General features: G+C 36.8%; 1 protein-coding gene across 1 annotated transcript; it reads left to right on the top strand.

Annotated features, from left to right (window-relative positions):
* Positions 1-48,818: 48,818 nt before the first annotated feature.
* GMNC (geminin coiled-coil domain containing) lies at positions 48,819-57,413 on the top strand. Its single transcript, XM_027538370.1, has 5 exons — positions 48,819-48,929; positions 50,502-50,676; positions 52,325-52,413; positions 53,270-53,386; positions 55,041-57,413. The coding sequence occupies exons 1-5, from the start codon at positions 48,927-48,929 to the stop codon at positions 55,656-55,658; spliced, it is 1,002 nt and encodes a 333-aa protein (XP_027394171.1). The 5' UTR covers positions 48,819-48,926; the 3' UTR covers positions 55,659-57,413.
* The last annotated feature ends 14,676 nt before the right edge of the window (positions 57,414-72,089 follow it).

Raw genomic sequence — 72,089 nt, forward strand, 5'->3', positions numbered from 1 at the left:
GGTTCCTCTGCGTTTTCTAAACCCAGCCTGGACATCTGGAGGTTCTTGGTTCGCAAAATGCTGAAGCCTAGCATGCAAGATTTTAAGTATGACTTTACTAACATGGGAGATGAATGCAATTGTCTGATGGTTTGAACACTCTTTAGTACTGTCCTTCATGGGAACTGGGACAAGGATTGACATTTTCCAGCCCTGTGGTCACTGCTGGGTCTTCCAGATTTGCTGACATATTGAATGCAACACTTTGATAGCATCATCTTTCAGGGTTTTGAATAGCTCTACTGGAATTCCATCATGTCCACTAGCTTATTGACAGCAGTGCTTCCTAAGGTCCCTCTGACTTCACACTCCAGAATGTCTGGCTCTGGGTGACTGACCATACCATTGTGGTTATCTGGTTCATTAAGATATTTTTTGCACAGTTCTTCTGTGTATTGTTTGCATCTCTTCTTGATCTCTTCAGCTTCTACTAGGTCTCTACTTTTTCTGTCCTTTATTGTGCTGATCTTTGGGCAAAATGTTCCATTGATATTTTCAAATGAGTCATTAAGAAAATGAAAATTAAAGCTACAGTGAGCTACATTGTACATCTATTAAAATATCTACCATACTGCTTGATGGCAAAGGTTTATCATAACTAAACTCTAATACATTCGGTGGGAAGATAAACGCCTATGTTCACTTGGTAAAACAGTGTGGCGATTTCTCGAAATATTAAAGATACATCTAACATACTACCTATGCGTTCCACTTCTACCATATACCAATACAAAATCTAGTGCACAAGACATCTTAAATGTCTATTAACAGATACATTTATCCATTCTAAGCTGCTTTAGTCATGTCCAACTCTTTGCAACCCCATGGACTGTAGCCCACCAGACTCCTCTGTCCATGGAATTCTCCAGGCAAGAATACTGGAGTGGGTTGCCATGTCCTTCTCCAGGGGAATCTTTCCAACCCAGGAATCAAACCCTCATCTCTTACGTCTCCTGCATTGACAGGAGGGTTCTTTAACACTAGTGCCACCTGGGAAGCCATACGTATATAAACAGATTGTTATATAGATATGGAATATTACTTAGTGGAAATTTGTGTAATAATAAAAATGGCATACAACGACATGGAAGAAAGCAAATTTAAAAAAGAATATATGCTCTTCCATGAATACAAAATTTTAGAAAATGCAAACTAATCTGTAGAGACAGATAAGTAGTTGCTCAGGGAATGCATGGGCAGGAGTGAGAGATTCTAATGGGGAAATTATGAAGAAGAAATTTCTAAGGGTGATGCATATGTTTGAAGTCAATAAAGTTAATTATATGATAATTTTTTGCTTATTTGCAGACAAAAATAAGTCAATCAATGGAGAGAGAAATATCAGGGGCTGAAAAGGATGTAGAAAAGTTTCCTATTAATTGAAAGAAAGCTTCCTGATAGATAGATGATTAGCTTATTTCTACAGAACAAATCATCCCCAAATAAAATTATTTTATTATACTTATGGCTTTTGTGGATAAGAGATCAAGGCTCAGAAAGCCTGGCTTGTCTTTGTGTTCCATAGTGTTTGGTGCCTGAGCTGGGAAGGTCTGAGCAGCTGAGGTGTTCATTTGCAGGCTTCTTCCCTTACATGTATGGTACACAGACTGAAATGACTCAGGTGACTTCTTCCCTTCAATAGTTTCAGAGTCTCTTCATGTGGCCTATTACATAACTTGTCCAGAAGGGTGGCCTCAGAGTAGTTGGAATTTTGATATTACAGCTCTGGTTCAAGAGGGAGTGTTTCAGTGGACAGGATGGAAGCTTCATGACCTTTGAAACTTCGGCCTCTATATAGCACCATGCGTGTGTACGTGCTCAGTCTCTTCAGTTGTGTTGGACTCTCGGCAATACAATGGATTGTAGCCCGCCAATCTCCTCTGCCCATGGAATTCTCCAGGTGAGAATACTGGAGTGGGTTGCCATGCCCTCCTCTAGGGGATCTTCCCCACCCAGGGATCTAACCCTCATCTCTTATATCTCCTTTATTGGCAGGTGAGTTTTTTACCATTAGTCCCACCTGGGAAGCCCCATATGTAGCACCACATCCATCTATTTGTCAAAGAAGTTACAAGCCATCTAAATTTAAGCAGAGGCAATACAGATCCCTATCTATCTATTGGCGTCTAGTCAGAGCATTTAAGGCTGTGTTTTATCCTGTTACTTGTGAGTGTGCACTCAGTTGTGTCTGACTGTTTGCAAACCCACCAGGCATGGACTGAAGCCCACCAGGCTCCTCTGTCCGTGGGATTTCCCAGGGAAGAATACTTGAGTGGGTTGCCATTTTCTTCTCCAGAGGACCTTCCCAACCCAGAGATTGAAACTGCATCTCTTGCATCTAATTTTAGAGAGAAGAAAATCTCAGGTTTATGGAAGTGATGGATAATTAAATCTCCCTAATTTTCTCAGCAAAACACATGACACATCTAACTGTTGAAACATGTATGGTACGGCTAGATTGAAGATGAGAGAAAATCTTGTGATTTGTTATGAAGGGGAAAGTTCTAGAAAAGCCAGCTAGGCTGAGAAATCAATCAATTTTGAGGTTCTTCTGGGAATGAGAAAAATAATGAAATGAGAAAAAAGTTTAAAATAAAATTTATTAATCAAACATGATAAAGATACAGTGAGTAAAGTGAAAATGTAAACAACAAATTGAGGAAAAAAATAAATGATAGACTATCATTTTTAGGATTAAAATATTCACAAATCAGTAAGACCATGGCTCAAGATAGAAGAACATAGTGTTCTAAAAATGAATTAATATTACATATAAGCCTGCAGCATTATGTGAAAACTTGGCATATCCTTTTATGTGAATATTGGTATTAATTCGAAAATAAGGAATAACAAAGGCTTTTTTCATTTTTAAGGTTTCTTGTTAGCTTTTTAATATCTGATGACTATGAAACACACAGCACACATTTGACATCTTTCTGTAATATTTGCTCTTGGCATCAGGAACATATTTGAATTTCAATATAAGCATCGATCAGCATGTACTTTGTTAAAGATTTTGTGTGGGAAAGGAGAAGAATATTTCCATGTTGAACAGAATAAAAGAAATAGTTCATAAATTTCATACAAAAATGTATTTGGAATAATTTCAGTTTATTTTATCACAATAAACATGAATATACAAACTTGTCATTGGGGCACTTATAAGTTCATAAACTCATGTTTCCCTTTGAATAGCAAAATAGAAAGAAACCATCCATTCCCAAATGGTGCTCTCTCTTTATCCCAACAGGTGGGCTTCAAGATTTTCTATACATGCAGTTATTACTGGACAAATCTTTCTCCCTTTCTCTAAGCCATTCACCCCTCCCTCGAGCTCCAGTTCTTTATGATGAGATGACTCATTAAACTTCCTTCCTAGCAGGGAGCTGACACCCAATTAATGAGCTGACACTGTTCTGTGTCCGCTCTCACTAGTGCAATAAGGCTTTGTTTACAAACACAGGCTGTTGTGCCTGTTAGAGACTGCAGGTTAAAATCTCCCTGCTGGGCCAGTTTGTTCAGAATCATAAGGCTTCTTTAAACAATGTCTTTGTGCGTTGAACATCAGACATTCTGCTTTCAGCAGGATGCAAGTCACCCTAATGGCAACATCCTCTTTGGCGGGAAAGGGACTAATGGGACAAGGTTTTGGATTGTAAATAATATAAACGGTATTATTTTATTATAAAGTTATTCTCAATCTATCTACAGGTAGATAATTATTTACTTTTAAGATAAAATTTCAGATATGCCGACTTTGGTTCTTCAACTAAATGCATTGTTAAATCTAGACTTCATCTGAGTTTTTCTCCTTCTGTCAGAATTCAATCTGCCCTTCTCCATTGGGAAACGCCTTTCTAAATTCCGGCCCCATAAATTAATAAGATAGCATCTCTTCTGTGAAATCTTTCTCAAATTTTTCTAGAAGGAGTAACTGTCTATGCAAATTTTGTGGGAATTTTTTAATTCTACTATAGTAGTATTTATCACATTGGTTCCCTTTTAATTCTTCTCCTTCACTAAAGAAATGACCAAGATATTGCATAGTACATGACACATAGGATATACTTGCTTAGTCTTCAAATTCTATGAATATGGGTTTCCTACAATTGTGCTTGAAACCTATTGGTACCACTATAACAAGGACCTCACTGGTTGCCAAAAGCACATATTCATCTATTCTGTTTGTAGGTAGTTGTAGTTGAATGTGCAGTCGTGTCTGACTCTTTGTGACCCCATGGACTGTAGCTCACCGAGCTTCTCTGTGCAGGGAATTTCAGGCAAGAATACTGTGAGTTGTCATTTCCCACTCCAGCGCATCTTAATGATCCAGGGACTGAGCCCATTTCTCTTGTGTCTCCTACTCTGTTTGTACTCTGTTTTTTCCTGCCTAGTTAATTACCTGTCCAGATCAGCCCTAGTAATACCTGTGTAAAACTAGCAGACAGGTATAGTGCCAGCCATGTGGCTCTCCTTCCAACTAAGTTTGATATAAATAATATAACATGTTGTATGTGGAACAAGATTGGGATGAGAGATGGGTCAAGATTTTAGCTTTCATATTTTTCTGATAATGGACTCATTGACCGAGTGTGAACACACTGGTACTATGTGGATACTTAAGTTTACTTTTTTACATGTGTTTGAAGTGTCTTGAATATACCTAATTGAAGATGCAAGGAAACAGTAGATTTTTGTGTCTACAACTAAAAATTTCAGTACAGGTATGTATGTATAGTCATCTGTACATAGTTAGTAGTTGTGAAGCCATGGACATTGATGAGAAAACTTAGAAAAAGAGTATAAAGTAAAGATAAGAACATCTAGGATTGAGTTTTGAGAAACCTCAACCTATAGGGGTCAGATATAGGAAAAAAAGAGAGTTGGTAAGGAGAGAAGGAGGCTCAATGTTAAAGACCCACCTGCAATACAGGAGATTGACGCAATGCAGAAGACGCAGGTTTGATCCCTGGGTTGGGACGATCCCCTAGAGAAAGAAATGGCAACCCACTCCAGTATTTTTGCCTGGAAATTCCAACGACAGAGGAGCCTGCCAAACTATAGTCCATAGGGTTGCAAAAGAGTGGGACATGACTTAGCAGCTAAACCACCACCAAGGAGTGGCTGAGATGGAGAATAACTCCAGCAGTATAGAGTCAAGAAAATCAAGGGATGGAGAAATTTTGGTAGATGAAAAGAGCTAACAAATGCTGCTGACAGATCAATTAAGACAAAAACTGAAGATAGTACATTGAATTTATTGACATGGAGCTTGTCCATTACATTAACCAGATCTGTTTCAGTAGAGTAATAGAAGCAAAAGTCAGATTGGAATGGGCTTAAGAGTTAGTGCATGATGAAGATATAGAAACTTTGAATATAAGCAACTTAAAAAACTGTAGTGAATCTACATAACATAAAACCTATCATTCTAATCATTTTAAGTGCACATTTTAGTGTCATTAAGTACATTTACATTTTTATACAATGATTGTCATTATCCATCTCCAAAACTTTTCCATCTTCCCAAACTGAAATGCCATATACCTTGAACACTAGCTCCCCATTCCTCTCTCTTCACAACTATTTAAAGCAGTGGGAGGAAATAGAGAAGAGTTAGAGAAGATTGTGGATTTGAGAGCCCTTGCCAATGTTTTCTTTTTTTTTTTTTAATGAAAGAGACCGGCATTTTTAAAAGTTCCTAAGAAAAGTCCATTTGAGACAATTAATAACAAAAGCTTCCTAAGAAGAAATAATGCAATTGTGATTGAACAATAAGAATTAAGAGTCTTAAATAGGAAAAGGGATGGTTTCTTTACGGAAGCAAGAAAAAGGAAATACAAAAGCTATAAATATAAGTAAATTAATGTTTGGTATTAAGAAAACTGGGAACTTCCTCTGTGATTATTTATATTCTTTTTATGAATTTCAAGGCAGAATTCATTAGCCCTCTGGGTAGGGGTGGGGGTTGTTGGAGGTATGAAGAAATTAAAGTAGGTTTGATAAAGTTGCTATAGACAATAGCAAAATGATTTGACTAGTTGAAAATAGGTATTCCAGAACAGAGGCTCTCTTGCATTTTAGATATGCATTCAAACACATATATAGTCAAGTTCTTTTATACAGCATGTATTAAACAAGCCACATAACACCAGATACTGCACTAATCATAAGTGATCACAAGGTAAGCAAGAAAGAGCCCATTACCTCAATGATCCCATAATCTCATAGAAGAATAACTAATTTTTTTCCAACTCTATACTGTCCCTGAATATTAGGACCTGTATCCTTTCAATACTTGTTTTGGAATGGAGATAAATAGGCCAGGAAGAGAAACAGCTACTCATGGTGTTTCTATTGGCTAAAAAGTAAAAACCTAAAGAGGATTTAGGTGTTAAAATGATATTACTAAACCAAAGTAATGACAAAGAAATACTTTCCTTTAAAAAACAACTGACATTGATCCAAGTCCGAAGGCTCCCATGTATTCATTAGTTTCCCGGTAAATATTGACTCAGTGTCCAAATTCCCACTTAGAGGCTTATTCTGATTTGACAAAGTCTGAATATGAAGAATGCATATGAATAGAGAAAGAGCTCAAAGCTATAAAATTAGAAACTGCACTTATTTGTTAATCACTGGTTTAAGAAAAATAGATACAAAGCTCCCAAAGCACAAGACAGCATATTCACTATTTAGGAAATGTATGTAGAAATACTGGAAATAAACATTTTGTAAAAGAAATATATATGTATAGCATTTTAAAAAGGCATTTTAGTCCACTGTCTTCTCTAGAAACTCAGAAAAATAAGAATTTAAATGGAAATAAAAAGCGTATTCAATAAAATAAACATGAGTTCAAACAAATCATAATATGTACTGTTTATAGTATAAATTAGGAATTAATCTAAACACCTTATGTAAAAGAATTCATTAATTCTCAGAACAAATATATGATTTAAATGCTATTTTTGTTTCCCTTTCACAAATGGGAGAACTGATACAAGGAGAAGCTAAGAAATATATCCAGGGATTTGTAGATAGTAAGTGGTAAGACAGACTTCACTTTTCACTTTCATCATTGGAGAAGGAAATGGCAACCCACTCCAGTGTTCTTGCCTGGAGAATCCCAGGGACAGGGGAGCCTGGTGGGCTGCCGTCTATGGGGTCGCACAGAGTCGGACACGACTGAAGCGACTTAGCAGCAGCAGCAGCAGCAACCACGTTGTTAAAAAATGATTCAAATAATGTAAGTTCACTTTTGAGGGTTCTTCTGGATACTGGTATCTGCCAATTATTGGAGATAGTTATAGGCTTCCCAGGTCATGCAATGGTAAAGAATCTGCCTGCCAATGCAGGAGATATGCGGGATCAGGGTCCGATCCTTGAGTTGGAAAGATCCCCTGGAGAAGGAAATGGCTACCACTCCACTATTCATGCCTGGAGAATCCCATGGACAGAAGAGCCTGGTGGGTTACAGTCCATGGGGTCACAAAGAGTCAGGCACAACTGAAACGACTTAGTACACATGCATACATAGCCATATGGGGGCTTTCCAGTGCTAAAGAACCCCCCTGCCAACACAGGAGATGTAAGAGATGTAGATTCAATCCCTGGGTCAGGAAGATCCCCTGGAGGGGGCATGGCAATCCACTCCAGTATTCTTGCTTGAGAATCCCATGGACAGAGGACCCTGGTGGGTACAGTCCATAGGGTCACAAATAATCGGACACAACTGAAGTGGCTTAGCACACAAGCGTGCATGCATATAGCTATATGTGTCATAAGTAGCAGAGTCTTAAGTCTTCATTTGCTATGAAGCATGGCTATCATACTGTTGCCACACTTCATCTTCAGTCTCACCTGAACATCTTACTAACTTGAAAAGCACACTCTGTACAAGACAATCAGAAATCTGGGTTTTGACAATACTTTGATGTAGTAAGCTGAGTCTCTTGAATATCTAACTTTCCTTCCATCACTGAATTTCCATAATTTATTAATTATATTCTTTAGTTTCCAGAATGGCAGACAAGTTATTACTAGGCTTGTGCTTTTCAATTTTATTCTGCAAGAATCCATTATGGTCTTACTGTGTAGCTTATTTTGCATAGTGGAAACAGGAATGCATAGTATTTATTTTTTTCATATAATATTTCTGCAAACATTTATTAGGTATGTCCCAGGACTTGGATACTATGTTAATGATTGAAATACAAAAATATATCAGTCATTATTGTTATCATGCTATAAAATTAAGCATGCCTATAAATGATAGCATTCTGAATATCATTCTTGCAAGGAACTTGTAAAGTTTTAATATCTTTATTTTATGCAGAAGGAGACTAAGACTTTGAAAATGAAAACCACTTGACCAAGGTCCTATACCTAATCAGTGACAGAGACAGAATTGAATCCAGTTATAGCTAAGTTTAAGGCTTGTGCTATGCTGTGCTCAGTTATTTTAGTTATCTCCGACCCTTTGCAACACTATGGACTGTAGTCTGCCAGGCTCCTTTGTCCATGGAATTCTCCAGACAAGAGTACTGTAGTGGGTTGCCATGCCCTTCTCCAGGGGATCTTCCCAACACAGGGATCAAACCTGTGTCTCCTGTATTGCAGGTGTATTCTTTACCACTGAGCCATCAGGGAAGCCCCAAGTTTAAGGCTTATGTTCTTAATAACTACAGATTTTTTTCTACCTCTACCTGAGTAATAGAAGACACAGAATGAGGCACTTGCAGCTAAAACAAAGAATTTCTTTAAATACACTGATAGAAATCAGAAAGAAGGAAATGATTGCTCTCTTGCCAAGAAGAGAAAACTGGATCTAAGTTTTAAGGAATGAGTACAAGATTTCCAGGAAGAGAAGCAAAAAATAAAAACAAACAGAAACACTTGTATTTGCAAAGGTAAAGAAGAGGAGAATATGGTTAGGCTTAGGGGAGTGGAAAGTGAAAAGAAAGTGAAGTCGCTCAGTCATGTCTGACTCTTTGCAACCCCATGGACTGTAGCCTACCAGGCTCCTCTATCCATGGGATTTTCCAGGCAAGGGTACTGGAGTGGGTTGCCATTTCCTTCCCCAGGGGAGCTTCTCGACCCAGGGATTGAACCTGGGCCTCCTGTATTTCAGGCAGATGCTTTACCATCTGAGCCACTAGGGAAACCACTAGAGGAGTGTGGATAAAGATTATTGGGAAGTGTGGCTAGAGATTATTAAGGCCTGTGAATGGTGGAAATGAAAGCTGAGGTTTGAAAAGGAAATTAGAGCTAGATCATAAAGAGTTATGAACACATTACAAAGAAATTAGAGTTTCACTTGTTCCTGAGCATAACTCTCAAAGTTGTCAGTGAAAACTTTAGTAAATATCAGATACAGTTTATTTGCTTCTTTTTGCTTATAATTTTTCCACCACCATCACAGGATACCAACCAACTCACTTAAATTTGCCAGGTAATGGTATTCCCTCAAGACACAATTTCTGCTTTTTTAATTAGTCCGTAATGTAGTTAAAAGTGACAGACAAAATATATATATATAGTACATACATAATAGGGCTTCCTAGGTGGTGCTAGTGATAAAGAACCCACCTGCCAATTCAGGTGACATAAAAACCTCGGTTTTGATCCCTGGGTAGGGAAGATGCCCAGGAGCAAGAAATGGCAACCCACTCCAGTATTCCTGCCTGGAAAATTCCATGGACAGAGGAATCTGACAGGCTACAGTCCATGGGGTTGTAAAGAATCAAACACCACTGAAGCAACTCCGCATGCATGTACATATACATAATACTTAAAAACATGTATATGCCTATGTGTGTATATTAATATACAGGAAACAAGCCTTCCTAATTCTGTTTATTCTTGCTTCCTTACACTTTTTTGACCTCTGGGGCATTTTTGCCATGCAGTACTTACTAATAAGCAATAGAACTATGGTACCTAGAGTCCCACTTTGGTTAAAACCAAAGGACAGGGCTGCAGTCATCTTAAGACTTGACAGCGGCTGGCTGACCTGCTTCCACATGACCACTGACACAGACCGAAGGTCCTTTGTCACAGGAGCATCTCCCCAGGGTTGCTTGAGTGCCCTCACAACATGGCAGCTGGCTTCCTCTGTGGCCAATCCCAGAGAGATAGCAAGGAAGAAGATACACTGTTTTTCATAACATAGTCTTACGTTGACCACTTTGAACACAGTCTGTTTGTTCCAAGAGAGTCACTAAGTCCAGAGGACTCAAGGGAAGAGGCATTGAGCTGCCGCTATTGAAGGGAGCAGTGTCAGAGAAGCTGTGGGCATGGTTTTGAATCACCAGCCACACAGTCCTTTTGAGCGTGAATGGAGAAGCTCAGAACCCTCCTACCTCAGTCAGCTCCTTATTTTCACTACGTCTTTAAGATTTCATTATGGAAACCCAGGCTCCCTCAAAAAGGAGTTTAAAATCATTGCTAGCCTAGACAACTTTTAATGTGGAAAATGTTAACGTTTCAAGTAAATATAGTGTTCATCATCTGCTTTAAAGTAGATCATAATTTTTTTGTAGTTCTGATAAAATTTTACCTAGAAGCATTTTATTCATTTAAATATCATATGAAACATAATTTGAGGGTCCTAGTTCTGTCTAGTCTTCAATATAATAAAAGTTGTACTAACCACGAGTTCTTGCAATTCTGAAATAATTAATAAAAATAGGAAGTTTAATTTAAGACTGACTGCTTCTGCTAACCATTAAAACAATATTCCCTAAGCAAAGTTAGGTTCTTATATTTGTAGTAGTAACAACAGCTTTCATTTTTATTTTCATAAGCATATTGCATACTTATATGTGAGTTTATTTCTGTTTTTAAATAAATTCATTTGTATCATTTTTTGAGATTCCACATGTAAGTTATATCATATGATATTTGTATTTAGTGGGGGGAGGGGAGAGAGAAATTAGGAGTTTGGGATTAGCATATACACACTACCTACTGAATATAAAATAGAGAAACAACAAGGTCCTACTATATAGCCCAGGTAATGATACTATCTTATAATAACCTATAATGGAAAAGAATCTGTAACTGAATCACTTTGCTGTATACTTGAAACTAACACTACACTGTAAATTAAAATACTTTAAGAAAAATTTTTGAAAGGAGTATTGTATATGTCTATGCAATTTTTCTAAAAATATAAGCATACAAATAGAACTTTTTGTATAAGAATCATATGACAGACATACATTTTGGGTTTTATTCTCAATTATATTAACTTGGGCAAGTCACACCACTCTTATCAGCTTGACTGTCTTCTGTAATCATGAAATAATTAAAATATGTGGCTGAATTAGATGGTCTAAATGTCCTCTGGAACAGTATTTGATTCTAAAATTCCCACTTCTAGTTTAAAGTAAATCCTGGTAAAATCTTATTGCTACAGTCTGTGCTTATCTCTAGGGTGCCAAATAAATGGTAGATGTTTAAGTGAATAAAAATACATGAGAAAATACCCAGGAAAGGGTATTTGTAACTTATCTATTACATGCAAAACATGCAAAAGGTGTTACATATGATTTCATTGGAAATCACACAGGTATTCTTAATATTGATAGAAAGTTTTATTTTTATACAAGGTTCCAATAGACATTTCCCCTTTAAAATAAACTGTCTTCATTGAATTGGCTTAATCTAAAAGATCAAACAATGAAGTAAAGTACCAGGGTATAGCTAAGTGATGGATGTTTATGTGAAGAAGAGAAAGTGAATCAAATTATGAATCCAGAGCTTAAAACAATACATTTCAGGCATTCTTAACTCATAATTAATAATAAAATAAACAAAAATATGTGGATTAAGAAATTAGGACTCTTTCAGGTCTGATCTTATTATTGATCTGCTCAGTAAATTTCCATCATCTGAAAGGAAGAATTATTTTCATGACCAAATATGGAGCATCTGTTGTACCGGTCACCACAAGGGAGTGGCACCAGTTAGCTAATCAGACCTGAACACAGGTAGCCTCTGATAGAAAGCCATCCCATTTTGGCCACATTGCATAAGCTTTTCAAAAACCTAGAAGTTCTAAAGAGAAAGAACTCTGATGTATGAGCTGCAGAGGTCATCTCTCAGTGTGGGGCAGGAAGCTTTTATCATTGAAGCAACCATCCCTTCACTGAACAGATGTCTTGGAACTCTTTTGCTTTGTATGGTTTCTTTACCTAATGACTTAAGCAAGCTCTATTTTTACCCTTGATAGAGCCTTACCGTCTTGGTTTGGATTCATCATTTCTATGAAATTATGCTGAAGTATCAGGTCACCTAAAGACAATTAGAACTATATAAGAGTGTTATAGGTCTCTATCTCATTTTTAACAAACACATATCTAGCATTTAAATTCTGCCATGCCTGATGCTAAAAACCTTACACAAGGTTTTACTCAATTTATCCTTACACTAACCCCCTGTGGTAGATCTGGCAGGTCAGGTTCTATTTATGGATAAAGAAACTGTAAATTAAAGGAGTTAGCAATTTTCCCAAAGTCACACTTCAGCTAAGTGTCAGAGCATTGCTCCAAACTAACTACAGATTCCATGCTCAACACTGTCCCACTTTTTTGTTATTCCAAGATTCCTCTAGGTGTATTTGTAGCAATTTGTAGTTTGTGGTGTTTAAGAACATGCTGTAGCTAGCTAATTTAAAAAAGGAAAACTGTATAAACCATTATCAGAATAATATAAAACAACTAACCACATTCACATATAAATGTGAATGCAACACTGTTCATGTGTATTCTTTGTAATGGCAGAATGTGCAGGTGAGTCTACTTGGTCATATCTATAATATTTCTTCCATTTGAGTTCACTGATAAACACTGGAAGAAATGCGAAGCTGTTGGTGACCATCTAGTAAGAGAGACTACATAGTCACTTTTATATAATTACTATTTCTAATTTAAATGATAATATAAAATATCTATACCATCCTGAGAAATTGGTAAGAAAATCAGTACATAAAAGGTAGGGTTTTAAACTGTTTAGCAAACCTTTAAAGAGGAAATGTTTCCTGGTTGGTAGACTCATTCTCCATAGACATCCTGGAGGTTTTATTTTTCTTTTTGGTATCCAGAAAGTTTAGAGTTCTAGAAGAAGTTGATAAAACTTAGAGAGTCAATAGGTCTTAGAGTCAATAAACAAATCTCTATTGATTATGTCTGATTTTGAGTACACAGATTGCATAACCCTAAATATTTGGGTACTTGTGATGGGTACCAAATATGAGCCCTGCATACCAATTTATGAATGATGAAAAGTATGTATTTGGTACCACTGTTCAGCTAAATACCAGGAGTATATGAGATTTTTCAATTTATCTGACAGAAATAAAATTCAAAAAAAATATTTTAAGCTATCTTCTATTACTTTCCCAAGAAACCTTCCTGTCTATAAAATAGAATATCTCTTTATTTCTTCAGACCCAGTGATGGCCCCGTCTAGTATTTCTCCTCCTTTTCATACATCTGCCTTTTTCTCCAGGTAATTCAAGTATAAATAATGCACTTACATGGCTCTCACTAAAGACTTTTCTGCAGTTCTTTTCTCAAGGCTTCTCTTATTCCTCTGGTGGCAATCACACCAATAAAAGATGACATCTGTGCCCCAGATCATTGTGAACCACTCAGGTAGGCCATGTGTTGTACCTTGACCTAACATCTCATTTCTGTTCCCACCACTGTGGCCAATTAAGTGAGGGTCTCGTACGGAGCCAGTTGACTGGTCGTGTGCCGGCTATCACCACAAGAGCTTAAGGGCCACAAATCTCTGTTATTACCAAGCTGTTGCTGCCAGAAGCATGCTGATTCTTGACAAAAAGAATAGATTAGGATCAATCAAATCTCCTGGAGGCTTGTCAGTGGGACTTTTAACCACACCTTCTACCTCAAACTTTCCCCTTCACCTCCTTCCAAACACCTACGCAGCAGCAAGCTAACAAGGTGTCTGCCAAACCATATGTTCATAATTAGTTAACTTCTTGCCTGTCGCTAGAGGCACCACGGATTCAGCAACAGCCCTCAAGGGTGTTGAGCATCCAATAAGACACCACCAACCAGCACCTACCCCTCCCCTCTGCGATAGGAGAAGAGGCATACTTAATTCCAGCTGTGGCTTTGTTGAGTGAATTAACTTTATCCTCAATTTAAAAAGCCAGCATGAAATCAAAGGAGACCACAGAAAAGAAAAATAGAGAAAATGGAAAAAAAAATGCTTGTAGGTTAACTCAACAAATCTGATGAATGAACCTCAACTGGTTGGCCTCATTTAGCCAATCACTGCAAAGCAGGTTTCTGGCACTGTTGTTACTTCTGGCGTAATTCTTCCTTTTATTTCCCAGTTCTGTGGTTAAGGTCTCTTGTTACACACAGAGAGGCTCAATGATATAATTGTTTATGAGCCAGTGGAACACATTTTTAGGTAGTAGTGAGGTTACCAAGCAATGAGATATTAATGTTAGAAACAGCAGTGTACGATGCTGGCTAAGAAATCTCATCTCAAGGTAAGAGTGCTGCATATAAAATTAACTTTGCAATCTCTTCTTTGAGCCTATAAATTCTTGAGTGCGTGGTTTTCTTTATGGGAAAAAAGTTGGCAAATATCTTTCAAAAAGTTCTAGGGCACAGAGAATTCTGAAATCATCTTGTTCTCCTTGACTAAAGAAGAAATTTCTAATATTCTGAAAAAATACATTTTCACTAAATTTATTTACATGAGGATCACTAATAGATTGTGCTGTTTTCAATTAAATGATCTACATAGTGTGTGAATACATTTATCAATATTATTTTTCTTAAAGGATTAAAAATTAATAAAGGCATATATTATCCTGAATTTTAGTAGACAAAATTGATCAGTGTCATTTCTTAGTTTCAAGACTATGATGAATAACTGTTTAAACTTGCAAAACCCTAAGGATGCTTTTCCTATAGCATAAATATTATGGACTTAATTTAAAATTTATATAAATTAATGAATTATTTAAATTAGAATAGAAAAAACTAGTTAAGAAAAAATATGTATTCTTAATATATATTCTTAAAATTAAAATTGCTGCAAAAATTGAGTGCCTAAATGCAGTTGTGTAAAAAAGCAGTATTTATATTTTTATAAATGATACTCATGAGACCAAAATGTGGATTATAAATGTGTAAAAAGATAAAGCATTTACATTTAAAATAATGACATTAAATAATTTGTGTTAAAAGTGATTAAGTAGAAATCAGTTTATTGTTTAAACAATGTTGGTCTCAGAATATTGTGATTTTACTATTGTAGTTGATGTTACCATGAAATCCTCCTATGATGCATTCTAAGAACTTTGGACAATGTATAGAACAAGACTGGAGCACGCTCAAGCTCTAGATATCTACTGAGGATAGGTCATTGTTTTAAGTATCAGCTTGAGCTTTAATTTCATTGCCAATCACATAATCTCTGCTATTATATTAAAAAGCCACTGAGGTTGGCAGGGACTCAAGGGTTTTGAGTAACAGACATTGTCATGATGCTATGTGACTTGAATTAAGAAACAACTGATGTGGTTTGTGACCAGGGAATTAGAAAACATTAGCCAAAGGGAAAATGCAGAGACCACAGATTGGTACAAGTTACAGGCAATTTTTTAAATAACCCCTTTATAATAATGTCAGACAAGACACATCTAGTATCTTCCCTACCCTCTATGGAACAAACCATTTACAATCAGAGCCAAATGTTTGCTTTCAAAGAAAAGTTGCCATCCTAAAATATTCCTTAAAAACATTTTTACAACTTGTCATTATGCAAATAGCACATTTCTTTGATTAAAACAAGAACAATAAAATAACTTGCTAAAAAATGCCCATAAGCTAATGAGCACTCTTTTCAGTTTATTCTCTTCAAATTTTCAACTTTGATATGTTTTAAACAAGATAGAATATGAATCGACTAAAATATAATATTGTTTCCATAGCCAAGGATATTTATAATTCCACAATAGGGGGGTCTTTATTTTAACTTTCAGTGTGATTAACTTATAATGAGATTTACCTTAATAAGTATTATACTGGGCTTCCCTGGTGGTTCAAACGGTAAAGAATCTGCCAACAATGCAGGACACCTGGGTTTGATCCCTGGGTGGGGAACATCCCCTGGAGGAGGAAATGGCAATCCACTCCAATAATTTTGTCTGGAGAATCCCATGGACAGAGAAGCCTGGCAGGCTAAAGTACATGGGGTCACAAAGAGTCAGACATGACTGAGTGACTAAGCATAGAGTATTATGCTATGGAGCATGAAGATATACACACTAGAAATAAGAAACAATGATGATTGAGTTTTAAGAATTGATTTTGAGGAATCTTAAAAATCTTATAGACTGTTGCAATAAGAAATAGTGGACCTTTGTAGAACAGTAAGTAGTGAGCTAACACGATGATAGGATGCTTTAACAAAATATGGGCAGTAGTGACCAGTGCAGAGTGGAGGCAACAAGAGGCTTATTGAAGATGCTGTGTTCCATATCAGTGATGCGCACTTGGCCAAGGACAGTGAAAATGGGGCTGGATAGAAAGAGATAAATATGAGACATATTAAAGACTGAATCAGATTACTATAACTAACCAACACAGGAGAGATTCAAGATGATAAGATCAAATCGGCAAACTTCAGTAGAAAAAAAATATGACAGTGGCGAAAGTGATGTGAAGAGAGACAATGAGGTTGGAAGTCAACGTTTTGGCAGAGAACATACTGAATTTGGTTTTAGTCAAATTACATTTGAGGCATGATATGCATTATAGGAATAGGCACCTGACGGATCTAGGGTTCTGATGAGCAGATTGGGAACATTTCAGTTTGGGAGTTACATGGTGCAGATTACTAGACACATGTAAAGAGAGTGTTCTTCAAGGGAGGGGAGATAAATCAAGAAAAACAGGTCAGGCCTTACATGTAGCTCCGTGAGTAAACAATCTGCCTGCAATGCAGGATCCAACCTGCAATGCAGGAGACCTGGGTTCGATTCCTGGGTTAGAAAGATGCCCTGGAGAAGGAAATGGCAACCCACTCTAGTATTCTTGCCTGAGAAATCCCATGGATAGAGGATCTGGCGGGCTACAGTCCATGTGGTCGCAAAAACGGACATGACTGAGCGACTAAGCCACCACCTACATGTTGACTCCCAGAGTAAAGGGGCAGAAGGGAAGGAGTTAGGAATGAGAACAGAGGAAGAATTTTAAGAAAAGAGTAACAGAACCTAATAAATTTAATGGTATTCTCAAAAGCAAGGAAAAGTAAAAATGTCTTGTGGAGCACAGAGGTCAAGTCTAAAGAAAATGGCTAAAAATCCAGTGCAGCCCAGCTAAATATCAATGGCATTTTTGAAAAACCGTTTGCAAAATATGGGAGCCAAAGTGTCCAAACACTGTGGAAACAGTGGTAAGGAAACACAAGCAACATTTTGTGATGTGTTATTTAGTATTTTACAACTATGTTTATAAGGGGAGCTGTCAATCATTCTCCTCTCATGCTATTTTTCTTAAGATTTTGATATTAAAGTTATATTAACTTCATAAAAGGAATTGGAGTATGTTATCTCTTTTTCTCTTCTCTGCAACTATTTGTAATATAAATTGAGATTACCATTTCTTTGAAAGTTTGACTAAAATCACACTTATAAAATCATCTGAACCCAGTGTATATTTTGGTGGGAGGTTTTTGACTATGTATTTCAGTTCAGTTCAGTTCAGTCAGTCGTGTCCGACTCTTTGAGACCCCATGAATCGCAGCACGCCAGGCCACCCTGTCCATCAGCAACTCCCGGAGTTCACTCAGACTCACGTCCATCGAGTCAGTGATGCCATCCAGCCATCTCGTTCTCTGTCATCCCCTTCTCCTCCTGTCCCCAATCCCTCCCAGCATCAGAGTCTTTTCCAATAAGTCAACTCTTCCCACGAGGTGGCCAAAGTACTGGAGTTTCAGCTTTAGCATCATTCCTTCCAAAGAAATCCCAGGGCTGATCTCCTTCAGAAGGGACTGGTTGGATCTCCTTGCAGTCCAAGGGACTCTCAAGAGTCTTCTCCAACACCACAGTTCAAAAGCATCAATTCTTTGGCACTCAGCTTTCTTCACAGTCCAACTCTCACATCCATACATGACTACTGGAAAAACCATAGCCTTGACTAGACAGACTTTTGTTGGCAAAGTAATGTCTCTGCTTTTGAATATGCTATCTAGGTTGGTCATAACTTTTCTTCAAAGGAGTAAGCACCTTTTAATTTCATGGCTGCAGTCACCATCTGCAGTGATTTTGGAGCCCCCCCAAATAAAGTCTGACACTGTTTCCACCGTTTCCCCATCTATTTCCCATGAAGTAATGGGACCAGATGCCATGATCTTTGTTTTCTGAATGTTGAGCTTTAAGCCAACATTTTCACTCTCCTCTTTCACTTTCATCAAGAGGCATTTTAGTTCCTCTTCACTTTCTGCAATAAGGGTGGTGTCATCTGTATATCTGAGGTTATTGATATTTCTCCCAGCAATCTTGATTCCAGCTTGTGCTTCTTCCAGCCCGGCGTTTCTCATGATGTACTCTGCATATAAGTTAAATAAGCAGGGTGACAATATACAGCCTTGACGTACTCCTTTTCCTATTTGGAACCAATCTGTTGTTCCATGTTCAGTTCTAACTGTTGCTTCCTGACCTGCATTAGGTTTCTCAAGAGGCAGGTGCTCTGGTATTCCCATCTCTGTCAGAATTTTCCACAGTTTATTGTGATCCACACAGTCAAAGGTTTTGGCATAGTCAATAAAGCAGAAATAGATGTTTTTCTGGAATTCTCTTGCTTTTTTGATGATCCAGCGGATGTTGGCAATTTGATCTCTGGTTCTTCTGCTTTTTCTAAAACCAGGTTGAACATCTGGAAGTTCACGGTTCACGTATTGTTGAAGCCTGGCTTGGAGAAGTTCCTTCAAAAGTCATCATAATACTTTGAGCTACTATTCCCTTGAGTCATTATGTTTTATATTTCTATGAGTGGTCATTTCTTCTAAGTTTCCATACATATTGGATTAACAAATTTCTTATGTTATAATTAAAAACTCAAGCAGCATGGAGACAAAGACCTAGAGAACAGACTTGCTGGATACAGTGGGGAAGGAGAGAGTAAAACTAATTGAGAAAGTAGCATTGAAACATATGCATTACCATATATAAAATAGATAACTGGTGGAAATTTGCTGTATGATGCAGGGAGCTGTGCGACAACCTAGAGGGGTGGGATGGGGTGGGAAGTAAGAGGGAGGGAACATATGTACACCTATGGCTGATTCATGCTGATGTATGGCAGAAACTACTACAATATTGTAAAGCAATTATCCTCCAATTAAAGATAAATAAATTAAAAAACAACCTCAACCAAAGTTAAAGTTATAATTTCCTTATCATTTCTAATATTTACTTCTTTTTATAATCAGGGATCTATATATGTCTATTGGACTAATTTCTTTCAAAATATTACTATTGAGTTTGTAGGATGAATTCAACATTTTTTCAGTTCTTTGTTTCAGTTCCTCCCATTTAAAAAAAATCATTTACTCTCTTCTAATTTTTAAAATTCTTTTTACCTTTATTTAGATTAATCTTAGATTAAAAAGTTAGTTAACTTGATTTTTATCATTTCCCAGTATTTTGAGTTGTGAAACAACTTCCAAATCTTTGTTTCTAACAAAGTTGTATACAAAACTATTTTATGTAGTTCCAAAAATTTTATGATATGCATTGTGTTTTTTTGCTTTAGTTCATTTATTATTTAAACATGTAAACATGGGGTTTTAATTTTTTTCAGTTACATTGGTTTTAGTTTATATTATTAATTTATAATTTTAAGAGTCAGTAATTTACTAGAAAGTATTCCCTAATCTCTGAGTTCAGCAAAGCTAAAGAGTGACTTTACTATCATTATGGTGCAAGACAAAAATGCCAGAAGCTTGAACCATGATAGTGGGCTGTATCAGAAAAGGCACTCAGGATTGAGATTCCATGACTGATGGCTATAGAAGGTGATAGTGAGAGAAGAGTCACATATGACCTCCATGATCATAGCTTGAGCAACAGGATGGATGGAGTTACCACTTACTGAGATGGAGGAGGTTCAGAATGATAGCAAAGATTACATTCAGTTTTGGACAAGTTATGCCTGTGTTGCCTGTGAGATAGCAAACGGGATAACAAGAATGTAATAAATATACAAACCATGAAATCACAAGAAATTTCAGGCTATATATATAACTTTTGAAGCCATCAAGGGGTGGAAACTCATTGAAAACATGGCAATGGAATAGTTTGTTCAGGAAAAAGTCATAGAATAATTTTTGAAAGGTGGCAAGACTGAAAGCTTGAGAAATTCCAATGTCTGATGTAGAAGGTGGAGTTTGCAATGGCAACTCTGAAGTCACAGAGTGTGAAGAAAAAGAGGTATCATAGTGGACAAGAGAATGGAGTATTTTGAGAAGAAGGGAATGATGAGCAAAAAGATGTCATTAACAACAAAATTAAGAACAATTGAAAACTATTTTTATTTTATTTTATTTTTTTGCCTCTCTGCATGGCTGCTACTGCTGCTGCTAAGTCGCTTCAGTCGTGTCCGACTCTGTGTGACCCCCTGGACGGCAGCCCACCAGGCTCCCACATCCCTGGGATTCTCCAGGCAAGAACACTGGAGTGGGTTGCCATTTCCTTCTCCAAAACATGAAAGTGAAAAGTGAAAGTGAAGTTGCTGAGTCGTGTCCAACTCTTAGTGACCCCATGGACTGCGGCCTACCAAGCTCCTCTGTCCATGGAATTTTCCAGGCAAGAGTACTGGAGTGGGGTGCCATTGGATCTTATTCCTGAACTAGGGATAGAACTTGTGCCCTCTGCAGTGGAAGCATGGAGTGATAATCACTGGGCCACTAAGGAAGTCCCCAAAACTATGTTGATAAATAATATATATTACAGAAACTGGATTATAAATTGGTGATTTCCAAACTGAGGTCTTCATCAGTATTATGATTAATAGGGATTTGAATAATTCAGGAAGTCTGATGAATTGTGCATATTTTATTGGAGCTGTCAGATAACTAAGTCTTGTAAATATTCTCCTTACAAACTACCTCATAGTGAGAGCCCTCCATGTTCTAACAAGAGTGATAAGCACTTATTCAAAGCAACATAAAAAATGGACAGTTTCCATCTGGAACACAAAATGATTTCAGTAAATAAATATCCCCTTTCATAAAGATATTAAACCTTTCAATTTTGTTTTGTGACTTATAGTTTGCCAAGCACCTTTCATATTGTTTCATTTAATTGTCAACTGAAGGAAAAGAGAAATCTCTACTCTTCATATATCTGCTTTAATAATAGAAACAGACATGGTCTACAGGTCTAACTTCTTTCTTACTCCCTTTTTGGCTTCTGCCCATAGGAAGAGGATTGGTCACTGACTCTTCTGAACATTAATGATGTGTTTTTATTTTCCTGATAGGTATGGCTTCATTTCTGTAAGAAGCATGCAGGTGCTCTGCTGTTTTACTTCTTTAAAAAAAAAAAACAAACATTTTTATACTACTGGTTTTTATTTTTTGGCCACACTGCATAGAATGTGGGATCTTAGTTCCCTGACCAAGGATCAAACCCATGCCTCCTGCAGTGGAAACATGGAGTCTTAACCACTGGATAGCCAGGGAAGTCCCTCTTTTACTTCTTAGACTCCCATGCTTTCTACTCCTATGTGTAAAGCACACATTTTCACACAGCCATCAGGTCTACCCTTTCAATGAAGGCCCTATGTTCACTCATAGTGAGAACCCTCCATATTCCAATAAGAGTGATAAGCACTTATTCAAAGCAGCCATTATATTTTACCAGGGCAGCCCTGTTCTGTCTGTGCAAGATGGGGTGGTATAGCTACCTATGGTGTCTGTGTGTGTTTGTGTATACGCGCACGGGCTAAGTTGCTTCAGTCGTATCCGACTCTTTGCAACCCTATGTCCATGGGATTCTCCAGGCAAGAATACCAGAGGGGGTTGCCATACTCTCCTCTAGGGGATACTCCCAACCCAGGGATTGAACCTGGATTTCCTGTAGTGGAAGCAAATTCTTTACCCCTAGCGCTACCTGGGAAGCCCCAAATAGCTACAGACATTTACATAACTAGCTGACACTACAAAACTAGCCATTCTATAATAGATTCAAAGGTAGCTCACTCAGATGGTGGTGGTGGTGGTTTCGTCACTCAGCTGTGTCTGACTTTTGTGACCCTGTAGCCTGCCAGGTGCCTCTGTCCATGGGATTTCCCAGGCAAGAATACTGGAGTGGGTTGCCATTTCCTTCTCCAGAGCTCACTTAGATATCCAAACCTAAATGCATTCCTCCATTATATTTTACTAGAGCAATCCTGTACTGGGGATTATCAGGTGAACACCCAAATTAATGCATACAACACACATACTTTTCCCTCATTGATGTATTATTTTTGTATACTTTAACAAACAAACTCAGAGAAGAAGAAATGAATTAGTATTCATTTATTATACATCTAAAAACTGAAGTTCTAAGGTCTTGGAACTTAACCAATTTCAAGCTACTAATAAAAAGTAAATTGAGGATTAAAATCCAAATCTTTTCAGTTTCTTTTCAGTATTATTTTACCCAGTCTATATTTTTTCACACTATCACTATGTAATACGTTAACTTTGATTGATCAAAACATACATCTTTCCTTCTATAAAATCTTTGTCATATTTGTATTCATCAATACAAATTCCATTAAAAAAAACTTTAAATCATAACATAATTTCCATATCTACCAAATATTCAGTTGACTTGCCATGTTTATACAAACATTATTAAGATGTGGGGCTCTGTTTTATGTTCCCACATCAAAACTTTTAAAAATCAGAAAAGAAAAAGAGAACACATGCAGAGTCACACTTAATGAATAGAACATAGCCATAGCTATCTTAATCTTGAAATATTGTAGTCACAAAAGGAAACTGATAGTCTCATGTGAATGATAATGAGCTCATGGTAAAATTCCTTCCAACTTCTGAGGTGTATAAATATTCTGGAAGATAGTAAATGGAATATCTGATACTAGAGAGCATTGAGCTGATGGAACAGAGAAAACAAATATTTAAAACACAGATATAAATATTCTTAGAAGTGTAAGGGAGGATGTTGGGAAACAAAAAAGCAGGAATCAGTTGGTGATATTGGTTATCAAAAATTTATTAGCTGAAAAAAAAAAAACTGAAAGGATTGGGTAAGAGAATAGATACAGCCCAATAAAGAAATGGAAATTAACAGAGACTTGTTAATACTCCCATAGTAGGAATACCAGAAATGATGAAAAACAATGTAGGGAAGCAATAAATGACAAGAATAACTGAAATTCCTCATAATGATGCCGTCAGATGTAAAATTTCAAACCTTACGGAAAAAAAAAAAACCCAACACCTAATAACATACTGATATATAAGAATATCAGAGATATAGCCTAACAGATCCCAATAGAATAAAAAATAGTCTACAAAAGAACCAGTGAATCAGATTAATGTCAGATCTTCTTGTTTTAAAAATATGTTAAACTATTTCTTAATTAAAAAATAATGAAGATGCAAATTAATATCTCATCTCAACCTATATTATTCTTAAGATGATGGATAGATCTTTATTTGTTCTTCACAAACTTCACAAACCTGCTTTCTTTGAAATTTAAGAAATGAGTTCATGGTATTTTCAGTTTTATGTGAATATCAAATTTCTTTATTTTCTAAAGCATACTCTTAAAAAATACACATGGTCATAACTTTCTTTTTAAAATACCATCAAACTAAAAGATATCTTAGTTATGAATAATGGCCTTCAAAATCCTACTTATGATTTCCCTGTTCTTCCATTGATTTAAATATTTTCATAAATTTAATGATAGAGGATGGAAATTCTAGATCTAGTTGGTATTTAAAAAATTTAATTAGCTTCATGCTAGAAATTCATATTGTACAAAATGTTATAATTGTTGCAGCATATATTTCTTTCACATTTACTTTGAATTAAAAAATGAAGTCAAGAGCAAGGATTACCATTAAGAGGCCCTCCTCCTTTACTTAAATCAGGATATATTGGAAAAGTCTTCAGGAAGCCCCATCTAGTGTCTGAAGGATGCAATAGCTCACTGGCAAAGATTTGAGAAAGGCAAAGATGTGAGAATTTTAGTTTCTCTTCTAAAGTGGCTGATATTGGAGATTATCAGTTCCAATATTCATTCTGTTTGCAAATAGGAAAACTAAAGGTCCAGAGAGGAAGTGTTTTGTCTAAGGTCACACTGAAGGTCAATGTTATATCAAGTATGTCAACACAAATCTCCTGACTCAGTTCACAGAACACGCTACTCTACCTTGTGTACTTGGATTTGGCCAAGTGGGCCCAGGATAGGATAAAAGCAAGGAATTGGGGGGATTTTTTTTTTTTTTTAAAGATAGGAATATAGAAATGAGTGAAGGGTCACTGGGATTAAAGGAAAAACAAGATGGTTAGCATAAAAGTTTAGGGAACTATAGTAAAAAAAAAAAAGTCACAGCAATTATTTGCTTATTCTTGTCACCAGTGTGAATAGAATTTACTGACAAGAACAACATTAAAATGTCATAACAAAGCAATAAACCTTGATTTCCTGCCCCACTCCAGCTCATGATAATTGACTGGCAGTGGGGTTGTTATTTAAAAACAGTCATGGTGTATTGTACTTAAACAAGATGTAAAATTTTTGGCCTCCCCTCCTTCCTTCAGAATATCTAAGGGGCAAAATCTCTGTAGAGAAATACCCCAAGGACTACCTCTAAGGACATCAATTTTAAATAGCCTAGTTATTTTATCCTTAAGTGTATGACTTTTGTGTATACTGTTGCTAAGAGTTTGTGAAAATTTTCAGCTGTTCCTTTTTAGTGAGTTTTGAATGTGAGAGTGTACTGTGGAGGTAGCTGCTGCTGCTGCTAAGTCGCTTCAGTCGTGTCCGACTTTGTGCGACCCCATAGATGGCGGTCCACCAGGCTCCCCCGTCCCTGGGATTCTCCAGGCAAGAACACTGGAGTGGGTTGCCATTTCCTTCTCCAAAGCATGAAAGTGAAAAGTGAAAGTGAAGAAACTCAGTCGTGTCCGACTCTTAGCGACCCCATGGACTGCAGCCTACTAGGCTCCTCTGTCCATGGAATTTTCCACGCAACAGTACTGGAGGGGGGTGCCTTCTCCACTGTGGAGGTAGAGAGATGCATCAAATTGTCCATAGTCTAGTGGGGAAAACACAAAAGCTCAGGAGGGAAGGTGGGAACATATTATATCTAGTACCTTTCAGGTTTCAGCCTTTTCTGTGTCTTAGCAACTTGGAATGTCATGTTGAAGGCTCTGGACATGTATTTCTTGAATACATATTCCCAGGGCTTAAGGGAAGCTAATACATGAGTTAAGGGCTACCCTGGTGGCTCAGTGGTAAAGAATCTGCCTGCCAGTGATTTTTTTTTTTAATAGAATATATAGTGCTTGTAAATGTACTAAGAATATAGTTCAGTGGCAGATTCTTTACCAAAACCTTTGTCTGTCACTACATTCAGGTTCCTATAAAACTTTTCAACAAACCCTCAAATATGGATCAATTCAAACATTCTTTTTATTTGTCTCTACCTCTTATGGTACTGATCACATAATTTACGTACTACTCCTCCATAGTTATTCTCTTCATTTGAACCCTTATCTAATGATCAGTTCCCTCATCTCTCCCCTTTGTGGCAATTTTGAACCTTCATAGTTTTCCACAAGCCTGTATTTCTGTCTCTTAATGGATTGATTATCTCCTTTAGAGAGAAAATAGAAATTACCAAGTAGGTACTTTCTCAATTTTCTCTTAGAAAGTATGTCACATCAATATTCTTCCATATCTTTTTATCACCCATTAGTCCTTTTTCCTATTGAAGCCCTAATCTCTATCTTTTTTCTGGATGCTGAATCCTATATTCTTCCTATCTCCAAAGGTAATTTTGTATTTCAATATATAATGTTCATGTTTATAAAGTTCAATATTGTTAGAATAATAGTTCTCAAAATGATACAGAGATTCAATGTATACCAAACAAAACCCTAGTCAGCTTTAGTGAAAAATGACAAGCTGACAATGAAGATGCAAATGGACAAGAATACAGTTCAAATATATAGTCTCTTAAAACAAACAAAGCTGTAAGATTTGAAGAACTTAAAAATTACAGTGATTAAAACAATGTAGTGCTAGAGGAAACAAAAGATGACATGAACAGAAGAACAGAAAGTACAATGTAGACACAACTACATGATCACTTGATTTATGATTCATAGCAACACTAACAGTGCAGTGCAGTGGAGGAAAATAACAACTTTTAATAAATATATTACTGTATCAATTAGATATGTGGAAAAGGATGACTCTTAAACTCTTCCTCACCTAATACAAACATTACATCAGCCAGTCAGAATGGCTGCGATCCAAAAGTCTACAAGCAATAAATGCTGGAGAGGGTGTGGAGAAAAGGGAACCCTCTTACACTGTTGGTGGGAATGCAAACTAGTACAGCCACTATGGAGAACAGTGTGGAGATTCCTTAAAAAACTGGAAATAAAACTGCCTTATGACCCAGCAATCCCACTGCTGGGCATACACACCAAGGAAACCAGAATTGAAAGAGACACGGGTACCCCAATGTTCATCACAGCACTGTTTATAATAACCAGGACATGGAAGCAACCTAGATGTCCATCAGCAGACGAATGGATAAGAAAGCTGTGGTACATATACACAATGGAGTATTACTCAGCCATTAAAAAGAATACATTTGAATCAGTTCTAATGAGGTGGATGAAACTGGAGCCCATTATACAGAGCGAAGTAAGCCAGAAAGAAAAACACCAATACAGTATACTAACGCATACATATGGAATTTAGAAAGATGGTAACGACAACCTTGTATGCGAGATAGCAAAAGAGACACTGATGTACAGAACAGTCTTTTGGACTCTGTGGGAGAGGGAGAGGGTGGGAAGATTTGGGAGAATGGCATTGAAACATGTATAATATCATATATGAAATGAATCGCCAGTCCAGGTTCAATGCATGATACTGGATGCTTGGGGCTGGTGCACTGAGATGACCCAGAGGGATGGTATGGGGAGGGAGGAGGGAGGAGGGTTCAGGATGGGGAACACGTGTATACCTGTGGTGGATTCATGTTGATGTATGGCAAAACCAATACAATACTGTAAAGTAATTAGCCTCCAATTAAAATAAATAAATTTATATTTAAAAAATAACATTACATCAGATTGCAGATGCAAAAGTAAAGCAGGAAATATTTTAGAAGTAACAATAGGAGGCTATCTTTATGACCTTTTGGGTAGCCAAATATTAAAAAAATTAAGACAAAAAAGAATTAACATAAAGGTAATAGTGACCAATTGAATTATTTTAAAATCCAGAATTTCTGGACATCAAAAGACACCAATAGAAGTACAAAAGCAGCATACAGAAATAGATGAAGATATTTTATTATGAAATAAATAATCAATTTTGATAAGATTACTATATGATAAATTTTTGATTCTCATTAAATATTTTATTATTTTGGAAACTATGTATTAAGTATCTACTAAATGCCCAGGATCCTGTTCACTGGGATCTTTAAAGACATTGTTTCATTTATTCTTCACCACAATCATACAAAGTATGTGGTAATATATTTATAAAGAAAAAAACTCGGGGATTTAGTGACTTAGAGATGTGACTTAAAGAATCCAAAGTCCACATTCTGTCTAGGTTGGCTTTATTCAGTATCTAGATACATACATATTTTAGGTTGTGTATCTTAAGTTTTGAGTAGAAAGAGATTCGAGTATCATATTTATACCATAGAACCCTTCAGTGGGTTCTTGAATTTGGAGAATGTAACTGCTAAGCCAGCTTGAGGCATTGCTGAAGGAAAGCAGAAGAGGAAAGGAAGACTTCAATGCCAAAGAAGAAAAGATAATCCATAAAAAGTCCTGTATAAGGAGACAGGAAAAAAAAAAAAAAAAACAGGCAGACATTATATAGCCCAGAAACAGAAAAGAGGTATTTCTGTGTAATGGAAAGACTGTACTGGCCTAGGTATATGCATAAATGTGCCCAAGAAAGAGCTCTGCTAGGGTCTCTCCAGGGTAAGCCTGGAGATGTCCCATGATCCCTCTGCTGCTGTGTTTCTCTCCCTATAAAATGAAAGAAATGAACCAAAGTGTCTTAAATATTCATCTCTGGTACTAAATGAATCTCTCTGTATCTACCAAGTGCTATGCACAGGGCAAAGAACACACACAGCCTTTACAAAGGGAATACCAAATTGTCTACAACTAATGTTTTTCTTTTCTATTTATTTTTCAAAATTGTTGGTTAGTCACATTTGAATCAATGCTTTAAATAATTGAATTTGTTTAAATCACAATACTTGTTTTTTCTGTAAACTTTAGGTTTTTATTTCTACCAGGGACACATTCCTTATTAAATTGTAGTAAGTTCAGTCTTATCAGGCGAATAACATAGATTTGGTTTCCCACGTGACTACTTTGGTATTATAATTTCAACATATATTTCTTTCACACATAGCTTTCCACATGGATTTCTTTTATGTAAATAAATACAACTGTGAAAATCTCTGGGAATAAATAAATAAATATACTCAGTTGTTGTGGAGCAGCCAAAATCCCATAGAGGGCAGTATGGTTTTAGCTGACTCAGTATTAAATCCTATTTAAAAAAAAAATCCTATTTCATTGTAAAGAACGTAATTACTCTTTAAAAAAAAAAAAGTAAAGGACAGAGAACTTATGTTTTTAAAATAATATATAGCCATTATAAAACTTTATGACTAAAAAAATTTTTAAATAACCAATTATCCCTAAGTTTAGATAAAACTGCTTTGATGTTTATGTATACTGAATAATTACTATCAGATTACATAGTTTGTATTCCTTCTTTTGATGTCATATTTACAGTTTTTCTAGTGTTATTGAATTCTGTATATGTTATTTTTAATGAATGGTCAAAATCCCTTCGTAAGGATATGCTATGCTATGCTATGCTAGGTCACTACAGTTGTGTCCGACTCTGTGAGACCCCATAGACTGAAGCGCACCAGGCTCCCCGTCCCTGGGATTCTCCAGGCAAGAACACTGGAGTGGGTTGCCATTTCCTTCTCCAATACGTGAAAGTGAAAAGTGAAAGGGAAGTCGCTCAGTCGTGTCTGACTCTTAGCGACCCCATGGACTGCAGCCTACCAGGCTCCTCTGTCCATGGTATTTTCCAGGCAAGAGTACTGGAGTGGGGTGCCACTGCCTTCTCTGATACATGTTAATTTAAACCATTTTAGCTCTTGACTGAACTTTGGGTAAATTTTATGTTTTCACAATTAATGTTGTGATAATCATATTTTCATTTAAATTTATCTTAATTTCTGAATATTTATTTATAACATGTTCTTAAACTAGAATTAATAAGTAAAAATTTATTAACATGTAAATATTCTTTACATTTATCACCAAGAAGTGCTTTACAGAAATGTTATACCAGTTAACATTTGTGTGACTATAGCTTTGACAACATGTAATTTTACTTTTACTAGGAAAAATAATATCTCACTTTATTCATAATAATAAAAAGCTTCGGTATGAACAATAGTTCAGAAGTAAACATTCTAAATTATTTCAGTAAAATCTAGGAATGGGTAGTAGGCAAATCGAGTGTAAAAGCATTTTAAAGATCTCCTAAGAGGTGCAAACGAGAATAAATTTGAGGGAAATGAAAATATTTTTAAGTATTATCTCACTGAAATGGAAAGAAGAAATAAGGAAATATAATGCTTTCCTAAGGTAAATCATTGAGCTAGTGACAGTCTATATCACTTAGAGTTTCACAGCTTTGTCTAGACTCAGTCTGCTGCTGCTGCTGCTGCTAAGTTGCTTCAGTTGTGTCCAACTCTGTGTGACCCCAGAGACAGCAGCCCACCACCAGGCTCCCTTGTCCCTAGGATTCTCCAGGCACAAACACTGGAGTGGGTTGCCATTTCCTTCTCCAATGCATGAAAGTGAAAAGTGAAAGTGAAGTCGCTCAGTCGTGTCAGTCTACCTGGTTTGAAAAACACTGGTTCTACCACGTACCTGTGTGACATTGAATAGGTGGCTGAAATTCTCAGTAGTTAGATATGATAATTATGTCTACCCTAGAGGATTATGTCAACCTCTAGTCATGAGGACAGAACTAGATAATATATATTATTATGGATTAACTATAGTCATAGACAATACAGACTACTAACACTTAGAACAGGCACATAGTATATGCTCACTAAATATTTACAGGAGTCAGAGTGAAAACAAAGTAATGAAAATCTGAAAGTGAATGCAATTGAGAGACAGAAAAGAGATAGCAATATTAATGTCAGAAAGTAGACCTTATGATCGAAAGCACTAAACAATGTAAGTAGACTGATATGTATTAATAAAGGACACATTTTGTGAAGAAGATATACTGGCATAGATCTTTGTAGCACAAACAATACAGGAGCTTGTATATAATACATAAATAGTTACATATTAGAATACATACATATTAGAATACATAAAGAGTTACATATTAGAATATTAGCAACTTGATGAAAATAAAATTACAATTTCATTAAAAACCCTTAATAGATCTCTTTTGAAATTTGAGTTAAGCTAAGTACTTCCTGAACATTAACTGATTTAATACTCATCATAATTACCTTGTGATGTGGACACAATTTTAATCTCTATTGCAACTAAGGAAAAGCACAAAAGATAAACAAATCAAATTTTTTCTTTTTTTTTAGATGTCCAATAAAAATGATGGTGGTGATGATTTGCTAAGTCTTGTCCAGCTCTTGCAACCCCATGGACTGTAGCCGGCCAGGCTCTTCTGTCCATGGGATTCTCCAGGCAATAATACTGGAGTGGGTTGCCATTTCCTTCTCCAGAGGATCTTCCCAATCCGGAGATTGAACCCAGGTCTCCCAAATTGCAGACAGACCATCTGAGCCACCAGGGAAGCCCAATAAAAATAATAAATCTCTCATAAACTTGATTAAGGACAAAAGAATGGGAGTAAAATATATAAGATTAGAGCTGACAAGACTTAACTGAAGAGAATATGAAAAGAATAATAAAATGTTATGACATATAATTCTATGGTAATAGCTTTGAAAACCTAAAAAATTGATTTGGGGGCAAAATATATAATTATTACAAATGAATGAAAAATAAGTGAAAAATTTTACATAGTTACTTATAATTGAAAAATACTGAAGGGCTGGATAGACTTATAGGTGATTTCTATCAAATATTTAAATTGCAGATACTTGGAGTATATTACAGTAATATGGAAACTATTAGAAAATCTATAGAGATGAAAATAAATGTGATAAAATTTAGTTGTCTATTTAGCTGTGATAAAATTTAGTTGTCTAATAATAGTAATAAGAAATAAAATCAGAAAGAAAAGAAAGTACTAAATTTAATATTTGACTACTCAAGTAAAACAATGTATTGTTATAAACAGTAAAGCTTTAAAGTAATTATATTTAAGGTTACAGATTGGATAAGGAGGTTTGCTTTTGTCTTTAGTTTTCAATATTTTCTGGAATGTAAAGACAGCAAGAAGGTAAGGAAAAAGAAATCATATTAATACCTGAAAAAAAAGAGTTTCACTTCTCTCTGTTGATATGATTGTATCCATCCCAGGATGTTCTAGAAAAATCTATTTAATATGTGAGTTTGTAAGGAATGTGAGTATAAATTGATGTAAAAAATAGTTTTCTCTTTTGCTCTGAAGCATACAGAAGTGGAAAGAGGAAAATAAAACCTCATTGATAATAGCACAAACACACAGCTGAAAATGCTTAGAAACTAAGAGTGGAGTAGAAGCTATATTATTTATATATATATATATTTGAAGTTTATATGAAATTGTGTATGAAATATGTGAAAGTGAAGTCACTCAGTTGTGTCTGACTCTTTGCCACCCCATGGACTGTAGCTTACCAGGCTCCCCCATCCATGGAATTTTGCAAGCAAGAGTATTGGAGTGGGTTGCCATTTCATTCTCCAGGGGATCTTCCCAACCCAGTGATCAAACCTGGGTCTCCTGCATTGCAGACAGACACTTTACTGTCTAAGCCACTAGGGAAGCCCATGATATATGTAGATATCTAGATATTATATATGTATCTAGAGCCACCAGGGATGACCATGAAATATATATATATATATAATCTTTTGAGTAAGATGAAATATTCTCAGCAAACAGAATTAGCTGTATGCTGCTAGTTAAAATGTGAAGTATTGTAGGCAATATAAAAAGAAGTGTCTAGCAGTATCTATTAAAGTAATAAGACCTTTGACCCAGCAAATACTCTCCTGGGAATCTATCTTTGAGAAATAAGTTGCCACTACATCTAGATATATGCACTGAGAAAATTTATTATGCAATATTTATAGCAACAAAATATGAAAATAATCTAAATTTCCATTGAGAGAAATTATTGTATATATTATATAGCCAATGTATTATGTTATGGCCAATAAAGCTGTTAAAATTATTGTACTTGGTTTCTGTTAAAATCAGCCCTTGGTTTCTACAAGGAATCATAGAATGAGAAAAATATATAGATGAATCTATATCTCTTCCCATTCTTCTGTAAAATGATGTCAAAATGTAAAATAATGTTAAAAATAGTCCTACATGGCATGTGTGGATATATTGTCTATACATGTTTACATACACTTAATAACATGGGCATGGATAAACTACCTATGTGGGATATGTTGGTAGGAGTCAGTGTCCAGGATGGAGAAAAACAATTGATCACTATGGCTTCTTAACAACCCCAAAACTTAGTGGCTTAAAGCAGTGATTCTTAACTGGGGATGATTTTGCCTACCAAGAGGCATGTTTTGATTGTCATGACTTGAGAAGGGATTGCTGCTGACAGGGATGATGTTAAGGATCTTTCTGATGCACAGGACAGCTCTCCACAGCAAAGAATTGTCCAGCACATCAGTAGGACACAGCTGAGAAATCCTGGCTTAAAGAAATGACAATATTTATTTGGCTCATGAATCTGCAGTTTGGTCCAGGAAGAACTGAATAAGAGGAGCTCGTTTCTGCTCTAGCCAGTGTCAGGCTAGAAGGCCAGGCTGAAATCACATGAAAACCCTCTCACTTAATATGGTTTGGTTTTGTTGTTGACTGTGGGCTGAGACCCTAGACAGTCAACAGGCCTGCGGGCACCCAACCTTTCTCATAACAGTGTGGCTAGGTTTCGGGGAGAGAGAGACAGAGAAGCAGAAACAGAGAGAGATAGACACACACGCACACAGAAACCGTATCATCTTATGATGTTTATTTGGTTCAGGTAGTTCAAGGAACCTAGCAGTTTCAAGAGGAAGCAAACTAGACTCTAGACACCACCTCCTGACAGGAGTGCAAAATTCTAAAAGCACATGTACAGATGGAAATACTGTACTGTCCACTTTTGAAAGTTATACTTTGCCACACAACAACAATGAAAGATACACATTTAAAAAATCACTTCTGTAAAATTATCTATAAGTGTGTGTGGGTATCTTAGCATTCTTGGTAAAGTTAACAATTTTACACATCAGTAAGCATTTGCTATTATCTTCTATGAATAAAGTCCATTGCACATTTTTTCTATTGTTGAGTTTAGAGTTTCCTTATTTACTTGTATATGTTCTTTATTATTAACTATTCTCCACCTCTTTCCAGAAAACACTTAAACTCCTTAAAGGAATAGAAAAATACATGACGTTGGCATAGGAAAAATAGGAAAGACAGAAGAAATTAAGAAAATGCAAGGACATAAAACAAGAACCAAATGAGGGTAAAAATTAGTGCCATAAAAACCTTTACCTTTATATAGGATCTACACTTACACAGCAACACAGGGAAGAGGGAAACTTAAACCAACTCTCAATGTACACGTTTATTTTGACATAAAGAACAGATTTAGTCAGGGAATCTGGGGGGAAACACAAGAAAATAATACAATATTTAATGAATTACAACAATTTCAATGACAAACCACAATTACTCAATACAGACAGTCCCTGACTTACAGCGGTTTGACCCACTTACAATGGTGTGAAAAGTATATACAGTAGTGGAAACCGTAAATTGACTTTTGAATTTCAGTCTTTTCCCAGGCTAACAATATATGGTACAATATTCTCTTGTGATGCTGGCCAGTGGCAGTGAGGGTAGACACAAGGGTGAGGCAGCACTAGTGGTGAAGAACCCGCCTGCCGATGCAGGAGACGCAAGCGACACTGGATTGATTTCTGGGTCCAGAAGATCCCCTGGAGGAGGAAATGACAACCCACTCCAGTATTCTTGTCTGGAGAATCCCATGTAAGCTAATATAAGTGTGCTGAGCACTTTTAAGTTAGACTAGGCTAGCTATTGGAGAAGGCAATGGCAACCCCACTCCAGTACTCTTGCCTGGAAAATCCCATGGACGGAGGAGCCTGGTGGGCTGCAGTCCATGGGGTGGCAAAGAGTCGGACATGACTGAGCGACATCACTTTGACTTTTCACTTTCATGCATTGGAGAGGGAAATGGCAACCTACTCCAGTGTTTTTGCTTGGAGAGTCCCAGGGACGGGGGAGCCTGGTGGGCTGCCGTCTTTGGGGTCACACAGAGTTGGACACAACTGAAGCGACTTAGCAGCAGCAGCAGCAGGCTAGCTATTATTATTTTGAGCTCCAAAATCACTGCAGATGGTGATTGCAGCCATGAAATTAAAAGATGCTTACTCCTTGGAAGGAAAGTTATGACCAACCTAGATAGCATATTCAAAAACAGAGACATTACTTTGCCAACGAAGGTCCATTTAGTCAAGGCTATGGTTTTTCCAGTGGTCATGTATGGATGTGAGAGTTGGACTGTGAAGAAAGCTGAGCACTGACGAATTGATGCTTTTGAACTATGGTATTGGAGAAGACTCTTGAGAGTCCCCTGGACTGCAAGGAGATCCAAACAGTCCATTCTAAAGATCAGTCCTGGGTGTTCTTTGGAAGGAATGATGCTAAAACTGAAACTCCAATACTTTGGCCACCTCATGCGAAGAGTTGACTCATTGGAAAAGACTGATGCTGGGCGGGATTGGGGGCAGGAGGAGAAGGGGATGACAGAGGATGAAATGGCTGGGTGGAATCACTGACTCAATGGATGTGAGTTTGAGTGAACTCCGGGAATTGGTGATGGACAGGGAGGCCTGGCGTGCTGCAATTCATGGGGTCACAAAGAGTCGGGCATGACTGAGAGACTAAACTGAACTGAACTGAGGCTAGCTGTGATGTTTGGTAGGTGAGGTGTATTAAATACATTTTCAACTTAATATTTTCAACCTAGTGTTTATCAAGATGTAACACCATTTTAAGTTGAGGAATATCTGTGTACAATAAGAAAAATAAACTTTTGAAATATTACATGTCTGTTCTCTTTTATGTAATTTCATGTACATACTTGTGTAATGGGGCTTCTCTGATGGTGCTAGTGGTCAAGAACCTGCCTGCCAATCAGGAGACATAAGAGACATGGGTTTGATCCCTGGGTGGGAAGATCCCCTGGAGGAGGAAATGGCAACTCACTCCAGTGGTCTTGCCTGGAGAATCCAATGGACAGAGGAGCCTGGTGGGCTATCATTCATAGGGTTGCAGAGAGTCGGACACGACTGAAGCGACTTAGCAGCAGCTGCATATACGTAATGGGATATTATTCAGCCATAAAAAAGAAAGAAATCTTGCCATTCGCAACATTGTGGAAGAACCTTGAGGGCATCATATTCAATGAAATGTTAGCAAGAGAAAGTCAAATACTGTATAATCTCACTTTTATGTAGAATCTAAAACAAACAAACAAAGTGAAAACTAATAAATACAGAGAACAGATTGGTAGCTGCCAGAGATAGATGTGGGGAAATGGGAAAAATGGTTGAATGTATTCAAAAGGTACAAACTTCAAAGTATAAAACAAATAAATCATGGAGATGTAATGTACAGCATGGTGACTGTAGTTCATTACACTGTTGCATGTTTGAAAGTTGATAATAGAGTAGGTCTGTAAAAAGTATGCATTTATGCTTAAAAAGCCCTCCTGCAACCAGAGTTTGGATTAATATTAAGAATATGGTAGCATTTTATGTTACAACTGAATAATGATGCTTAAACAAATGGCATATGTGGCTAATACAACTGTAATTTAATTTCAGAGGGCTATGTTTTTCTCACAATATTTAGAATACCTGAAGAAAGCCATTAGAATAACTTTTTAACCATTCTGAACTGTAAAATAAAAGCTCCAGCTCAAGACCTCAAATTGAAAACTGTGACTGCCTCTTAAACATTGAAGAATTATTACAGTCACTAATCATTTATTAAAAAACAACATTGATTAGTAGCAAGATTGGGTGGAAATTTGTAGATTCAGTTTCTGGTTCTAGTTTTGCACTTAACAAGTGGTCTTGGAAAGCTCCAGAACCCTTCTGGATGTTCCTCAGGAGGTAGGAGATCAGATGCAATTATATCTAAAATCTCTTTCTGTTTTAAAAATTATAAATCCAGAGATTTAAAGTTCTAGGCACAACCCAAGATCAAGAAAAATAATATTTTGGTTTTGTTTTTACAGGAGAACTTGTTCTGCTCAAGGGCATAGGGACGTGCATTGCCCAGGTGTAACTGGTTGGAGGAAGGGCCTCCATTTTATACAATCCTGAATATGGAAGACCCTTATTTTATCCAACAACTGGTGTTTTGGAAACCAATGTCACCCTACTCATCTAGTTAAACCCTCAATAACTTCCCACTACTCTTAAGATAAAGCTTGATGCCTTCATGACCTGTTCTCATATGCTTCCACAGCCCCATTACTCATCACTTTGGTTCATAATATGTGTTTCAGTACATTTGCATGTACTTTTTACCTTCCTCATTTTATATTTCCCTCTCCTCCACCTGTTCAACTCCAACTCTTCCTTCAAATCTTTGTTAAAATGTCATTTCCTCAAGAAAATATATCTCGACACCTCAGTCTACTACCAGCTTTCTTCTTCCAGGTAAATAGTTTAGGACACAAGTTCAACATTCCCACACCCTGTAATTCCCCTTTCATTGCACTTAACCACAGTTTCAATTTAGGTAAATATACGCACAGTGTTTACCTCCTAGAGCAGAAACATCAATAAGGCAGAGATTATTATCCCCATTACATATATAAAACAGAAGAAAATGGAAGAACTCACTTACTTTTTCAATGAATGACTACTGCATTCACTAATAACGTTTCTGTTTTCTGCCTTTGATGGAATGTCTCCAGGGATGAAGCACGCACTATTGATTAAGGAAAAAAGAAAATTATTTCTGTTTTGACAGCTCTTTTAAAAAGTATCTTCAACTATTGAAACTAAATCTGTGTCCCTGTAATTTCTACCTCATTTCTCTTTTGGCCTCTGACTTTATATAGAATGAGTGATTTTTGAGTCTCATCAAATTTGTAGGACTCTCTCTGTTCTGTACATATATTTTCAGCTAGAATATAGTTCAAATTTCCAACGCGAAATGAATACAGAACCTGATATCTGCAACAAAATGACTAAATAAAGGAGAGCAAAAGATGAAAGGTCATCTTTTGTTTCACCAAGAGCAAAAAGTAAAATATTTACTTAACGTGTGATTTCTTTAGCCTCAAGAAACCAAAGGATTTAGTAAACCCATTTTCACATTCTCCTTCTTTTCTGATTGTCACTTTTTGATTCATTTTCTCCTTATTGGCTTTTATTTATTTATTAAATTTTACAATTTATTAAAATATCATCACCTACTTTCAGTTCAGTTCAGTTCAGTTGCTTAGTCATGTTCGACTCTTTACAACCCATGGACTGTAGCACACGAGGCTTCCCTGTTCATCACCAACTCCCGGAGTTTACTCAAACTCATTTCCATTGAGTTGGTGATGCCATCCACCATCTCATCCTTTATCGTCCCCATCTCCTCCCACCTTCAATCTTTCCCAGCATCAGGGTCTTTTCAAATGAGTCAGTTCCTTGCATCAGGTGGCCAAAGTATTGGAGTTTGAGCTTCAGCATTAGTCCTTCCAGTAAATATTCAGGCTTGATTTCCTTTAGTATGGACTAGTTGGATCTCCTTGATGTCCAAGTTGACTCTGAAGAGTCTTCTCCAACACCACACTTTAAAAGCATCAATTCCTCAGCACTCAGCTTTCTTTATAGTCCAACTCTCACATCCATATATGACTACTGGAAAAACCATAGCTTTGACTAGGCGGACCTTTGTTGACAAAGCGATGTCTCTGCTTTTTAATATGCTATCTAGGTTGGTCATAACTTTCCTTCCAAGGAAGTAAATTTCCTCCAAGGAGTAAATGTCTTTTAATTTCATGGCTCCAATCACCATCTGCAGTGATTTTGGAGCCCCCAAAAATAAAGTCTGTCACTGTTTCCATTGTTTCCAAATGATGGGACCAGATGCCATGATCCTAGTTTTCTGAATGTTGAGTTTTAAGCCAACTTTTTCACTCTGTTCTTTCACTTTCATCAAGAGGCTCTTTAGTTCTTCGCTTTCTGCCAAAAGTGTGGTGTTATTTGCATATCTGAGGTTATTGATATTTCTTCCAGCAATCTTGATTCTAATCTTTGATACTTACTTTAACTGTGTGCATTTAATTTTTCTGGACACCCTAGTCTCTCACAGTAAAGTTCTCAAATCAAAGCAGCAATGTGAGAAGGAAACGCAGCCTCAGTTCAGTTCAGTTCAGTTCAGTTGCTCAGTTGTGTCTGACTCTTTGTGACCCCATGGACTGCAGCATTCCAGGCCTCCCGGTCCCTCACCAACTCCCAGAGTTTACTCAAACTCATGCCCATTGAGACAGTGATGCCATCCAACCAATTCATCCCTTATCGTCCCCTTCTCCTCACACCCTCAATCTTTCCCAGCATCAGGGTCTTTTCAAATGAGTCAGCTCTTCACATAAGGGGGCCAAAGTTTTGGAGTTTCAGCTTCAGCATCAGTCCTTCCAATGAATATTCAGGACTGATTTCCTTTAGGAAATTAAAGCTCATCATGATAACCTTTAATTTTCCCTTGAGCCCTGGTAAGTTATCACTTAGTATAACCTGACTTATAAAGGTCCTGCACTCCAAATTCTTAGTTTTCCTTAAAACTTAAGCCCTTAAAACCTGAGATGGACTCAATATATCCTCACACTAAGTGTACTTCTTTCATTTACGATGAGTAGTTCTCAGGATGTGTAGGGACCCTGAGATTGAAGGAAAAGATGTTAAAGGAATGGGGATTGGCAGTGACCCTTCCCTACAACCAACATTTTCACCCACTGCCACCCTCTTGTCATATTCCAAACCACCCTTGGTCCCAATGGAAGTTCAACTAAATCTCAGCAAAACTCTTCATCTCTATTCTATATCCCTGTAAAGATATGCATGAAATTAATTACAAAGATTCTTAATCTCAAAATCCTCTTAAATCGTAAAATTCTCATCATTGGAAATAATTTTAAGGAGTATATCTTCTTAGTATTACCATGGTATGAATGAAAAAAAAAAATTCTGAGATTACTGTTAATCTGGCCCTTCTTTGAATTTTTCTAGTGACCAAGAACTCACTGCTCACAAAGTATCTAGTTCTATCTTTACATAGTACTGAGTGTTAAAATGTCTTTCTTTTTTAAACTGAAATCTGCTAATTTATTAATTCTACCTATTGGTACTAGTTCTATTTAATCCCTTTAATATTTTGTTTTCATTTAAAAATTATAATAATTTATTTTCTCCTTTTATATATTTAAGAAAGACCCAAACCTTCTTGTATTTTGTGATGTTTTATTTTAGTATCAAAGCCTCACTAAGTCTTTGTAAATTTTGGCATTTTGGAGCAATGCAGTATAAATAAAATAAATAAAGTGCCTATTTTGTTGTAAAGCATTTTTGTCCTCTCTGTAGACTTGTACAGTTTTAAAAATAGCTTTGAAGCTGTGGAAAGAAAAGAAATAAAGAATCTTTCTGCCCCCACTTCTTTCATCATACCACAAATTTGGATTCAAATAAAAACATGTGAAATACTTATTTAATCAGAACACACACAGATATTATGTTACTACTGTTAAAGTTGCTTTCATTTTAAATATGATGTTATACCACAAAAAATTATCTCTAGTGATTTTTCCTTTATTTTTTCAATTGTATGAATATACTTGTATTATTCTAATAGTTAACATACTGCTGTTTGTCCATGTCTGTAACACTTTTCCAAAAATATTTTCTATGAAAACATAGTCCGTGCTATGAACATACATGGACTCTATTGAAAGTCCTTTCCAAAGCAATTTATTGAAAGAGTCTCTTATTGGACATTTAGAAAGGTTTTACAGTATTTCCAGTACTCTTGCTTGGAAAATCCCATGGACGGAGGAGCCTGGTAGGCTGCAGTCCATGGGATCTCGAAGAGTCAGAGACGACTGAGCGACTTCACTTTCACTTTTCACTCTCATGCATTGGAGAAGGAAATGGCAACCCACTCCAGTGTTCTTGCCTGGAGAATCCCAGGGACGGGGGGAGCCTGGTGGGCTGCTGTCTCTGGGGTCGCACAGAGTACACGACTGAAGCGACTTAGCAGCAGCAGCAGCATGATAATCAAAGTGGTATATTATTTTTGTTAGAATTTATTATTTTTATAAATTGATCATTTTGTGCTGCTTATCTAAAAGATATGGATATTTTATTTATTTTTACTTTTTTATATTTATTCATTTATTTGGCTGCACCAGATCTTAATTGCAGCATGTGGGATCTAGTTCCCTGACCATGGATTGAACCTGGGCACCCTGCATTGGGAGCTCAGAGTCTTAATCCCTGAACCAGCAGGGAAGTCCCGATATGGATACTTTAAAGTTCTTAAAATATACATATATGGTTGACTTCATATAATTTTTTTCTGATTACTTATGTTTTATTAAAAAGCATAGAATTTGTGTGTGTGTGCCTATGTAGGTGTAGCAGTAAATAACGATCTTTTCTTTCTTGAGCTAAAAACAAGCTATAGACACAAAAAGGCAGGTAAGTGAAATAAAAGTTACCTTTATCACTTGAAAAAAAGAAGCTTGATTGTCACATATGACTTAATATTTGTAGTTTTAATAGGCTTCCTAGTAGTTATTTACCCTATCATGGTGACACTGACCAGCCACACACAGTTCCAATTGGGATGGAACCCTGCATTCTTCCTTTCCTCAGAGGAAGCAGAAATAGTATGTGTTATGTAGATGCTGACATAAACGTGGGTAATTCATTACGTTTCCTTTCTCCAATCTCACCAATCAAATAAAGCTCTTCTCATGGGAACAGCTGCCCCTTTATATAAAAGTGAAAAGAAGAGTACAAGTCTTTGTTTCTCAGCACCTTTTTCACTTCACTCTGTAAGTATTTCAAGGCAATGGGCTTCATTGATTCTGTCAGATACATGCATATATTAATATATTAATATATATATATATATATATATATATATAGTGAAAGTGAAAGTGAAGTCGCTCAGTCGTGTCCCACTCTTTGCGACCCCATGGACTGTAGCCCACCAGGCTCCTCAGTCCATGGAATTTTCCAGGCAAGAGTACTGGAGTGGGTTGCCATTTCCTTCTCCAGGGGATCTTCCCAACCCAGGGATTGAACCCAGGTCTGCCACATTGCAGGCAGACGCTTTACCGTCTGAGCCAGAGGTAGCATTTTATATATATATATATATATATATATAATATATATGCAAATATATAAACATGTACATTTATATACATATAAATATATACATACTAAAGAATACTCAAAGAATGATTGCTAGTAATTTTTTTAAAAGACAAAATTTCTGCAATATGCAACTTGAGTTCTTATCAGTTGTGTTCTTGGATGATAAACTGTATTTTTTAAGAGCTTAGTCAATTCACTTGTTTGTGTTGTGATACCCTCTCACCTTTAAATGAAGCTATGGAAACTTATTGTGTTTAAGATTATTAGCTATAGTTTGGTCATGCAGTGCTAATACTGCTGCTCCAGAGGCAGACAGCACGAAGGTTTCTGTTTGAAGGAAGCAAAACCAGATTATTTGCATATCATGACCCTCTATTTATACATTCACAGAGGATTTTGGAGTTTTACTTTATTGTTGTCATGGTACCTTATTCATAGTCTAATACTTCTGCTTATTCATTTAAGTATTATTTAGCATTATTAATTACATCACTAACACAAAGAACATGACTTTGAGCAAACTCTGGGAGATAGTGAAGGATAGGGATGTCTGGCGTGTTGCAGTTCATGGGGTCACAGAGTTGGACGCAACTTAGCGACTGAATAACAACAAGGATTTCATTATTCTCTGTATGTTCCTCAGATTGTTTTTGAATGTATAAATTCTTCCACTAACTAGAGGTTGGCATTATGCTTTCATTTAATAATTTTTAAAAAAGTGGAAAAAAGTTTGACTAGAGACATCCAAAAAATTTCAAAGTAAATTTCTTTGATTGTAAATAATGTGATTTTGCCACAAATTATTGGGTCAAAAATAATTCAGCTAATTTTCTGGAGTTTTATGGATTACAAAGATAGATGGGATTATAACTTCACTTAAGCTTAATATTTTATATCTGTCTTCTTTTCATGAAAGATGTCATATTATTTCAGATTCTTCATTCCAAGGCAGAAGGAATCTGGTCCTGGTTGTCCTGTTTTGCATTACACACTGAACTAAACTTTTTGAAGAAACCAGTCAGTGATATACTTATTTTTATTCTCATTAGTATAAAATTAGATGCCACGATCCGTGCTAATGCACCTTTCGGTTCTTTAATGCCTAGTCAGCAATCCAGCCACTAACCTCAAGATCAAAAATCGGTAAGAGAGATTGAAGGAGTAGCAAAGATACTGAAGTCTAATTTATGAAAGTACTAAGGTTCCTGAAGCAGAAACCCATTTTATTTCAGGTTAGAATTGGACCAGCATATCTCTGATACATAATAATCATAATAATTCGCTATTTCCATGATTTACTAATGTGACTGGAGTGAAGAAATGATGGGTAGAGTTGCATTTGTTTTGTGTTGTTTAGGATTCCACATTTCTAATCTTTCTGTTAATGCAAATAGCTGTCACTGCTCGTGTATTTTTACAGTAGTATTGAGATTATTTTATTCCGATCTGATGAGAGAGGTTGTCACAGAGCACAGTACACCAAAGCACAATGAGTTAAAGCCTTGGGAGACAGCAGTGCCTCCAGGCCTCATAGTGACTTGAGAGGGCCTGGGAGGAATGGAATATTTGTTCACAAATAGTATTTTCTGAAGTGCTATGTTAGGAGAAAAATCAGAAAAAGCAACATTACAGAATATAAAAAGGGTTTGCTTCACTTTACACAGTGAATACAGATTTGCATTCACTTGCTAGGTATCCTTCATTATGAAGTAGAGAGTTGATATTTGAAAGATTTGTGAATATTATTATAGTATATGATGGTTCTTAATACAATCCAATACAGCTGAAAAATTAAGCAATCATTCAATGAGTCAATAAATAAAGGTCTAAAGCTGGTTATAAAGCTATTGGAGTAAATTCTGGCTGAAACTTCCAATAAAATAGTGTCATATATCTCCATTCTCCTGCCCCCTCATTCTATATAGCACTAATCTGAGTCAGGCCTGTATAGAACATCGCACTCTATAATTTGTCTTTTCTGGCTATTAACCTGATACTAACAATTGACTTTCTTTTGTATACTCTTTGTTCATGTAGAGATAGCGTTTACCAGGGCATAAGTATTGCGTGAGCTTCTCAGGTGGCTCAGTGGATAAAGAATGTGCCTGCAATGCAGTAGACACAGGTTCTATCCCTGGATCAGGGCAGATATCCTGGAGAAGGGCATAGCAACCCACTCCGGGATTCTTGCCTGGAGAATCCCATGGACAGAGTAGCCTGGTGGACTACAGTCCATTGGGTCGAAAAGAGTCGAACATCGACTGAAGTGACTGAGCATGCCCACATGCAAGCTATTGCATGTGTGATGGTTACTAGACGCTATGCTGGGTAAGTGGTGGGTGAATGGAAGGCAAGATTCTGTCCATGTCGACATGATTGATTTCTGTGTATCGCTCTGGAGGAGTGATATTCAACACTAAAATGAAATATGTCATGGTTCTCCAGGGATGCTGAAATAAAACATGCAAATGTTAAATCTCCTACTATAAATCAGTTACTGCATTGAATTTTCTCAAAGGGTTTTGCTTTTTTTTTTTTTACCTATATGTGAAAGCAGCCACAGTATCTTTCTATTCCCTGGAGACTTAGCTATAAAACCTATAGGGAAAGGTTATGTTTTAAAGAGAAATTTAAAATTGTTCTTTTATTATATATGCTACTGAATTCATTAAAGTGTAGGTCTGAATTCACTAATGAGGTAGTCAAATAAAGAGTCCTCCAGGGGTGAAATAAAAGAACATTCCATATGCCAATCTATTTATCTCCTTGGCGCCCACCTCCGATCATACTCTTTTTTTTTTTTTTTTTGCCTGCAGACTTGGTTTGTGTGTGGATCAAATTACCTTCTATTTTGTTATATTTTTACCCTGGCAGGAGGCAGTTATTGGGCTGTTATCAGCCACCTTCCTTTTAACACCATCCCTTCAGCCACTAAACTGATCTTATTTTCCATTGGAGAAAAAAAAATCTACATGGGTTCAGTCACTAAGGAAGGTGCACCTTCTTCTTTCATACTTATAAATAAAAAATGGCCAAAGGATTTGACATTACTACTGAATTGATTCATTTTTTCAAAAAATAATCTAACAAACAAACAATAAGGCTTATATCTAAGCTGCTGCTGCTAAGTCACTTCAGTTGTGTCTGACTCTGTCCAACCCCATAGACGGCAGCCCACCAGGCTCCCCCATCCCTGGGATTCTCCAGGCAAGAACACTGGAGTGGGTTGCCATTTCCTTCTCCAAAGCATGAAAGTGAAAAGTGAAAGTGAAGTCGCTCAGTCGTGTCGGACTCTTTGCGACCCCATGGACTGCAGCCCACCAGGCTCCTCCGTCCATGGGATTTTCCAGGCAAGAGTTCTGGAGTGGGGTGCCATTGCCTTCTCCAATATCTAAGCAGTAGACCTTAAATAAAAATATGAGCTTAAATCAGACCTTAAGAATTGGGAAATTTTTTCTAGTAGTTGATGATTTCAGGAAAGCTTTATCTTCTGATTTATATTAAACTGTCAATAGCTCTTCACTGTTTAAAGAGTCTCTGCCATCATATACACTCCCACACCATTAAGCTAAAGTAGTTAAGGATTTATGAAATATTTGTGTGCTGAAAATCCATCAAAAACTTAAAAATATATATTTCTACTCTTCAAAAAAAAGACCCGAGAATTTTACAAATATACTTCATATTTTTATTTTTAGTAGGCAGTCCATGGGGTTGCTAAGAGTCGGACACGACTGAGCGACTTCACTTTCACTTTTCACTTTCATGCATTGGAGAAGGAAATGGCAACCCACTCCAGTGTTCTTGCCTGGAGAATCCCAGGGACGGCTGCCGTCTATGGGGTCGCACAGAGTCAGACACGACTGAAGGGACTTAGCAGCAGCAGCAGGCAAGGCACTACAGCTTATGTGTTCAGAGTTAATAATAGCTCCAAGTCATGATTTAGGCAGTGAATTAGAGATTTTCAAGCTATTAGTAATCAGCTTTTTAACAACTTCTCAAGTAGGTACTTTCTTAATTCACCAGAGGAGCTAACTGAGTATTTGGAGACCATAATACAGCTTCAGCTGACTCAGTCTCAGAGGGTAGAGCAGGAATTTGAATGCAAGTATATTTGGATGTAAACAAAGCTCTGCCATTTATATCATTCCATATTTGCTTAGGGCTTCTCAGGTGATGCTAGTGGTGAAGAGCCCATTTGCCAGTGCAGGAGATCTAAGAGACACAGGTTCAGTTCCTGGGTCGGTAAGATCCCCTATAGAAGGGTATGACAACCCACTCCAGTGTTCTTGCCTGAAGAATCCCATGGACAGAGAAGTCTGATGGGCTATATAATTCATGTGGTCACAAAGAGTTGGACATGACTGAAGCAACTTACCACACACCCATGCTTGCTTGCTTAATTACCTATTTGTATCATTTTTGGAGTCAAGAAATTATATCTTCCAAAGGCATCCATGTCTTATTTATGATAGTTTCCCAAAGCAAAACAACTCCCTCCTCCTTTTTCTTGTCCCTGGTGCTCATTGCAAAGCTCAATAGGATCTCCTTTACCCTGAACAAGATCACTGATTCTTACCACCTAAATGGTGGTAATTGTGGTCTATTTTCCCCCTCATGTCAGGGTCACATTGCCAGGGCATCCTTGCCCTTTATACAGCAAGAGCAGAGAGGAGACCACCATCTCATATCACTGTCTGAGATGAATCCTGTTGAGTGACTCTAGCAACATCTCTCAGGGAGTGATTCTCAAACCTGATACTAGTCACTTAAAAAGGCTTGTGAATCAACAGTATTAGAAAAGCAGAAATGGACTCTACTGAATCTGGCACCTTCTTCTTCCTTTTTTTTTTTTTTAATTTTGGACACAGAACTTAATGAGCATCTGCTATATGTTTTGTGTGCATGTGTGTGCTAAGTTGCTTCAGTTGTCCAGCTCTTTGCAACCCTTTGGACTGATCCTGCCAAGTTCCTCTGTCCATGGGATTTTCCAGGCAAGACTGGAGTGGGTTGCTATGCCTCCTCCAGGGGATCTTCCCAACCTAGGGATCGAACCTGCATCTCCTGCATCTCCTGCATTGCAGGCAGATTCTTTACCACTGAGCCACCATGGAAACCCCTGCTATATGTTAGTCACTGCTAAATGCTTGTATGGTAAATACAAAGCAGAATGAATGAAGGTCAAAACTGGTTTAGAGAAAGGATTTTGCAAATCAGAATCAGAACTTCGCTCAGTTCCTTCACTATGTCTGTATTAGTCTTCTAGGGTTTCCATAACAAGAACCACAGACTGGATGGGTTAAATGACAGAAATTTATTTTCTCACAATTATAAAGGCTGCAAGTCCAAAAATCAGATGTCAGTGGGCTTCTTGATTTCTCCTGGGACCTCGCTCCTTGGCATGCAGATGGCTGCCTTTTCTGTGTCCTCTCATGGCCATTTCTCTGTACATGCCATCCTTGGTGTCTCTTTCTTTTCTTATGACCCTGGACCTATAAAATTAGAGTGCCACCCTCATGACTTCTTAATCTTCTTCTCCTTAGAGGCTTTATCTTCAAATACATTGAGGGTTAGAGATTCAGCACAGATAAAATTAAAGGGAACACAATTCAGTCCACAAAAATGTCCATTACATAAATAGCCATTTATGTACAGTAGAAAGAAGTCAAAGAGAATCAAACTGTAATTATGATAATTAGCATGGATGCTGGAGCCAGAAGTTCAAATCTTTAGTCTGCCACTTTCTAATTGTGTGAACATGGGTCAAATTTAACTTCAGTGCTTCATTCACTATCTTTTCAAACAAGGACAAGAGTACTGACTTCCTGGGTTATTGCAGATGAAACAAGAGTTAATTCTTAGTGGTGGATGAATAGTTTTAAAAATGACATTATTCCTTTCTCTCCTCTGAATATAACATTATAGGAATGGTGAGAATAAAATGCAAGAGGAAAAATGGCAGAAATAAAACACTCTAATTGAGAAATATTAGCACACTAAATTTTCTTTATTATATTAATTTAGTCTATATAATAGTAGTTGTGAAGAAAAACCAACACAGAGACACAGTTGAGACTCCTAAATTTATAGCTTAATTCATTCTTTATTCAGCACTCATTACATGTTAGAAATTGCTCTGGGAGTTTGGGAGACAGCAATGAGCAAAATAGTCAGAAATGGCTATTCCCCTGAAGCTTACTTTCTAGAATGAATATAGATCACCTCCACATTTCACACCCACTTCAGAAGCTGGGGGAAATGAGACATATTTAATACTAGGAAAAAGCCAATCAATTAGCAACGTCATACAGCAAGCTGATATTTACCAAGCAGCCAGAGAAAACCCAGGAGCAGTATTCACCTGGGGGTTGGAAGGCTTCCCCAAGTGCTGCTCTGATGCCTGACAAGCTGGTGTGGCCTTTTTTTGACAACACGCTCTGGCTCTGGGGCCAACCTGTGCCCAGCCCGGCAGCTGCAGGCTCTCGCAGGCAGGAGCTGGTGCGCCCCATCGGTGAGGGCGGCGCCGTCACCGCGGGTCCTGATGCTCGGGCCAGTGGGATGCGCAGCGAACCCTCATTCGCGCGGATTTTGAAGCCGCGTTGCACACCCGGAGCGCGGTGGGCCCGCCGTGAACCCGCCGTGAATACACTGCCCGGAACCCCGAGCCGTTGATCCTGGGTCTGGGGAGCAGGTCGCCGAGAGTGCCAGTGACTTTGGCTTTGGCTGGAAGTCTCCTGACCCACGTCACCAGCCTGACAGCCTCGCACCAAATCAGAGGGCGGCGCTCGTCACCGGGAGCTCCTGCAGATTAGAACTCGCCTCTCCTAGCTCCTCCCCTCAGTCCCATTTAAAGCTACCACCCGCTTATCCGAAAATTAAGAGTGGGCTCAGTTTCCTCAGCGCTTTCTTCCAGGGCAAGATGGTAAGTGAGGAGCTGGCATTAGCTAGTTCCCTGGCGAAACCGGGGGCGCTCTGAGAGCCAGAAGGCTTTGCCTTTAGAATTTCTTCCACCTTGGACACAAGATTTCTCTGCTACCTGCCAATTAAAACAGGTCTTCTTTGCTGCTCCATCTCCCTTTTCCTCTCCCCTATCTTTTCTTGGCTTTCTATGTCTGCCTCTCTGTCTCTTTTATTCTCAACCTCTCACATCCTTTTGTCCTTTATTTCTATTCTGGACTGTCTCCCAACTTTTCCTTTACACCTGCACTCACTTTTCATTCTACCTCTTCCTCTCGATTATGCACATATTTGCAAACACTTGAACTTGAGGCTAGGGGTATTTTCAGTTTGTTTTCTTCTCAGGTGTCAATTGCATAATAGCACAGCTCTGATTCCAATAATAACCTCAGGGAAAGAGCCTGCAAACATGCCTTTAGAATAAAAGAAAACAGCACTTGATAAACCTTTGGCCGAATTTCTTTGGTCTGCAATGCCCACGCTGGACTTGCTTCAAGACTGGACTTTTTCAAAACTTAACTTATTGGGAATGTTAACAAAGTATGACTTAATTGACTTAACTTTCTTTTTTCCTTTTCTTATTTGTTTTCTTTCTGTTTATGCTATGCCCAAGAAAGTTCACAAGTCAACAAAAGACTTGTCGTGGTCAAAAAGAGTTTGTCCAAAGCTAGGCTCTGATGAAATGAATGGCTTTTACCTGATTAAACATTGACAAATAATTAGGAATGGTCTGTTGTACAAATTAACCCAGGGAGGCTGCATACCTGCTCCTGACTGGACATTTGGAAAGACTGTGTGTTTGAGGTTTGAGGAGGCAGGGGCAGGAGGGTGTTCACTGGCTCAGAACACAGTAGAGAATACATGCCAGACAGTTAGTGGTGCAAGATAACTTTGGAAAGGCATTGAGACCTGGTGATGGAGAGACCTACATAGAGCTTGCTGTCTTTCCTAACTAACCTATTTCAAGAAGATCTAATAGCATTTAAAGTCAGAGGAAGAGAGGAAAGAGGAAGGGAGGAATGGAGCAAGTTTATAATTCAGAAACTAAAATTTAAAAGTTAGAGTATATGGTATGTTCTGTCCATTCCAGCCCTAGCATTCAAAGTTTTTTAAAGTTATTAGAAATATAACTAAGATATTTGCAAGAAAGAGTCAAATAGTTCTTACACGATTCATTCGTTAAGTAGAATTTCTTTTGCTTAGATCTTGGGTACCCGCCTGTTAGATGACTGAGGCATAGCAACAGAGAATACTCCTGGATATTTACAAATTTAGTCCATCTAATACTAGCCTGTTCTATGCTGAGAGGATCTATGGGAAGGACTGGATGAACCACGAAGCTGATTCCTTTCTAGTAATTATATTTGGATCACTCAAAATTAATCTGGGATCTATACTTAGCATCGTTACTGGTTTTTATTCACTGCATGTATTTTCTGCTTCTTTCTCCCACTCTTTTCCCCCTCTGAATGCCCACCACCGCATCTCTTGGGACAACCTCCCCACCCCCAACCAACCTACATACTGAATTTTACAGAACACCCTTCTGCCTTGCCAAGACCAGTACTTTGTAGGAGGCCAGAGCTATAATTGTCCGTATTCCGCTACAACGTCAGAATCTAGTGTTGACGTTTCCACGGAGACTTGGGTCTCTTTCTGGGCTGCTGGTCTCCTGGACAACAGAGAGCCCCAACAGGCACCACAGGCACAGGGTAAGTTCTGCTCTTCTGCTTTGCTGGTAAATCGGAAGCCCTTTCCCAGTACTCATAGTTGCAAGGCATTATGGGCTGGAACTCTGTAGAAGAAGGAATGATAGGTAAGGTTTAAGAAAGCCCAAAGACTCCTATATTTTGCAGCCTAAATAACTTGCTTTTTTTGTACTTGCCAAATAGTGAAAATGGGATTCTACTCCTTGCCCACTGGATAATATATATTTCTTCCATACTATACCATACATAAAGTATAATATGTATACTTTACAGTTCTTGGAGATTTCCAAGTCATTGAGAAAGTTTAGGTCATTGTCAAAGTTATATAAACAATACTAGTGAATGCTTTGGGAATTAAGAAACTAGTTAGAAGTTTTTTGTTGTGGTGATTGTTTTTTTGTTTGTTTGTTTGTTTTTTGGAATGAGAGAGAAGCAAGCAAAACTACTAACTTAATCTTTTATTTCAAAAAGGAAATTCTATGAATAGTGCCTTATAAATGGAAAAAAAAAAGTCCCATTTTGCCTAAAGAAGACTTCAACTTTGGAGGGGAACATAATTTTTATGGGAAATGACACATTAGTTTTGCCATGGGGCTTAGTAAACAGTGTCTATAAATATTAAAGAAATTTTCTGTATTAACACTCAAGTTTCTGGAATAACTATAAGACACCTCAGAATTCTTTATCCGTAGTGCTATTTCTGCCACATGAATTTGTTGGATTTGAAGAAAGACACAACCAAAAAGCCCCCAATTTTTGAAACACACTTAATGTCCAGAAGGGAATTATTTAATTTTAGCTTTCTACCACAAGGAAAAAAGAATGCCCAAGAATATGAAATCAAAAGAGTGTATAAAATTTTATTCCTATCTTGTTGTCCATCATTCCAATTTAATAAAAACTATTTCAGTAATATTTTAGTTGACTTAGAGGTGATCAAGATTCCAAACTGTTCTAAATCAGGAAAAGAAAATAAAAGTAAACCAACTTAGTATGCCCAAGCAGTCTTATTGGTAGGCATAATTTGCTGTCAAACATGAAAAAACAAAAACTTTGAAAAAGCATAAAACACACAGATAATGACATTTGACATATATGAGTTTTTTTTGAGATTTTCATTGAATTCTTCAGGAAAAAAAGTTCAAAATATTTTGAAATAGAAAGTGCTATTCCATAAAATTCTGAATAGATACTCTCCATCAGACTTCACTGATAGGGAGAGATTTTCATCTGGGAAAAACAATGGTAACATCAAAAATAGGATTTGATTCTAGAGACAAACACTATATTACCTAAGCACTACAGCTTAGAAAATAAGATAAAAGCTTAGAAAACATAGTGGAATTGCAATGTAGGCCTAATTGAGGGTGGGGCAAATAAACATTTGCATGAATTAGTAATGCAGATAGGAACTCTTATCTCCTGAAAATTGACCTCTGTAGACACTTGCAGATAGTCTTTAAATATTTCTTTCATAGCGTGCCTGCCCCTTCTGAAAACTTTAAATATGTCATTTTCCCATGTGAAGGCAATGGCTAACTTCAGAAAGGTAATTTAACTTACTGCCTTTCTGAAATCCTTTGGTTAGTTCTTTATTACACAAAAACTGTGTTTGTATTTTCTCAGTTATCCATTTTGTGTTTTCACATAGAACCATCTGGTGACTCGAATTTCCCTGTTCCTAATTTGTGTTCATGGGAAGAGGCTCAGCTTTCCTCTCAGCTCTACAGGAATAAGCAGGTACGTATGGATAATCAGAACATGGAGATCAGCCGTGTTCCAAGTAGATCATTCTCAACATCGTCCCTTAGTGTCACATGGTTTCCATGGAGAAGTCAAAGTGAAGTGATCAATGTGACAGAAAATAACAACAAAACCAAAACCCTCTAGAAAGACTTGCAGTCAAGCCCTAAACTCTCACATATTAGCTGAATGACCTCTTGAATCTTCTTTTTCTTTAATCTGTGAAATGGAGATATTTGTACTGTCTACCTCAGAGGGCTGGTGGAAAGGTCAAATGATATAATGAGTGTGATAGTATTTTTGAATCATAAATAGCTCATCACTTAGACAAGAGATGATGACTATAAAAATTCTTACAAAGATTGCTTAATTTTCCATATTTTGTTTGTTGTTATTTCTGAGAGTAATTTAATCTTGTGGACATACAAACAGATTTATCTGAGATGGAAGGAATCCAACCCATATTGTTTTTTCTTTCTTCTTTTTTTAACATGCAAGAAAGAAGCTCAGTGAAACCTTTCTAAACACTGTTTTCTATATTTAAACAGTTGCACACAGCTCATTTTCCTACATACCTTCTTGATCTCCTTGTGGTTATGATTTTAAAAGTCATATAATCTCTCCAAACACTTTGCAAAGAATAAAAAAAATTCAGAGCACAAAGCTGAACAATCAGGTAGTAGGTGGGTGTAGATTGAATTTACGCCTTGGAGGACAAGGGCTCCCTGAGATTGTGTTCATAAAACAAACAGAATAATAATCAAGTTTAAGTAGGTTAAGGATCAGTGGTATTATTATAAGGTTACAACGTCAATATAGTGGAGCAGCCGTCACCATTGTCTGCTTTTTGCAGCTCCAAGATACTTTGGTACAGAAGGAAGAAGAACTTGCTAGGTTACATGAAGAGAATAATCATCTCAGACAATACCTGAATTCTGCTCTAGTTAAATGTCTTGAGGAAAAAGCCAAGGTATGTGACTATCCCCTTTATACAGACAGAGAAGTGATGTGAGAAAGAAGACCATTTGGGTAAAAGTCCTTGATTAAATGTAAGTGTATGAAACAATATGTCTTGAAATTCATCAATAGCATGGATGAATTTTTCTGAAAGAAAAATAACGCTTTCAGAAGAATGTTTATGTATCATTTCTCGGAAGTATCTAGATTGCAGATTTTAGCCATAATGTTACAAAAGGAGTTTCTAAAGAATCAAAAACCAGTCAAGGGGGCTGCTGAGACAACAGAAATTAATCCTAAGATAGAGTTAGATGGTTGAAACATTGAGGTGGGAATTAGATCTGAGAGACATGGGTTTCTTTCAATTGTCTGTTTGACTTTAGGTAAATCAGTCTCTCACTTGGGGCCTTATTTAGTTCATTTGTAAGTGGATGGACTAAAAAGATCTTTCAAGAATCTTTCCAGCTCTAAATGTTATAAATATGGCTGGAGCCGAATGGAGCTGAAATCTCTTAACTGACGATTAGACATAGCCAGTGACATAACCTTTTAATGAACATTGTGTTCTTACCCTTTAAAATGTTTCTAACTCATGGATAGTTTGCCATTAGTCCCTTTTTGTTATTCTTCCTTTTGAGAGGTTTTGTATTTTTTAAATTATCTCTTTGCCATTCTCTTACCATTATTGTTTTATCATCAATCTTTACCTTACTTCTAGGCAAGCTACATTATTTATCTAATTCAATCATATTGCTTACAACTCTTACCAGATATAACAGTTTAGAGAAGAAAACCCACTATATTAGTTTCTTCAGAATTCTGTTTGCTTTGTTAAGAAAACAGCGTATAGCTCACAGTTATTAGCCCGGGCTCTGATCTTCAGCCACTATTCTGTAAAAAAAGACAGTTATCAAAGCAGTAAGTGATATTAATTAGGGAATTTTTTCTCTCTTATTCTCAATTTTCCAAGATTTAGAATAATATGATACATATCACATGGGAGTGCTATGAAAGTTAGTAAAATTAGAGAAAGAGTGTTCCCTAGCCTTTTAATCAGTGGTTCAATCTAGATTCAGATGGCTTAGGTTTAAATCTAGGTTGAGCAATCCTTAGCAAGTCGCTAATGTGCTTCTGCCTGTTTCCTCATTAAAGAAGATTTCAATAGCATCTACATAAAATGAGGTCATGCATGTACCTCAGTACATGATAGTTGTTATTATTGCCATAGTAACAATAATCATTACTTCCCTGAACTGAAATTTTAAAGACATCATTTACTCCCTTCAACTTTTAAATGACTAGTACAATAATATGAATTGGAATTTCTAAGTGGTAACATGTCATCATAGATTTTAACTTAAAGACAGGTTAATCCAATCAGTTTTGCTTTGTATGAGAAAATAAAAATGTATTCAAGTTTTGTAGGGAATTAATGTAACTAGTAAATATTTGACAATAGTAAAGAAAATGATGTTGGGTGATTGATTGTATTTTTTTTTTAATTTTATTTTATTTTTAAACTTTACATAATTGTATTAGTTTTGCCAAATATGAAAATGAATCTGCCACAGGTATACATGTGTTCCCCATCCTGAACCCTCCTCCCTCCTCCCTCCTCCCTCCCCATACCATCCCTCTGATTGTATTTTCAAATACTATTTCCCCAGAAATTGCTGTCATCAGATGAGTTCTCCAAAGCATGTAGAAAATTCAGAAAGGGGAAGAGGAAACCCAAAGAGCAAAGATATTTTCCTCCTGAGATTCCCCATCATAAAAATGCCAAGAGAAGCCTTGCTAGTGAATTTGCTAACTGTGGACAACATGGACCCCCTGTGGATCCCTGGGTTCTTCAGACACTGGGGTTAAAAGACCTCAACACCATTGATGACACCTCATCAGCTAACTACAGTGCCCTCTCGTCTCATGCCAGACAGACCACTAGCACATTTCCCCAGTTTCTGGATGAGGCAATTGATTATCCCAATGCCCCTGGGGAAGATCTGCCAATTGACTATGGAGGTGATAGAACTACCCCCTTGCCAGGCACTGCCAACCACAGTGAAGATTTTCACTTCCTTTCTCAACTTTCAAATCCTCCAGGAGGACTACAAACTCTTCCTTACTATACTTCTGATGTGTCACCCAATAAGACAGAGATGGCCTTTTCCACATCCTTGAGCCCTCACTGTAATGTGAAAACGCACTCCTTCCACCAGGGACAAGCCTTTGTTCGTCGAGATGAAGAGGGAGGCTGGAAGTTTACCTGGGTCCCTAAGCAGTCTTAGTGACACCCTCTTCTATCACAAAGGACTGCCATGAACTCTGTTTACAAGACCCCTCTTGCACTTGAACCTGACTATGTGGAAAACACAAGCTATTGCCCAGACAGTCTCCTGCCACTTTAAATGTCACTCTCAATTACCCGCTTAAATCTGCAGGGAATGGCTTCCAAGAATCCATAATGAAACATGCCTGCTCCTCTTTCACCTAAATTTGACTTGTTTACACACCCCCACCTGCTGTTGACTTCCTCCCTTGGCCTTTTACTTGAAAAGGTATTTTCCAAATGCCTGAATATTCCTTTGAGACCTAAATGTGCTGTTCCAATTATAACAAGTCTAACAGCTTTTCTTCTTTCATCAAGCAGTTTAAATGTTTGCAGCCTTCACCTTCTCAGTTTTATTTCTCTTCTGTTCCTCTTCATTTCTAAAAACTGCTTTTGAAATGAGCATTTTAATTGCTCGAAGTACCTGCTATTAGGTGTTCAAATATCTGAGGGTGGGGTTGAAACAAGTATCTTTGCCCATCGTTGTTCCTGAAGACATAATATAGGTATAAGTAACGTTATATGAGACAGTTTGTTGAGTGTCCCATGGTGGAATTGACATATTTCTTCAAATACTATAACTCTACTAATAAGCAACAACACTGATAAATTAAAAGATAAAAGATATTTAAAATTATACACTTTCCTGCATAGTGTATCAGCTTCTGTGGGCACCTGGCATTTTATCTGTAACCAACGTGACTCAAACAAGAACATTTTTTGAGGGACTTGTGGTAACAGAATAAGTCACTGTCCTAAACTGCTTAGATGCTGATAAACTTCTATTCCTGAGAGTATAGTCTAGCCTAGCCCTGACATTGTATTACTCATCCATTCAGTCATTCATGTGTTCATCTTTTCATTCATCAATACACCCAAAATATTTGTAGAACACCAACTATTGGTGGTGTTGGTATAGAACACCAGCACAGTTCGTACCAGGCATCATGCTATGAGGTAGTGATAAAATGTGAACACGTTAGATGCTGTGGGTACCCTCATGAGACTTAGACCCACTCATCTGCTGTGACCTTGAGAAAGCTACTTCCCTGGTATGAACATTCAGTTTTCTGAGCTGTAGAATATAGAAGTCAGACTAGATAATCTCTAACATTCTATTAATCAAGCCTGGGTCCCATCAGCTTTATCCTAACATTGTCATCCCAGGGCACTATTCTCTAGTTTTGATTGGCACTGTAGATATGTTGGATGAACTTTTTTATTTATAATTTTTTTTTAATGTGAGCCATTTGTAGTTAACACTAGAAGTCATTGCTCTGATCACAGTATTCTTTTCCTGGTATGAATCCATTTTGGGGTTAAATCAATCTAATTGTGTGAGAACATGAATCTAAAAAATATAGACATTATTTTTCAAATAAGTGTGCATAGATTTAATGGAAATATTGACATAAAAGATGTCTCTCTCTAAATTAAACATATTCTTCATGCTCATGCTAGTTTTTCTTTCCAATTCCTCAAGCTCCCTATCCTTTCTAGAATATTTTACATTTCAAAGATGGGCACCTATTATTTTGGGGGGACCAAGCTTCAGTTGATAATAAAACCCATCATGTTGAATGCCCTTCCCATTTTTTCTTTATTCTGCCCTTCATTAAGTTGTCTGCACAGCCAGTGCCTAGTGAGTGAAAGTTGCTCAGTCGTGTCCAACTCTTTGCAACCTCGAGGACTATACAGTACATGGAATTCTCCTGGCCAGAATACTGGAGTGGGTAGCTTTTTCCTTCTCCAGGGGATCCTCCCAACCCAGGGAACCCAGGTCTCCCACATTGCAGGCAAATTCTTTATCAACTGAGCCACAAGGGAAGCCCTTCATTAAGCTGCCTGTACAGTCAGTGCCTAAGAGCATGAGTATTCTATTTGGAATTCTTTGCAACTAAGAGATACCTTTCATTTTTTTGTTGCTGCTGTTTGGTTTTTGCTTTATTTTGGTGATGTGAACAAATAATCTTTGTCATAAAGCTTTGCTACCACCCAGTTTTTTCTATAATCTGTGAAGGGGAATCAAATATATTTTATGATTTAAGAATAAATAGAACACATTCTATTTTCTAAACACAAAATCCAAAATAAAAAAGTTCCTTTTACATTCTAGAATCGGTTCCCTGTATGGGTAAAATTTATCTCTTTTTAATAACAAACTTAAGAATTAGAATTGACTGTACTATAGTAGTAGGAATCAACAAAGCAACATAAATATTTTGAAAGTATAAATGATCAAGCAGTAAAACAAAATTGATTAGTCAGTGAATAATTATTTTGCATTTTTATGTGCTTTATCATGTGTTAGGTACTATGAGGAAGCATCCAGGCTCAGCACATTTGGTACATAAAACAAAGCCACATAAAATGTAATAGCTTTTAAATGAAACTTGGTCTCAGGCCAGTTTAAAGAAATTACAGCACATTTGTGGTAAATGATAACTTGCTCTGGCTTATATGGGAGAAAATTACCACTTATTCTCACAATCACATCTATAGGTATTTGATATTCACTTGAATTATGTATAGAATATTATTTTGCTGATGTTTAAAAAATTAGAAATTTTTCTCACTTGAGTATATGTTCTAACTTTATGGTCTTACTATGCCCATCCAGCAAACCAGAGTTAATATTTTACTAATATAAAGTGCAAAATAAAAATTAAATAGCACTTTTGTGATTGCAATGAATATTTTTATATTGTGCATAACATTTTCTAAACATTTTCTTCTCCTGGATTTTAGGCATACTCATTTGATGTGCACCTGTTTTGTACGATATATGTGGCCAGACCAATATTTTCAGCATTTAGAGTTCATTCTTTATCTAGGATACATTCCAGGTGTTAAGTGGCCTAAAAGGTCAAGTGCTTTTTGTGTATAGCACTCTTTACCTCCGATAGAAATTAGAATCCAGTATCAGTTTTTAATATTGATGACATTTCCAATGTCCTCTGGTCATCTGAAAATAAATCATACTTGTATCTCATGAGCATCTGGAAAATAAAGGCAATTGCAAAATTTATTTATGCAGGTGACATTTAATGAATGGGAGTGTTTAACATTACAGTGATGCTAAATTATAATTTTGAAAATTTTGAAGAAAAGAAACTATGTTAATCAATGAAAATAATTTCTCTGATCTGTTTCAAGAGAACAGCAAAATTTTTAAAAAGCGTGATAAATCAATTCAATAACTGACCTATTAAGTACAGAGTTAATCTGTTATAATTTTTTGATACATTTATTTCTTGCCTGTAAGTCAAGATGTGTGATTTACATTTGTTTCAGCTTACCAAAAGATTCACATAAGATAAATAAATAATAAATGCATCATTTAAAAAATTAATAAACCAAATAAAATTGGTTTATAAGTTACAAATATATGGTATATTTCATAACATATTTGTCATATTTTTGTCTACATTTGTTGTTACATGAACATAACCAGACATCCAGTTATAATTGTTACAATGGATATTCTATAAATGTAAAATACAATTTAACACTTAATATTTTAAATGATTTTTATGTTTATGATTTAAAATATTTTTAATTATATGTGTCAATTTTGTAATGAATTTATATCTAATAAATAAATAAAGGGCAAAAAACTGAATCCTATATTTTTGGCCTTATTTTAGAAAATTTTTCAGTGAATTAGCAACAGGCTAAGAACAAGTTTTCTGTATTCATATCTGCCATAAGTTTGGCAATAGAAAAATATATATTTTAATTTCCAAATAGTGGTATGACTAATAATTGTCACTCATTTGACAGATGTAGTCTGTGCCACGCTCTGCAGAAGATATAAGGATAAAATATGTGCTCAACTAACATGGCTATAAATGAGAGAAAAAGCTTAAATAAGCTTAATCAAAGCAAGAGAATAATTAACCTTCATAAGTAAAAGTCTGTGCTTCAGATATGGCTGGATCTAAGTGCTCAACCAATATTGTCAGGAATCTGGTTTGGGATCTCAAGGAAAACTGATGATTAGGAATGGATTCTGGAATGGAGTTAAGATAGTACTCACTACACAAAAGTTTGGCAGAAACCAGGATGAGATAGGCGATATGAACGTGAAGAGCAACTCGTTATATCCCATGAACTATTGTACAGTTATGTAACATTCTCTTTATTGTTCGCATCATAAGCCCTCCCTTCCAAAATGAATAAAACCTCAGTTAATGTTCCAGGCTGTTCTCAGTCATACCAAGGGAGATTATGAAAATATTTGGGTGTCTGCACATAAAAACTGTGAGGAGATTTTCCCCTGAGATCACTATAAGAAGCCCTAGGGGAAAATTAATATCAAGAGATATTAATATATCTATCTATCCCTAAGGGGAAAATTAATATCAAGAGAAATAATTTGAGACTCACATATCATGTCAATAATCATTTTTACACAGATTTCCAGTAATGAGTAATTCACATTTTACTTGGTTTCTCTACAGGGATTTTTATTTTTTTCTTTTTTCTTGGAGACAACCACCTCTAAATCTCATGCTAAATAAACTTGAAAATTCATGTCATAATACAGTCTGTTAGAAATATCCTGATTTCTACTTTACAAATGAGAAAACTGGCTCTAAGTGTTTTATAGTTCAAGTTGTAACAAGAAATTTAGGCCTGAACTAAACCCTGGGCACTGACTTCAGACATAACTTTTTTTTTTCCTATATTATACAATCATGATATTTGGGACAAGTAAATATATTTACAGTCTGCAATCTGTTATAGACTATTATAGGTCTCAGAGCTAGAGACTTGGAAGTAGAAATTTTTGCATATTTCATCAGAAATCTTTCTGTGGTCCAAGCTCTCTTAATCCCAATGTTAAAAGGGATTACTCACAAAAGACTTAATTCATCCTCCATCATTTAAAAAAAAGGGAAAGTCTAAAAATTGAAAACTACTGTATAAATTTGAGATTAAAAGAGTAGAAGTGAAAAAAATTAATGTACTTCTTAAATGAAAGGAAGATAAGAGAAATAAATCTCTCTCTGATCTCTCTGTGCTGCTACTATAGAAGCTTAAAGTAGCAGTTTATAAGCAAGGTTGATGAAATCTCTTTCTTTCTCCCTTTGTACAGGAAACAGACTTTATTCCTGTTGAAGTAATAACAGCATTCCTTCTCCTTTAAGTATAATTTCCCTGGTGGCTCACTTGGTCAAGAATCCACCTGCAATGCAGGAGACCTGGGTTCGATTCCTAGGTTAGTAAGATCCCCTGGGGAAGGGAATGGCTACCCACTTTAGTGTTCTGGTGTGGATAATTCTATGAACAGAGGAGCCTGGCGGACTACAGTTCTTGGGGTGGCAAAGAGTCATATAGGATTGAGTGACTTTCACTTTCTTTCACTTTTCTCCTTTCAATCCTTTTAAGTATAACTCTAAGGAATAGCAAAATAGTTGAGGAAGCATATTTATAATGCTGAGACCACTTCTTCTAAAACACAGGGAACATTCTATTCTCTCCTGGAAATCAGGAGTTAAATGATACTTTTTCAGGGGTGGGGCAGAGCAGATGTTTCTTTCTCATCTCTTTTCCAGGTTTATAATCTGAAATAATAAGGCACAGAAAAGATGTTTCAAAGTAACTTTCTTACTTCCAGAGGGTCCTTAGTACTCAATGGATGGCCCTTCTGGGATAAGGCTCAAGATCTCAGATCTGTAATTAGGAGCATTCTAAAGGCACTGTTCCCTCAGGGCTCTCTAGTTGCTCTGAAACCAAGAGCAGGAGAAGCCCTGTAATGAGTGTGAAGTGAGAAATCAAAATGCCTCATTACAATCAGGCAAAAGGCCGAATCACGCCCTCCTTTCATGTTAGTCTCCCGAGATTTGCCACCTTGCAATCTTCTTTCACCCCTGACCCACAGAGGAGTGTGGAGAAGTGTGGGATGTGAAACTGGCATCTGCACAGTGCAGCCCCTGCTGCATCCACTGGGAGAGTGTGGTGCACCCCAGGCATCCCAGCTTCCTGTGGGAGCAGGGCAGCATATGGCCAGAGACCTAGTCTTTTTCTTCTTTTGATTTTAAGCCTCATAAGTAGTCTACCTAGCCCACCCTACTGTCCTCACTCCAAATTTCTACAATATTTTTAATTAATATGCTTTTTTATTTAAAATTATTAATTTTTTAATTGAAGGATAATTGCTTTATAGAATCCTGTGGTTTTCTCTCAAACCTCAACATGAATCAGCCATAGGTATACATATATCCCCTCCTTTTTGAACCTCTCTCCCATCTCCCTCCCCATCCCACCCCTCTAGGTTGATACAGAGCCCCTGTTTGAGTTTCCTGAGCCATACAGCAAATTCCCCATTGGCTATCTATTTTACATATGGTAATGTAAGTTTCCATGCTACTCCCTCCGTACATCTCACTCTCTTCTGCCCTCTCCCCACATCCATAAATCTATTTTCTTTGTCTCTTTCTCCACTGCTGCCCTGCAAATAAATTCTTTGGTATCATCTTTCTAGATTCTGTATGTATACATTCAGTTCAGTTCAGTCTCTCAGTCGTGTCCAACCCCATGAATCGCAGCACACCAGGCCTCCCTGTCCATCACCAACTCCTGGAGTTCACGCAAACTCACGTCCATCGAGTCGGTGATGCCATCCAGCCATCTCATCCTCTGTAGTCCCCTTCTCCTCCTGCCCCCAATCCCTCCCAGCATCAGAGTCTTTTCCAATGGGTCAACTCTTCGCATGAGGTGGCCAAAGTACTGGAGTTTCAGCTTTAGCATCATTCCTTCCAAAGAACACCCAGGGCTGATCTCCTTCAGAATGGACTGGTTGGATCTCCTTACAGTCCAAGGGACTCTCAAGAGTCTTCTCCAACACCACAGTTCAAAAGCATCAATTCTTCGGTGCTCAGCTTTCTTCACAGTCCAACTCTCACATCCATACATGACTACTGGAAAAACCATAGCCTTAACTAGATGGACCTTTGTTGGCAAAGTAATGTCTCTGCTTTTGAATATGCTGTCTAGGTTGGTCATAACTTTCCTTCCAAGGAGTAAGTGTCTTTTAATTTCATGGCTGCAGTCACCATCTGCAGTGATTTTGGAGCCCAGAAAAATAAAGTCTGACACTGTTTCCACTGTTTCCCCATCTATTTCCCATGAAGTGATGGGACCAGATGCCATGATCTTCATTTTCTGAATGTTGAGCTTTAAGCCAACTTTTTTACTCTCCTCTTTCACTTTCAGTATACGATATTTATCTTTTTCATTCTGACTTACTTTATTCTGTATAGTAGGCTCTAGGTTCATCCACCTCATTAGAACTGACTAAAATGTGTTCCTTTTTATGACTGAGTAATATTACATTGTGTATATGTACCACCTCTTCTTTATCCATTCATCTCTCAATAGACATCTATGTTTTAGCTATTGTAAACAGTGCTGCAATGAACAATGGGGTACATGTGTCTTTTTCAAGATGGGGGACATGTGTCTTTTGGTTTCCTCAGGGTATATGCCTAGGAGTGGAATTTCTGGGACATATGGTGGTTTTATTCCTAGTTTTTAAAAGAATCTCCATACTGTCTTCCACAGTGGCTGTATCAATTTACATTCCCACCAACAGTGCAAGAGGGTTCCCTTTTCTCCACACCCTCTGCAACATTTATTGTCGTAGACTTTTTGATGATGGTCATTCTGACTGGTGTGAGGTGATATCTCATTGTAGTTTTGATTCACGTTTCTCTAATAATAAGCAATGTTAAGCATCTTTTCATTTGTTTGTTAACCATCTGTATGTCTTCTTTGGAGAAATGTCTGTTTAGATATTTTCCCCACCTTTTATTGGGTTGTTTGTTTTTCTGGTATTAAGTTGTATGAACTGCTTGTGTATTTTGGAAATTAATCCTTTGTCAGTTGTTTCATTTGCTATTATTTTTTCCCATTCTGAAGGTTGTCTTTTCACCTTGCTTATAGTTTCCTTTGCTGTGCAAAAGCTTTTCAGTTTAATCAGATCCCACTTGTTTACTTTTGTTTTTATTTCCATTACTCTAGGAGATGGGTCATAGAGGATCTTGCTTTGAATTATGTCGAGTGTTCTGCTTATGTTTTCCTCTAAGGGTTTTATAGTTTCTGGTCTTACATTTAGGTCTTTAATCCATTATGAGTTTATCTTTGTGTATGGTTTTAGGAAGTGTTCTAATCTCATTCTTTTACATGTAGCTCTCCAGTTTCCCCAGCATCACTTATTGAAGAGGTTGTCTTTGCCCTATTGTATATTCTTGCCTCCTTTGTCAAAAACAAGGAACTTATAGGTGCATGGGTTTATTTCTGGGCTTTCTATTTTGTTCCATTGGTATGTATTTCTGGTTTTGTGCCAGTACCATACTGTCTTGATGACTGTAGGTTTGTAGAATATACTCTCTTTGGAAACAGTGAATAAATTACATTTCTTGTGAGCTGTCCTGTTATTAACAAAGGAAGAGAAAGGGCTGGACCTCCAAAATAACCCTCCAACAAATGTAAAGAACATCCTTCCATTGGCCTTGGAAAGGACTTCAGGAAGATTGTTTAATATCTATGCTAATGATTAGCATTTATTTGTGTCAGTAGATCAGAATACAGACAAAAGACTTACTTTCCTACATCTCAGTGATATTATGGAAAAATAAAGGACTCTAGTCAACAAATGGAGCTTCCTCTCTCACAACTGTAGTACCTCAGGAATTAATTTAACCTTCTTCAGCCTCAGTGTATTCACCTATAAAATGGACATAATGTTTTCCTTGTCTCATAAGTTTGTGACATCATCATTTAATTTTTAAGAATCATGTGTAAGTTAAGATTCTGTCATTTCTCACAATCTTCACACAGAGTAAATGTCCGTCCAATTTAATTCTCAAGTAAAAAAAATTCATACTGCATAAAATGTTACATCTTAAAGCCATTTTTACATATTTCCATTGATTCAAATTAGGAAATGCCCTCTGTTTTCCTCTTATGTTCAAAGTGCAATTTAATGTTCCAGGGACTATGGCCCATGTCTCAGAAGAGTTTGTAAATTGGTGAGTGGAGAGAAACTAAGAAAGGGGTCATGGGAGGCATGTTGAGACATTCATTGGAAATTAAGTTAGAATTGAGTCAGTAAAGCTAGATGTAGGAGGAAAATAAAGAGAAGAGAAGCTCCAGAGGGAAAGGGGTGAGGTCTTTTCAGGGAGTGATCACTAGCCGAGTGACTTCAGAGTAGATTTTTTATGAAGTAAAATCTATATTTTTGTAATCTAGCAGAAATTTCTGTACAGTGAAACCTATTACTGACTCCACAGATGTATTATTAATAATAGAAGTGGGTACCACCTATGGCATTCAAAAGAATAAAAGCAATAATTTAAATATGTTATTTGCATCCTTAAAATACTTTAATCATAATTTTCATGCCTATTTACATGATGTTAATATAGTAACCCATAAAGAAGTCCAATTTTTATAGATTTTTTTAAAAAAATGCTCTTAATTTGTCAAGACAGAGTCAGGCAGACCCTTCAAAGACAAAGTTATGGGGATACAGGTAGTTGAAATGATCAGTTGTTTTTGATTTATATCCAAAAATGAGCAATGATTTAAGTGTTTTAAAATTCACTTTATATATGTGAACATTTTGAAGTTTCCTTTTGTGTTTTCTCTATTTGCTTAAAATATTAATAAAAAGTGATAACCCATCTAGAAATCTGAAGCAATATCAATTTGTTTTTTTCTCTAAAGCTGTTTCTATTGTCACCTGCAAATTAATTTTTTAGTTTGATGAAAGCATGTAAAACATTGCTTCTGTGCAAAATATTAATCAATAACTTTTCTTGTACTATTAGTTACCCTCAAATTACAGCTTGTAAAAGTTTTCCTGAAAACACACTGCATTTTCATATATGCATATTTGCCTATGTATTTTGCATGTAATATTTATATACAAAGGAAGTGACTAAGAAATATATATTAAATAATAAAAATACTATAATAAAACATAATTATAGCTTCATCATCTGAAACAATTTAATGAAAATGTATACATGAACAAAGCAAAGAGCAGAAATGAGATAAACAATACAAACTTTTTTGGGGAGGGGACAGTTGAGGATGGAAAATTTGGATGACATGTTTTATTCTCATTTATGTTTCTGTTAATATCCAAACCAAAACAATTTGCCAAAAAGCTAAAGAGAAGTGACAATAAAAGATAATGAATGGAGTTCATGGTGCTGAACATGTGATAGATTCTCATTGTCCCAAAGCAATGAATTGCCAAGGAATAAAAATGAAAAACATGTTGTATGATAGAGTTAAACATTTAGGCAACAAATACTTGAACTATTTTCTTCCCAGATGAGATGATTTTTAAGCCATAGGAAATAAGCATTCCAGATCCTTAGTTAATGAGGTCATTTTATTCACCATCCAATTATGCATTTCTAATTCTTCATCACTTTTGAATAAAACAATACTACTATTAAAATTAATATCAAAATCTTTATTATGTTTTAGATACTGCTTATATTAATTGATTAAAATGAAAATCAGCCAAAGTCTATAATATACAATGATCAGGAATCCACATGGGCATGTGTGTAGATAAACAAAATGTTGTATAATATATAACTTTTTCTAGAGAAGGAGTCAAGTTTACTTTGCTGTGTGGCAGGGACCCTAGAATTCAATTTTTATCCAGAATCTTAAATAAAAAGCAGGTCAGAACCTTTATTATTTATGTCATTGTAATTCATCTTACTCTTTTAGCATGCTTCTAATCTCTAAGAAGTCACATATTGTAACAAATCCCTGATCATCTGCTTTGCTTTCCCTCTACTTCCCCCCTTCTTTTTCTGTTTCAACTTGCCTATCATTAATCCTATTAATTACAACCAGGCCTGGAAAGTAATTTTATTTCCCAGTCGATCTTATTATCTTCAGAAATATTATCTTCAATATCAAACCTGAATTTTATCAACTATTTCTTTTGTATCACTACTGTCACAATTCTAACACCCTAACAAGCCAGAGTCTACACATGGATGTAGCCAGATGGTCAGTACCAAATTCAGATTGATTATATTCTTTGCAGCTGAAGATGCAGAAGCTGTATACAGTCAGCAAAAACAAGACCTAGAGCTGCCTATGGCTCACATCATTAACTCCTTATTGCAAAATGCAAACTTAAATTGAAGAACATAGGGTGAATCACTAGGCCATTCAGGCATGACCTAAATCAAATCCATTATGATTACACAGTGGAACTGACAAATAGATTCCAGGGATTAGATCTGATACCCAGAATGCCTGAAGAACTATGGACAGAGGTTCATAACATTGGACAGGAGGTGGTAATCAAAACCATCCACAAGAAAAAGAACTGCAAAAAGGCAAAAGAGTTGTCTGAGGAGGTCTTACAAATAGCTGAAAAACGAAGAGAATGAAAGGCAAAGGAGAAAAGGAAAGATATACCCATTTGAATTCAGAGATCAAAAGAACATCAAGGAGAGATATGAAAGCCTTCTTCAGTGATCAGTGCAAAGAAATAGAGGAAAACAGTAGAATGGGAAAGACTAGAGATTTCTCCAAGAAAATTAGAGCTATCAAGGGAATATTTCATGCAAAGATAGGCACAATAAAGAACCTAAAAAAGCAAAAGATATTAAGAAGAGGTGGCAAGGATACACAGAAGAACTATACAAAAAAGATCGTAATGACCCAGATAACCACAAAGGTGTTTTTACTCACTTAGAGCCAGATATCCTAGAGTGCGGTCAAGTAGGCCTTAGGAAGCATCACTATGAACAAAGCTAGTAGAGGTGATGAGCTCTGAGTTTATTCCAGCTGAGCTATTTCAGACCCTAAAAGATGATGATTTTAAAGTGCTACACTCAATATGCCAGCAAATTTGGAAAACTCAGCAGTTGCCACAAGATAGAAAATGTCAGTTTTCATTTCAATCACAAAGAAAGGCAATGCCAAAGAATGTTCAAATTACTGCACAATTGCACTCATTTCATGTGCTAAGCAAGGTCACACTCAAAATCCTCCAAGCTAGGTTTTAGCATTACATGAACTGAGAATTTCCAGGTATACAAGCTGGATTTAAAAATGGCAGAGGAACCAGAGATCAAATTGCCGACATCCATTGAATCATAGAAAAAGCAAAATAATTGTAGAAAAACATCTGCTTCATTGACTATACTAAAACTTTTGACTGTGTAGATCACAACAAACTGTGGAAAATTCTTCAGCAGATGTGAATACCAGACCACTGTACCTGCCTCCCAAGAAACCTGTATGCAGATCAAGAAATAACAGTTAGAACCGGACATGGAGCAATTAAGGGACTGGCTCCAAACTGAGAAAGGAATATATCAAGGCTGTATATTGTCACCCTGCTTATTTAACTTATATGCAGAGCAGCTGGATGAAGCACAAGCTGGAATTAAGATTGCCAAGATTGTCAATAACCTCAGATATGTGATGGCACAACCCTTATGGCAGAAAGCAAAGAGGAACTAAAGAGCCTCTTGATTTAGGTGAAAGAGAAGAGTGAAACAGTGGCTTAAAACTCCTCTTTCAAAAAGCTAAAACAATGTCATTCAGTCCCATCACTTCATGGCAGAAAAATGAGGAAACAGTGACAGACTTTATTTTCTTGGGCTCCAAAACCACTGCAGACTATCACTGCAACCATGAAATTAAAAGATTCTTGCTCCTTGGAAGAAAAGATATGACCAACATAGACAGCATATTAAAAAGCAGGGACATTACTTTGCTGACAAAGGTGAGTATTGTCATAGCTATGATTTTTCCAGTAGTCATGTATGAATGTGAGAGATGGACCATAAAGAAGGCTGAGCATCAAAGCATTGATGCTTTTGAACTGTGGTGTTGGAAAAGACTCTTGAGAGTCCTTTGGACTGCAAGGAAATCAAACCAGTCAGTTGTAAATGAAATCAACTCCAAATATTCATTCGAAGGACTGATGCTGAATCTGAAGCTCCATTACTGTGGCCACCTGATGTGAAGAGCCAACTCATTTTAAAAGATCCTGATGGTGAGAGAAATAGCAGACAGAGGATGAGATGGTTGGATAGCCTCACTGACTCAACGGACATGAGTTTGAGCAAACTCTGGGAGTTGGTGGTGGACAAGGAGGCCGGAGTGCTGTAGTCCATGGGGCTGCAAAGGGTCGGACATCACTGAGTGACTGAACAACAACCAAGCCAGAGACTTGTGTGGGTATCTGCATGTTCAGTCACTTGGTCGTGTCTGACTCTTCACGACCCCATGGACTGTAGCCCACCAGGCTCCTCTGTCCATGGGATTCTCTAGGTAAGAATACTGGAGTGGGCTGCTATTTCCTCCTCCAGGGGATCTTCCTGATCCAGGCATCCAAACAGCATCTCCTGTGTCTCCTGCACTGGCAGGTGGATTCTTTTACCCTGAGCCACCTGAGAAGCCTATGTAACTCCTGTAACAAGTACAAAGAGAAAGTAGATCACTTAGAAAGGAACAAAGACTCTGTGAGTGGGAAGAATGGTCAATCAAACTTGGGTCTTCTTCACAGCATCATTATGATCTCAGATTTGTCTTTTTACCTATATTATCACCTCAATCATCAATATATATTGGACCCATAAGGTATGTTATGTATTTAAATCTATGATTTCTATCAAGGCTCTTGCTTCACCTTAGCATTGTGAGGGAAAGCTAATGATGTATTTTTACAAATCATTTTTTTTTAAATCACACATGCTTATGTGAGAAATATTAGAAAACAAAGATAAGCAGAAAGAACAATTGTAACTCTGAAACCACTATGTACATGTTTATATACATATTTTTTGTCTTTTCTTCTATACACAAATGTGTATTTTTTACAAAAATTAAACTATTGCAATCCTTTTATCTTTATTATGTATTTTCTATTCTTAAATAATAACTTAAGTAGGCATCTTTCTCCATATGTAAAGGGAGGTAGGAATTTGGATAATATGACCTTTATATTTTCTTCAACTTGAGGGTGACATGATTTCTTTTAAAAGGATGATTATTAAGGCAAAGCTTGTTAAAGACTTTAATGGATACTTAGAGAATGATTATAACTGGTTTATGCATCTGTTTGCCAATTACTTTTGAATATTTATTTGTAGTATAGAGAAACAATGGTTGCTCTGTTGTATCCAAGGTGTGCTGCTGCTGCTGCTGCTGCTGCTGCTAAGTCGCTTCAGTCGTGTCCGACTCTGTACAACCCCAGAGATGGCAGCCCACCAGGCTCCCCCGTCCCTGGGATTCTCCAGGCAAGAACACTGGAGTGGGTTGCCATTTCCTTCTCCAATGCATGAAAGTGAAAAGTGAAAGTGAAGTCGCTCAGTCGTGTCCGACTCTTTGCGACCCCATGGACTGCAGCCCATCAGGCTCCTCCATCCATGGGAGTTTCCAGGCAAGAGTGCTGGAGTGGGTTGCCATTGCCTTCTCCGATCCAAGGTGTGCAAATGTATTAAAAATGGTCTTAATCTTATTGCTCTGACTAAGGTGCTGAAATCTGCCCCTGAAATTGCATCTCAACTACTAAGAAGCTAGAACCTGTTATATAGAGTGAAGTAAGTCAGAAAGAGGAAAACTAATATAGTATATTAATGCATATATATGGAATCTAGAAAAATGATATTGATGAAATTATTTGCAAAGAAAGAATGGAGATGGAGATGTAGAAAATAGACTTGTAGACACAGTGGAAGAGGGAGCGAGAGGGACAAATGGACAAAGGAGCAGCAGCATACGTATTGTATCAGGTGTAGAATGGTCAGTTGGTGAGAAGTTGATGTGGAGCAAAGGGATCACAGTCTGGAGCTCTGTGATGACCTGGAGGGATGGGATAGAGGCAGGAAGGGAGGATAGGAGGGAGAGAATATATGTGTACTTATGGCTGACTTGCATTGTTGTAGTAAAGATTAAGGTTAAAGCCGCACTGTAGCTCACTTTAAAATATTGAACATATGGAAAGCAAGAAAACTTATATGACATACTTAAGAGACCATAACACAAATACACAACAGAAATTACAGATAGATATTTTTAGTATATAAACTGGAATTATGCTAATCTTAATGTCATTATTAAATAAAACAGTGAATTTGTGACATATGTTATATTGTGATTTCTTGCTTTTATAACTGAACTTGAGTATGAAATTTTGGCAAGTGGAAAAAATTCACTTCTGTGCCAATATCTTTCCTCTCCCTGGAATTTCCTTCCTTTCAATTAATGTTGAAAACTCTTCTATTTGTAAACTCTCTTCTCATTATTTACACAGTTTTCCATCTAAGTGTCACTAAATATACTTGACACTTGTATCTTAAGGGAGAGAAGTTAGTTCCATGGCTGGTTATTCAGGTATTAGATTGTCAGCATTCATCTGCATCTCATTCATTTAGCAGAAATCACTTACTAGCCACTCTATACTAGTCTATGCTTTGAGGGAAAAGCAAAAGCAATGAGCGTGAGAGATAAGACAAAACAAATAAGCATAATATACATGTTTTTAAATGGTACATTACATAACACAATATAAATAGTGTTGAGGAGACTGAATATAGAAAGAGTTTAATTCCATATTAAGACAGTTATTGCAAGAGTATGAATAAAGAGTAAGGATTGATGAAGTGGCATTTGACTAATGGAAGCTGGAAGATCATTTGATAAGAAAGGAAATAATGAGAACAAAATCATTCAGGAAGGAATTTATGGTGCATGAAGTAGAGTGATGGTATACAAAGCTGAGAAATTAGGTGGTAAAAATATGTAGAGAACTTTCTCTTTATCCAGAAATATTTTATGGAGTTTAGACTTTACTTTAGAAAATAAGGATTCATGTAGGCTTTTGGGAAAAAGCATTATCCATTCATAACGATTGTGATCCACACAAAGGCTTTGGCATAGTCAATGAAGCAGAAATAGATGTTTTTCTGGAACTCTCTTGCTTTTTCCATGATCCAGCAGATGTTGGCAATTTGATCTCTGGTTCCTCTGCCTTTTCTAAAACCAGCTTGAACATCTGGAAGTTCACAGTTCACATATTGCTGAAGCCTGGCTTGGAGAATTTTGAGCATTACTTTACTAGCATGTGAGATGAGTGCAACTGTGCGGTAGTCTGAGCATTCTTTGGCATTGCCTTTCTTTGGGATTAGAATGAAAACTGACCTTTTCCAGTCCTGTGGCCACTGCTGAGTTTTCCAAATTGGCTGGCATATTGAGTGTAGCACTTTCACAGCATCTTTCAGGGTTTGAAATAGTTCAACTGGAATTCCAGCACCTCCACTAGCTTTGTTCGTAGTGACGCTTTCAAAGGCCCACTTGACTTCACATTCCAGGATGTCTGGCTCTA

This window comes from Bos indicus x Bos taurus, chromosome 1 (assembly GCF_003369695.1).
Source record: "Bos indicus x Bos taurus breed Angus x Brahman F1 hybrid chromosome 1, Bos_hybrid_MaternalHap_v2.0, whole genome shotgun sequence".
In the NCBI taxonomy this organism is placed as follows: domain Eukaryota; kingdom Metazoa; phylum Chordata; class Mammalia; order Artiodactyla; family Bovidae; genus Bos; species Bos indicus x Bos taurus.

Bases quoted from the DNA above. Each gene is read 5' to 3' on its own strand.
- GMNC (XM_027538370.1), top strand. The intron at 50,677-52,324 runs GTAAGTTCTGCT...GTTTTCACATAG, and splicing joins ACAGGCACCACAGGCACAGG to AACCATCTGGTGACTCGAAT. The intron at 52,414-53,269 runs GTACGTATGGAT...TGCTTTTTGCAG, and splicing joins AGCTCTACAGGAATAAGCAG to CTCCAAGATACTTTGGTACA.